This window comes from Erinaceus europaeus, chromosome 2 (assembly GCF_950295315.1).
Source record: "Erinaceus europaeus chromosome 2, mEriEur2.1, whole genome shotgun sequence".
Classification (NCBI taxonomy): Eukaryota; Metazoa; Chordata; class Mammalia; order Eulipotyphla; family Erinaceidae; genus Erinaceus; species Erinaceus europaeus.
The window spans coordinates 32,187,965-32,260,053 of NC_080163.1; positions in this window are offsets into that span (position 1 = coordinate 32,187,965).

A 72,089-nucleotide genomic window follows, 5' to 3' on the forward strand; every position below is an offset into this window, starting at 1 on the left:
AGTATTGGGCAGCTCAATTGAATAGAGTACTGCCTGGCTGGGTGCATAACTCAGGTTCAAGCCTGCCCCCCCTGCAGTGAAGAAAACATGGGTGTTATGGTCTCTTTGATTGTCTCTCTGCCTCTCTGTCTCTATTAAAAAAAGGAATATATAGTGTCATAATCAACTTGGAAAACAGTCTGTTGTTACCTAGAAAAATGAAAAAATATATGATTTATTAACCTAGAAAATCTAGAGTGGGTAAAGAATCTAGAATTTACTTTAATAACAAACAAATAATTATTTTATCAATATAGAATAAATATATCTGGTATACACTTTTTAAATTTATTTTATTTTATTTTATTTTCCTCCAGGGTTATTGCTGGGCTCGGTGCCTGCACCATGAATCCACCGCTCCTGGAGGCCATTTTTCCCCCTTTTTGTTGCCCTAGTTGTTGTAGCCTCGTTGCGGTTTTTATTGCCATTGTTGAAGTTGCTTTGTTGTTGGATAGGACAGAGAGAAATGGAGAGAGGAGGGGAAGACAGAGAGAGAGGGGGAGAGAAAGATAGACACCTGCAGACCTGCTTCACCGCCTGTGAAGCGAGTCCCCTGCAGGTGGGGAGCCGGGGCTCGAACCGGGATACTTACGCTGGTCCCTGCGCTTTGCGCCACGTGCGCTTAACCCACTGCGCCACCGCCCGACCCCCTTTAAATTTATTTTTTATTTAAGAAAGGATAAATTAACAAAACCATAGGATAGGAGGGGTACAACTCCACACAATTCCCACCATCCAATCTCCATATCCCATCCCCTCCCCTGATAGGTTTCCCATTCTCTATCCCTATGGGAGCATGGACCTAGGTCATCGTGGGTTGCAGAAGGCGGAAGGTCTGGCTTCTGTAATTGCTTTCCCGCTGAACATGGACATTGACTGGTCAGTTCATACTGCCAGTCTGCCTCTCTCTTTCCCTAGTAGGGTGGATCTCTGGGGAAGCGGAGCTCCAGGATACATTGGTGGGGTCTTCAGGCCAGGGAAGCCTGGCCGGCATCCTGATGGCATCTGGTGGCTGAAAAGAGAGTTAACATACATAAAGCCAAACAAATTGTTGAGCAATCATGGACACAAAAGTTGGAATAGTGGAGAGGAAGTGTTCGGGGGTAGTCACAGAAAACTCTAGTGTACTTCTGCTTTCAGGTATATATTTTGCACCTGTTTATCAATAAGTGTGAACATATGCTCTCTCTCACAGATCCTGGTCTATATCTAGGTTTTGGGACTTTGTTAGAAAGTGAACCACCTGGGATGGAATTAGAGAATACTATGAAAGGAAAGGTCTTACCCAAGTAATGAAGCTGAAGGGTTGTCATTCCATACCTGAAGTCTCTGGACACAGTCTGAGCTGAAGCATGTTGAGGTGGCAATCACTGTGTTGATTAGGTTGTGATCAAAAGATACAATATTATTTGATATTGATTGGGAGAGGCATGTGGGAAAGTGGGCCCTATCCTAAGGTTCGAGGACTGGGGGAAGTAGAGGCTCTATAGTGGAGATGTGAGGTTCCTGCTGTCTTAGGGTTCAAAAAGACAATGGATAGTTAATGTTATCATCACATTATTTGGTAATTGGGTTAACTTTGAAAAGTCCGTTTATTAGGGTTTGCTGTATAGTACTCAGTATCTGTGCCATTGGTTGCTTCTGATATACTTGGTCTAGGATTTTGAGAGAGTCTGCATACCAAATACACAGCCTATATATAAAAGAGACTCAGGGAGTCGGGCGGTAGCACAGCGGGTTAAGTGCAGGTGGTGCAAAGCACAAGGACCAGCATAAGGATCCCGGTTTGAGCCCCGGATCCCCACCTGCAGGGGAGTCGCTTCACAGGTGGTGAAGCAGGTCTGCAGGTTTCTGTCTTTCTCTCCTCTCTGTCTTCCCCTCCTCTCTCCATTTATCTCTGTCCTATCCAACAATGACAACAACAATAATAACTACAACAATAAAACAAGGGCAACAAAGGGAATAAATAAATAAAAGTAAAAAAAGAGGCTGAATAACTTAAAAAAAATAAAAAAATAAAAGAGACTCAGTCTGTGTTTTAAAAACTTTGAGACATACAATTAATATTTCCCTCTCATATTAATTAACTAGTGATTTATATGACTACACTTTACTAGGAGTGTACATAAACACCATTCCTACCATCAAAAGACTGTGTCCCATCCCACACACCCAAATCCACCCCCTAACAGCCCAGGAAGCTGCATGTCTACCCCTCACCACAGGGTTTTTACTTTGGTGTCCTACTTTCAATTTAGTCAGATCCTGCTTTTAGTTTCCCTTTCAGATCTTCTTTCTCAACTTTGATGAGTGGGATCATCCCATACTCATCTTTATCTTTCTGACTTAGCTCACTTAACATAATTCCTTCTAGCTCCAACCAAGATGGGTCAGAGAAGGTGGGTTCATTGTTCTTGATAGTTGTATAGTATTCCATTGTGTATATATACCACAACTATCTCAGCCACTCATCTGTTGTTGGGCACCTGGGTTGCTTCCAGGTTTTAGCTATTATGAATTGTGCTGCTATGAACATAGGAGTACACACCTCTTTTTCGTTAGGTGTTATGGAGTCCTTGAGGTATAACCCCAGGAGAGGAATTACTGGGTCATATGGAAGGTCCATGTCTAGCCTTCTGAGAGTTTTCCAGACTGCTCTCCACAGAGGCTGTACAAATTTACATTCCCACCAGCAGTGCAAAAGTGTTCCTCTGTCCCCATAGCCTCTCCAGCATTTGGTGCTGCTGTCCTTTTTGATGTATGCCATTCTTACAGGAGTGAGGTGGTATCTTAGTGTTGTCTTAATTTGCATTTCTCTGACAATCAGTGACCTAGAGCAGTTTTTCATATGTTTGTTAGTCTTTTGGATCTCCTCTGAGGTGAATGTTTTGTTCATATCCTCTGCCCGTTTTTGGATGGGGTCATTTGCTTTTTTGGTGCTAAATTTGCTGAGCTCTTTGTATATTTTGGTGATTAGTCTCTTGTCTCATGTATGGCATGTGAAGATCTCTCATTCTGTGAGGGGTCTCATGGTTTGTGTGATAGTTTCTTTGGCTGTGCAGAAGCTTTTCAATTTGATGTAGTCCCATTGGTTTGTTTCTGCTTTAGTCTTCCTTGTAATTGGGTTTGATTCATCAAAGATTTCCTTGAGGTTTAGGTGGGAAAGTGTTTTACCAATATTTTCCTCTAAGTATTTGATAGTTTCTGGTCTAACATTCAGGTCTTTAGTCTATTTGGAGTTCATTTTTGTTTCTGGTGAGATAGAGTGGTTCAGTTTCCTTCTTCTCCATGTTTCAACCCAGTTTTCCCAGCACCATTTATTGGAGAGAGCCTCCTTCTTCCATTTAATACTCTGGGCCCCCTTATCAAAGATTAGATGTCCATAGGTGTGGGGATTTATTTCCTGCCCTTTTTTGTCGTCTGTTAGCCTGTATGATAGTTTTCCATCCTTTCACTTTAAGTCTGTGTTTATCTTGTTGTGTCAGATGAGATTCTTGCAAGCAGCATATAGTTGGGTTATGTTTTCTGATCAATCCCCCCACTCTGTGCCTTTTGATGGGTGAGTTTAAGCCATTGACATTTATTGATATTATGGATTTAATGTATTGTAGTGCCATTGTTCAATAAATTTTTATTTGCTCTGATATATTGCAATTATTATAGTTATATTCTTGTTTACAAAAGAGGTCTTTTAGAATCTCTTTCAGGGCCAGTTTGTTGATGGTTGCCTCCTTTAACTGTTGTTTGTCTAAGAAGGTTTTGATCCCTCCATCTAGTTTGAATGAAAGTCTAGCAGGATATATTATCCTTGGTTGAAACCCTTTTTCATTCAGGGCTCGATAGAAATCTTGACATTGTCTTCTGTCTTTTAGAGTTTGAGTGGAGAAGTCTGCTGATAGACTTATGGGTTTTCCACTGTATGTAACTTTTTGTTTTTCTCTTGCAACCTTTAGGATCCTTTCTTTATCCTTACTTCTTCTCATTGTGACTATGATGTGTCTTGGTGTCTTCAGGTCTGGGTTGATTCTGTTTGATACTCTCTGGGCCTCTTGAATCTTAATGTTCTTTCTGTGATTCACGTCTGGGAAGTTTTCTTCTATAATTTCCTCTAGAATGTTTCCTTCCCCTTCCTCTCTTTCTTCCTCTGGCAGGCCAATTATACAAATGTTACTTCTTTTGAGATCATCCCATATGTCTCTGTTGTTGTTTTCAGTGTCTCTCAATCTCTTTTTGAGCTCTTTCACTTCTTTCTTAGTTTTCTCTTACTCATCCTCTGTCTGACTGATTCTGTTTTCTGGTTCTGTTAGTCTGCCTTCCCTTCCCTCAGCTTCTTTCCTCAGTTCAGCTATTTCAGCTTTCAGTTCTCTAATTGCCTCAAAATAATTAGTATTTTCCTTGGGGGTCTCAACGTTGTTTCCCTAATACTGCCATTCCTTTTCTCCAATGTTGTTTTCATTTCTGAGATTAATAAGTTTATTATTGCTTGCATATTTTCCTTATCTATGGTTACTCATGGCTGAATTGTGGTTTCTTCTGGGCTCTTGCCTTCATTCATTGTAGTAGCAGTTTCATTTTCTCTTGATCTACCCATAATTTTTTATTTATGTGTTTCTTATTTTTATGTTCTGTTGTTCCGCAGTTGTTGTGTTTTGAGTACAAGCAACACTGTACTAAATACCTTTATGCCAAATGCAATCACCAACCTCAGGAATTACAATAGCAACTGAAGCAAGGATTGAAGCAGTTTTATCACTACCAGTTAGCCAAACAATGTCTCCAGTCCGTGAAAAAATAGCAACCAAGTCCAAGTGAAGAAGAAACAGAAAGGAAAAAAGGAAAAAAATAGACAATTATGCAAATCTACTATCCACTGTATATTCTTATACCGTGTATATTCTTATATACTCTTGGGGTAGCAAGAGCAGAAAGGGAAGTAGAGCAGAGATACACACATAAAGAGTCCACTCTGAGTCAGATTTCTTCCCCCAAATAATTCACAAATGAATATCAGTGAATTCAGAAAGCCAAAGAAGAAGGAAGGAAGAAAGGAAGACAAGAGAAAAAAAAAAAGAGAAACAGAGAGAGAAAAGAAAAAAATATAAGAAAAAGAGCTGTAATAAAAGAGCAGTGAAAGGAAAGTTTTTTAATTGATTAATTTATTTTTATTTTATTTTATTTTTTTAATTAGCTAGGAGGAGGGAGAAGGGGAAAGTGGGTAGAGGAGGTAGGAATAGTGAAACAAGTTCCTCTCACAATTGATAAGATGCCCAGTGCCCTAGCAATGGAAGATACCCTAAGAGTTAATTCTGGTCAAATGAAAGGAGGGGGGGAAAGAGATACACCTTTATATAATATTAATAATAAAATAGAGCAGGGTAAAAAACCTGTTCCAGATTGCCTCAAGCCTCTTGAGCAGAGGAAGCTGATTGTTAAGAAAGTAAAACAAACAAACAAACAAAAAAACACCTCAGGAATAGACAAGAATAGGAAGATTAGACAATAATAGCAAGAACAGACAGTTATGCAAATCTACTATCCACTGTATATTCTAGGGGTAGCTAGAGGAGAAAGGGAAGTAAAGCAGAGATACACACAGAGAGAGTTCACTTTAAGTCAGATTTCGTCCCCAAAATAATTCCCAAATGTGTAGCAGTGAATTCAGAAAGCCGAAGGAAGAAGGAAGAAAGGTTTACAAGAATGAGAAAAAGGAGAAAAGAAAAAGAGAGAGAGAGAGAAAGAAAAAAAGATAAGAAAAAGAATACTAATAAAAGAGCAGTGAAAGGAGTTTTTATTTATTTATTTATTATTATTTAATTAGCTAGGCAGGGGGGAGGGGCAGGGTGGGAAGAGTGAAACAAGTTACTTTAACAGTGGATAAGACACCTAGTCTCCTAGCAATGGAAAATACACTAAGAGTTAATTCTGGTCAACCTGAAGGAGAGGGGGAAAGGGATATGCATTTATCTAGTATTGATAATAAAATAGAACAGAGTAAAAAAACCTGTCCTGTCTTCAGCTTGGATGGCTCCATATTGCCTCAGGCCCCTGAGCAGAGGCAGCTGATTGTTGAGAAAATAAAGCAAAAAACAAAAACAAACAAACAAACAAAAAAACTTCTGGCTATCTTTCCCTGTCTGAGTAAGGCTCTGCTTCTTGGAATATTTGTAGCTGGAATTGGCCACTTAGAAGGAAAGAAGACCAAGGGTTTCAGAAGGAATAGAATTGGAATTAGGAATGACACCCCCTGGTGGGACAGGAATCTTGGTAAAGAAAGAAGCTCAGCAGGGGAGCCTGCTCAGAGCAGATCTCTGGTCCTCAGGGACTGGTTATGGGGGGTATGGGGTCAGGGGTGTGCTTCGGGAATAATAATTTTAAAAAAGGTTTTTTTCCTTTCTTTTTACTCTATTTTCTAACCCAAATTGAGTTATAGTCACCCCCTTGGTGTTACTGCCAGGACTCCTTATTGACTGGCCTGCTAATGGCAAAAATCCTACTGTTTCCAGTAGATGTTGTCAGAGCTCAAGCCACTAGCAGCTTCTCGGTCCACCATCTTCTTACCTTGTCTGGTATACATTTTTAAAAGTGTTATTTTAGCATCTGGAACCTGGTGGCTGAAAAAAGAGTTAACATATAAAGCCAAACTGTTAACTAATCATGAACCTAAAGGTTGAAATAGTGCAGATGAAGAGTTGGGGGGGGAGGGTCTCTGTTTTGTAGATAGTTAGTAGGTCTATTTTTGTTATATTCCAAAGGGCCCATGATTATACTAGTTTTTTTTTCCTTTCTGTGCCAGGCATCTGATATGTAGGTGGATGCAGTTTATTGTCTGGGGAGGTGATGTCATGGCTGGGAAAAAGATCATAAAGCTGGATCAGGGAAGAGAGTAGCTCTCAAATATGGGAAAGGTGTATAAATATTGTTGACTATAAACCCCATCAATTTGATCTGATCAGAGCCCATATTCAACTTAGGAGCCTATGTGACCTCTGAATCCTTATAGATCTGAGCTCACATTCTGTGGTCAGAGTAAGAACGTTTCAAGCTGCCCCAATTTCAGGACCCATCTTCCTCAGGTGGAACATAGAGTATATTGTCCATCCTCCCTTTGGAGGATGGAACATTCTCTGCTGTTGTTAATCCACATTGAAGGCAATGTCCTATGGGGGCCCACAAAGGGGACTATTGTGTTGTTCCTGATAGAGATGACTGGTAAGAATGGAGAGAAGTATTTATTCGAGGTCTAGGCCCATCATGACTGTTTGGTAATCTCAGGACTCCCCTTTTAGTGCCCCAGCTGATGGGGTGGCCTGATAGTAACTAAAGACAAAGATGATACCAACCAGTCTTCCCTGGGCAGATGACCCCACCAATATGTCCTGGAGCCCCACTTCCCCAGAGCCCCACCCCACTAGAGAAAGAGAGAGACAGGCTGAGAGTATGGATTGACCTGTCAATGCCCATGTTCAGTGGGGAAGCAATTGCAGAAGCCAGACCTTCCACCTTCTGCACCCCATAATGACCCTGGGTCCATACTTCCAGAGGAATAAAGAATAGGAAAGCTATCAGAGGAAGAGATGGGATACAGATTTCTGGTGGTGGGAATTGTGTGGATTTGTACCTCTCTTTTCCTGTGTTTTTGTCTGTGTTTCTGTTTTATAAATAAAAATCTTAAAAGAAGTATTATTTTACAACAATGAGAAGTAAATTAGTAACATACATATTCATCAACATAGATTAATATAAAAATGGAATGTTTTGCAAAATAAACAAACTACAAAAGATTAACATGCATTAGATTTAACATGCAGAGCTTTCTTTTGCTATTTCATGCCTCCATTACTTACTTAGTTAAATCTTGGTAAGTTGTATTGCCTATTTTGATGATGGAATTCCAAGTGTATCTGGAGTTCTTCAGGAATAAAATTCCTTAACCTGTGCCACCGAATTATATCCTTTGTCTGAAGATGCTGTTTGATTTTTTTTGTGATACTTTTAACAGAATTCTTCTGAATGACTGCAGTGATCACAAAATTACTTGATAGTAGGCTTTGTGTTCGTGTTTGTGTCAGTTGAGGCAGAAAGCAGAGATGTCCATCTGTGTGATTTCTTTTGTTTACACCCTTGTCAGTACTTGTCCTTTGAATAGTAAATATCCTAGAAGGTGTAAAGTGATAATATCATCATCATATTGATTTCCATCTCCTTGGTGATTAGTGATGTAGGGAAACTTTTCATATACTTGTTGATCATATCTTATTTGGAATAATGCCTATTCAGGTTCTTTTAAAATTAGGTTACAGTTAAGCAATTAATCTTCTCAGGTTTCGCTGTTCTTCAAAAGTAGAGAGAAATAAGGTTACTGACTTTTTTGTTTGTTTATTTTAAAATAAGTGAATGAAGACTAATAGAAGGGGGTCTAGGTGGTAGCACACCTGGTTGAACACATGCTACAATGAGCAAGGACCCAGGTTCGAGTCCCTGGTCCCCACCTGCAGGGGAAAAGCTTTGTGAATGGTGAAGCAGTGCTGCAGATGTCTCTCTTACTCTATACAATCCCTCTTCCCCCTTGATTTCTGGCTGTCTCTATTCAATAAATAAAGGTAATATTTTTTTTAAATGACTAATAGAAGTAGTCAATCACTTTTACATTTTAGAAAGAGAAAAAATATAATTAATGTGGCTTTAATTTTAAAATATGGTATGATAGCTGCAAAATTTTATCTGGAGTCAACATATGAAAACAATATAAATTTGTAGCAAGAATATTTTATGATTGTAGGGATAAATTTTCTCATTTGTTGCACAGACATGTCTTAAATTCAAACTCAGACTTTAAGAAAGTATTAATTGAATGTCTCATAGTAATAGTTTTCCTTGAACACTTGAGGGGCCTTTTTTTTTTAATTCTCAAACATGAAGAGTCTTTATGCTTCCTAGTCTTCAGATTGCAACAATACACTTAAAGATCTTATCTTATCAGAGATAGAGACACAAATTTCTTTGGATAGACATTCTTAAAAAAAATAAAGATTAATTTGTTTTCTTCCCTCCAGTGATACGAATAATTCTGACTGGTTTATATACCAATGACAAGAAATACAAAGTTAAGCAACCATGAACCCAGAGGTAGTGCACTGGAAAAAGTGTTGGACTCTGAGGCATGGGTTTCCAAGTTTAATCCCTAGCATTACATGTGCCAGAGAAAAGTTCTGGTTCTCTTAACTCCTCTATTTTTTCAAAATAAATAGATAAATTTTAAATCTCTTTTTAAAGTTTACACTTCCTTGTTGAAGCAAACATTTCCACATGTCCAGTAGCCATAATGCCAAACTTGGAATTTTAAGAGAGATTATTTTTAAAGATTATATTTGAATATAAGCCAATTTCCCTTATTTATTTTTCTGCCATTTTCTTGTTGTAACTGAAAACTTAAAAGAGGATTTAGTCTGTGTCATGTAAAGGATAGACTGCGGGGCGTTGTGAGTGGGTTTAAACAATACAGTATTTCATTAGGGCAGATATCTAGGTACTGCATAATAAGCAATTATCCTCAGGGATTAAGAATATGCTAAGGCCATAAAGTCTATGAATAGTTACCAAAAGTTCAGTCCCATGAGATAAACACTTTTCAGTGCGGTATAAGTTGCTCATGGTTGTAGAGTCTTAGAGTTTACCGGCTAGCTGAGTCAGTTCCTAGGAGAAGTAGTCATGGTGGACACCTAGAACAACCTCCGCTGAGATGCATCTGACCAGGAGAAAAAGCAGCAGCCAAAGAGGTTGGGAATTTCAGCTGGCTGTGCTTTTTGAGTCTGTTCAGTCCACCCACAATGCCTTGTAGACCAGCACAGACTGGATCCACCCACAGTCCACCATGAACCTGCACAGATCACTGCATGCTCTGTAGCCAAAGCTGATGGCAGCTGTGCGTGCCTGATTTCCCATGGTCACCGCTATACTGCATCACCACATTTTCTGATATTTTCCTTCCTATAATCTAAACTAAAAAATTTAGATTCATAAACTATATTGAAAAGTTACCAATATTCCCGAAAACTAGACTAACTGCTAGAGATGAGAACAGTCATAAAATTGTAGAGATAAGAACAGAGTCATAAAATTGGAACAAGTCACAAATCTTGGACTCTCAATTCTGCTCTATAGGGAAAACAGGATTATTCATAAATCTGTTTCACACACCATAGTATCTTTAACTCTTTGAATTTGAAAGAGCAGCAGCAAACAAACATGGAAAGTTTTGTTTCACTCTGCTTCTTGAGGCTCCCCTGTCATTAGGTTTCCCTCCTCATTTTTTTTTTTTTTTCTGATTAAAAACTGAGATTTCAAGTAGTTAGAGAAATATTCAATGAGTACTTTTTCAGGTCTATTCTTAGGACTCACTTATGAGTGAGGTTATCCAGTATTCATCATGAATATATTTTAAATATTTTATTTTCTATTTCAGTGACTCCCAAAATTCTGGAGCCAGGGGCATTAGTATTACAACAGTATCTTTTTAGAAATACAGATTATCAGTTCCCACCCTAGGTCAACTAAATTAGAATCTCTGGGTGGTGCCTAGAAATTTGTATTTTAGTAAGTTTTCCATATGTGCCTGCTGTTATGCAAATTTTAAAACCATTGATATTAGTAGATTTAGAACACTTGGCTTACTGATCCTTTAACTGGTTCGTTGGAGCCTGGTAGGCTTTCTGCCTCATCTCTGCTCCCACCAATTGCAGTCAACTCTCTGACATTTCTTTCTTTTTTTTTCTTTTTAGCTCTCTGACATTTAAAGGTAGCTTCAGTATAATTAGACTGTAATAACCACACTTCCTCTTACTTTGACTATACACCAATATAATGTTCTCAGATCTATCCATATTTGTAGCTGCGTCAGAATTTCCTTCACTGACAAAACTGAACTCCATCATATCACATTATTTAAAACTCTTCATCCACTGATAGTTGGATGACTGTCACATTTTGGTTATTGTGAATAATACTGCTCTAGAAATGGTTGTACAAATATCTCTTTGAGTTCCTGCTTTCAGTTATTTTAAATACATATCCAGAAGTAAAATTGCTAGGCCACCTCAAGGAAACCATAAAGACTGATAATTGACTACAAATGCTAGTATTTTACTCAAGGCCAAAATTGTCATATTTTAAAGGACAGATAAATAATTGGGAAAATCTATGTACTACATGTCAGGCAGTACATTGTCTTATTTGTAAATAAAATAACCACTATATTAGATAAAAATGTTATTTTATCATGAATCAATAAGGAAAAGGAAGAGTACTCAATTCTTAATTACTGAGGTAACACTGGTGACCCTGGCTCAAAAATTTTGGAGAGTCATTGAAATAGAGAATAAAATATTTAAAATATATTGATGATGAATATTGGATAACTGTACTCATAAGTGAGTCCTAAGAATAGATCTGACAAAGGACTCATTGAGAAGGGAAAGGAGATAGGGAGAGAAAGAGAGACACCTGCAGACCTGCTTTACTACTTAGGAAACCCCCCCCCCCCCCACACACACACACACTGCCGCCTGCAGATGAGGAGCTGAGGCTAGAACCCAGGTCTGTGTGCTTAAATGGGTGCTCCAGTGACAGGCCCACAAAAATTTTGAAATCTAACATCACAAGATGTTAATTCATTGTTCCCCTACTCTTGTGATGGCTTTGATTCTGGAATCCAGGTAGCACTAAACTCGGAAATGAAACTGAGAAGTTTTTACCCTCTGCTATATTTTAGGAAGAATTTTTAGTGAACTATTTTTGACTCTTCTGTTACTGTTTGATAAGAATTACCAACAATGTGGTCCAGGAGGTAGTGCAGTGGATAAAGCATTGAACTCTCAAGCATGAGGTCTTGAGTTCAATCTCTGGCAGCACATGCATCAAAGTGATGTCTGGTTCTTTCTCTCTCTCCTGCTATCTTTCTCATGAATAAGTAAATAAAATATTTTTTAAAAAGAATTATGAACAAAATCATTTCAGTCTGAATACTTCTTCTGGAAAGTTTCAAAAGTAATAATTCAGTCTCTTATTATAAAGGCCCATTCCAATTTTATTTTTATTTTTGATTCAGTGTTTTTCCAGGAATTTTTCCTGTGTCACTTACTTTATCTGATTCTTCAATATACAGTTTTTAATGGGAAAACTCATAGTTATTTTATTTTATTTTATTTATTTTTGTAAGATTGTTAGCAATATTTCCTTTAAAAATTAAAACTTTTTTTTTTGCACTCATTACACATAATACAACAGAGAACTTGTAGGGCCTATATTGGAGACTGTAAATGACAGTCTTCCATGAAAGACTATACTAAAGTCTTTCATAGAGACACATGAGCAGTCAAATATAACTGTATATTATAAACTCAATATAGATAGTAAGAAGTAATTAAAGACAACCTTGACCTTTGAGTTAGAATGGCAAGCAGACTACCCTTGTGTTGTAAATTAATTTACAAAGAGATATGGGGGTTGGGGCAGCTTGTGGCACATATAGAAGGATTCACAGCGGGAGCTGGGAACTGGCTTAATCAGTACACGGTTTATTAGGGTGAAACAGGTAAAAGGCAAAATAAGCAGTTATCATCAAGGGTTAAGCCTATGCGAGGTCTGTAACGTCTGAATATGGTTATCAAAATTTAGTCCCATAAGATAAACAACTATCAGCTCTGATAAAGGTTGCTCATGGCTGTAGAGGGGTCTAAAAGTTTACAGGCTAGCAGAGTCTCACGTGCTTGGTTCCCAGGAGAAGTAGACATGGTGGATGGGTGCCTGGGGCACCTCTGATGAGAGGCATCTGACCAGAAGAAGCCACAGCCAAAAAGAGCCAGAGAATACTGTCCTTTTAAGTCTATTCAGCCTATCCACAATGCTTTGCACACCAGCAGTCTGGATTCACCTATAGTCCTCCATGCGCCTGCGCAGATCACTGCATACTCTGTCAGTCTTCTGTCGCCAAAGCTGACGTCACCACTGTGTCAGGGCATATAGCATCACCACACCCTTGCACACATCAACAGAGAAACATTAGAAAATAGGATTTACGAAGAAAAATAATATTGACGTATGTGATTGTGGTACGAGTTACGAAGGCTTAAGTTTAATCAGTCATTCATATATCAAGAGTTACAAATCAGAAAAGAATGATTGAAAGGTCTATGTTGAAACAATAGCTTCTAGAATCTGCATGAAAAGATGTGAATTTTGGTTTGCTTTGGTTTTAGTTTTGGGAAGTGAGTATAAGAGACAAAGAACAGTTTACAACTATGGAGTAAAATGGAAGAAGAAATTAATAGTAGCTATTGAGTGGTAATATGCATAGAGAAAGAAAGAGAACTAGAAATGACATTTTAAAAGCAATAAAGGAGGTAAGACATCGGAATGAAGATTGATCTGTAAGATCAAATAGGGAAGAAGTTACAGATCAAATAGGGAAGAAGTTACTGGATCCAACAAATAGGATGTCAAGTTTGGACTCTGATAGAATTGATGATCTGTTGTAAATCCATTGGAATTTTCTCCCCAAAGTTCTTATGAGGTTGTATCGTTTACTAAAGTTGACTAAGAAAAAAATATTTTCAAGTCCCAAAGTGTAGTTATCCTTACATCTCATAAATGTAATAATGTCCATTAACTGCCTATCTGTGCTGAATCAGAAAATTAATATTTTTTCAGTACATCAAGGAAATCATCTATGTGCTTTTGCCAAATATTTATATCTTATTTTAAATGTTAGCTAACCAGAAAATATAAGAAAACTAAATGGATCACTAGACCAATGATAAAATGTTCCTGACTGAAATGTAATATTGGGAACTAAAATTTATTTTGGCATATATTTTATCCTGTGAGTAGAGAGTACTAAAATCAGATTCTTTACTCTCTTGTGAAAACTTTTAAAAGGCTACATTATCCCCTAAATAGTAACTGTCTGGATGCCTGACCAGAATGTATACCACCTGGCCCTTGGTTTAAGCAAGTAGAGATGTAAGTTGTAGCAAATTAGGAACATTAAGCCACATAAAAATGTCATTTTGAAACTGTTAGGACATTCTCAGAAAACCTTGACTCAGTGAAATATGATGTGAAAAGCACTTGCTTTGCCCTGGGGAATAAAGGAGCCACAGCTTCCTGCTCAGAAGGCACACTCACCAATGGAGTCCTGCTGTCCTTAACTTTCTGTCTCTGTATGGAATGATTACCAATCAGGAAGCCTTCTGCCTCTCAGATGACCTGAGCACCTGAGACTAAGAGGAAGTCAGATCCCCAATGCAGCCTTTAGCTTGAACAGAACTTCCCTGTTTTACTGAAATTCAATCCCACTCATAGCTCTGAAGTGCTATAGATATGGTAATGGCACTAATAGTTGGAGCTGAGTAGGACCTTAGAAAGTCTCACTTGTAAAACTGGTTGTGTGAATAAGGAGATTGACTTTCAGATACTGCAAAGTTTATGGATATTTAACAAAGATATTGCTTTTTTTTTTTTTTGAGAAAAGTAAGTGAGCAACATTTCATGATATATTCATGGGATTATTTTGTTCTAATTTTCTGTTCTTTAATTTCTGGTATCCCAAAATTAATCTGTAGGTAACTGGCAGTAACCTTTGACCTTTGACCAGAGTACAGTTTTACCACTTTGACTCTGGACTTGTGTCTTTCTGTATTTCCCTCTACTCCATTTTTAGCTCAGTCACTGTATTCTTTATTTATGTTCTTATGCCTTCTCTCACATTTTTGCTGATGTTTGTAAAATTTTATTTACTGAAACTATTTCAGTGATCATCCTTAGGATCATAGTCTTGATCATCTTTTTAGAAAATTTAACATACCTGATTTTTTTTTTTCTAGTTGCTACAGCACAGTGAACAGAGGATCCTCTGCCTTATTATTATGCTTGATGTTCTGTGTCAAGTTGGGTTAGGAGATCTGTGTTTGAATCTGTGTAGAAACTAAAAATTTGGAATTACAAGTGCTCTGTAGTTCTAGCCTGCTATAAGTGGGGGTTCAAGATTGATGTGTGGCTGAAGCCAAAAGCTAGGTAGTTAGTTCTGCCTATACAATGAAACTGGTGGGAAACTGAATCTGGAAACTGTAAGCCTGCAATGGAGTACTTCCACTGAAATTCTCTCCACACTGATTTTATTATTATGGCAAATAGATTCTGATAAGACTTTCACCAAGCCTCCTCTGCAATTTACAGCATTAATTGACTACTGCCACAGAAATTTCCACTCATATTAAAGCTTTTAGTTTCTTATCTCCCATTGCAAATGACACAGAATTGTAAAAGGATTGAGACTCTTTACCCCTTTATTCTTTTCTGTTTAGTATACCTTACCTCCTGCTCTCCATATTAAAGTTTCAAACTCTGAATTCTCCAGATTAAACAGATTAAAGTTTCCAACCTTAAACATTCTTGCTAATTATGGCTTGTTGTATAAGGGTGTGTGTGTGTGTGTGTGTGTGTGTGTGTGTGTGTGTGTGTGTGTGTGTGTGTTTGGGGTAGATTTCTCTGTGTCCATGCCTTCTGGATACTAATCTTTTGTCCCTTGGTTTGAGAGATCAGTTTATTTCTTTTGTTTTTAATTAGTGATTTAATATTGATTTATAAAATTATAAGATAACAGATATAATTCCATACGATTCCCACCACCAGAGTTCTCTGTCCCCATTCCCTCCACTGGAAATTGCAATAGTTCTCCTAAGGTCACAGATGTAGGTTAACTATTATTTCTGTAACATTCTATATTTGTATATATTGTATATACTACCACATTTTTTCCTATGGTCCTGCCGTCTCTTTCTTTCTAAGTCACACTTATACCTACTGATACTTCTGAATGTCCTTCCTTTTTCCCTCTTCTCTCTCAGGGTTTTGCTGGAATTGGAGTTCAGAGCCCTCTGGTCATCTTTCCCTAATATTATTCCCCCTCTCAGAGTATGGACCAGAATTCTTTTTGGGGTGCAGAAGGTGGGAAATGTGCTTCTGTAATTGCTTCTCTACTGGATATGGGTGTTGGTAGGTTGATCTACATGCCCAACCTATTTTAATTTTTCCCTAGTGGGGTAAGACTCTGGAGAGGTGAGGTTCCAGGACACTTTGCATAGGGAAGCCAGGGTGGAATCATAGTAATATCTGCAACTTGGTAACTGAAAGGCAGCAAGGTATAAATAAGGACAAAAGAAAATTAAGCATAATATATATATATATAAATAAAATAGTTATCTAATATTAATTTACAAAATTATAAGAGAACAAGGGCATAATTTTATACCTTCTCCATCACCAGAGTTGTGTCTTTGTAACTTCCACTGGAAATTGCATTAGTTTTCCCAAAATTACAGATATGGACTGATTATTACTTATATATATTTGCACAGTATTTTCTATGGCCCTGCCTTCTCTTAATTTCTAAGTCACATCTACTACTTCTGAGTGTCCTTCCCCTCCCCCACCTTTTTTTCCTCTTCTTTCTCTGAATCTTGATGTAACTGGACTACAGAGTCCTCTAGTCATCTTTCTCTAACATTTCTCCCACTTGGGAATATGGACCAATGTTCTTTATGGGGTGCAGAAGGTGGAAGGTCTGGCACCTCTAATTGCTTCTCCACAGGACATGGACACTGGCAGGTCAATCCATACCCCTATCCTGTTTCTATCTTTCCCTAGTGGGATGGGACCCTGGAGAGGTGAAATTCCAGGACACACTGGTGAAGTCATATGCTCAGGGAGTTGAGAATAAAATTGTTGTAGCATATGTTACTTGGTGGCCATAGCTTAGTGAGTTTCTGGAGAGATCCTGATTATATTTTCTAGGGCTTTTAGATGATTTTGTTGTTGTTGTTGTTGTGTTTTTTCTAGTTTATCAGGAGTGGGATCTGAAAAGGCCCCTACTCCATAGGCACAACCCAAATCCCTTTAATTTTATAATCTTGTAAACCACTATTAAATAATTAATAAACTGAAATAAAATATGTATATTTAATTGCTTTATTATAACATTTATCACTTTTAAAAACATATTTAATATTATTGCTCATTTTGATTTTTGACATCCAGATGCCAAGTTCTAGCGATACATAAATGATAAATTTCAGGTTCTTGTTTTTGTAGAACTTAATAATTTAAAAATATTATATCCTTGGGAAAGGAGAAGAAAGGGAAGGCAAGGGCTCATAGGGGAGACATTAGAAGGTATTGGAAGCTACATTTTGTGGTTGGAGCTTATTTTCTTCCAAAGACTCAGCAAAGATAATAGATAGGAATGAGGTTTGTGGAGAGAGAGAAGTGAGAAAGTCCTTAGAGAAGGAGACAGACTATTGCATACTCCATTACCTATGAGTCCAAGAATTAGAATTAGACTAGTATCTATTAAAAGGTGACTCTAAAGAAGCTCGACTACTGTGGGAGAATATGGATTGACATTACTAGAATTAATTATGTGTACCATCCCTTCATTTTGGATTCAGTGAGCCTAACATATATGATTTCATTTAATCTCACAATGACTCCTGACAAGCAAGTTAACATACTAAGATAAATATTAGGCAAAATTGGATGGGAACTTAGTTTACTTGACTCAAACGGCATCACATCTTCTGGTTCTCTTTTTGAATTTAAATAGGTCACTTTAAAGTGCTTCTAGTCACAGATAAATTGAATGTAAAATAAAGAGATATTTTTAAGATTCTGTGATTCTGTGGACCAGGAAGTGGAGCAGTGGATAAAACATTGGACTCTCAAGCAGAAGGTCCCAAGTTCAATCCCTGATAGCACATGTACCAGAGTGATGTCTGGTTCTTTCTCTCTTTCCTCCCTTCTCAGTAATAAATAAATAAAATCTTCTACAAAATTCTGTGATTCTAATAATAGAATATACCCTAGTTTGGTAAATTATTAACTTTCTCAAATAAAGTCACTATTAACAATCTCTGGATACAGTGGGCTGAAAGTCTGTCTTTCCTAAGAATGACCCCAGGGCATGGGTTCTTGCTTTCCAAGCATAATAAAGTGAAGGTGAAAGAAAAATGTTTGAGATTCTACCATTATAGAGTGCTTTTTCTCTGTCAATGCATTAAAACAATTCTATAAAAATGGAAAATTGTTTGTAATCTCAATCACCAAATCTTCTCCTGAGTTCTAAGTAGTTTATTTCTCTCAGTTCTAAGTCATGATTTCAAAGATACTCTCAGTGAAGAGGAAAAAAAATTCTTTCTGCTTTGGTCTGGACCCAAGAATATCAACACTGGTGCTTAGGAGCTTCTGCCTCTTTGGTAGGGGTCTCTCAATAATAGCTTCTAAAATTAAATAAGCTAAAGTATAAGACACTTTAGTGTCAAAGAAGAGGATTTTCGGAGGAACTTTGAGTTTATGTTTCTTTTTCTAAATACATTTTTCTCTTCTTTTATTCTTAAGAGGATAGAGGGAAATTGAGAGGGGAGTGGAGCTAGAGAAGGAGAAAGAAAGACAGACACCTGTAGACCTGCTTCACCACTCCTGAAGCACCTCCCTACATGAGGAGGGGAGGTTTGAAGGGATCTTTATGCAAGATAGTATGTGCACTTAACAAGGTGTGCCACTGCTCCCGACCCCATGTGTGAATTTCCACAGAAAAGTCACCATGATGGATGATATTAGATAAAACTTAAACTTCCAAATCTGTTTTTTTGACTTGTGTATTTTCAGAATAGAGTCGATATATTGTAAAGGTACTTATATTACAAAAGAAAATATAGAAGGTAGAAACAGCAAGTGTTTGTGGGGGCTTCACAGGCGGTGAAGCAGGTCTGCAGGTGTCTGTCTTTCTCTCCTCCTCTCTGTCTTCCCCTCCTCTCTCCATTTCTATCTGTCCTATCCAACAACGAGGACATCAAATAACAACAGCAATAATAATCACAACAACAATAAAACAAGGGCAGCAAAAGGGAAACAAAATACCCTCCAGGAGTAGCGGATTTGTGGTACAGGCACAGTGCCCCAGCAATAACCCTGGAGGCAAAAAAAAAGAAAAGAAGGAAAAAAAAGTGTTTTAGGATATATTTAAATTAACACTAATTCACTTATTACTCTATGTTTTCCTGGTCCTTTGGAAAATGAATAGATTTATATTTTTTTATACATCCAACAATTTATATTGTGCTGAAACTTTCTGTTTATTTTGATAAAATAATGAAATGCTTTATTTAAATGAACTAATATGGTTTCTCAAAGACTAAATGCATAGGACTACTTACAAAACAAAACAAAAAAAAGAGTTATAAAATAACTGGCATTGGAGACTAGGTGGTGGAGCACTCAGCTGAGTGCACAGATTACCATGTGGAAGGAGGCAGGGTTAAGGCCTGCAGTGGGGAAGCTTCACAAATGGTGACGCAATGCTTCAGGTTTATTATTTCTTTCTGCCCTTCTTCTTCCCCTACCCTCAATTTCTCTCTGTCCTATAAAATTAAATAAGTAAACATTTTAAAATAATCAACATTTTCCAGAATATTCAAATAAACATTAAAATTTTCCTTAAAATGAAATACCACTCAACTTTATTATAAAAAAGATAAATGCCTCCATAAAGGAAATTAAAAGCTGAATTGCGTCTCGTGTTAAAATTTCTGACCATGAGGAGGAGGAGATAAATAACTAAATGTGAGAAATATTTGTGTGTGTGTGTGTTTAAGATTAAACAATAGTGAAAATAGTAGTTAACATAAAAATACATATTATAAATTAGTTTCCAAGATGTAGAGAGTACAAAAGCATTGGATGCTTACTTCTTGAAGAAACAACTTAAAAAAAAAACTCAAATAGTTTAGGAACAAAGCAATTTGGCATTTTCTGTAAGAGGGAATTATAGTATTTACCACCCAAGACCATATGACAAATAAAGGAAAGGAATTATTTAAATGGCATGATATAGTGCTAGAATATAGACTCAGAAAGAGTCAGTCATTTTTAAGATAAAACAAGAGAAAGTTAAATTTAGAATTAATCTTCTATTTTCTCCTGATTGTTGTTACTTTGGATATGACTAGTAGTAAAAGCTTTATCATAGACAAAGTCATCAATCCCTGATTAGTGCAGTTTTTATATTCCCTTTATAGGAGACAAAAGTAGAAGGGGAAAAAAACGAATACTAATCTCTCTTTTTTTTACATATAAAATAGAAATATTGACAAGACTATAGGATAAGGACCATTGCCCACCCTCAGAGCTCCATATACAATCCCCTCCCTTGATAGCTTCACTATTCTTTATCCCTCTGGGAGTATGAACCCAGGATCACTGTGGGGTGCAGAAGGTGGAAGGTTTGGCTTTTATAACTGCTTCTCCCCTGAACATGGGTGTTGGCAGGTGGGTCATTACTCCCTGCCTGTCTTTCTCTTTCCCTAGTGGGACAATGATCTGGGGATGTGGGGCTTTACTTGTTTCTCTCCTGGATGCCTATGCCATAGAAAAATCAAGGCAGGGAGTGGGGCAGTAGCTCAGCGGGTTAAGTGCATGTGGCGCAAAAGCGCAAGGACCAGTGTAAGGATCCTGGTTTGAGCCTGTGGCTCCCCACCTGCAGGAGAGTCACTTTACAAGCGGTGAAGCAGGTCTGCAGGTGTCTTTCTCTCCTCATTTCTGTCTTCCCCTCCTCTCTCCATTTCTCTCTGTCCTATCCAACAACAACAACAATAATAATTACAACAATAAAAAAACAAGGGCAACAAAAGGGAATAAAATAAATAAATATATATGTAAAAAAAGAAAATCAAGGCTTGAACCAGAAGCTTGAAAACAAAAGAGGTAAAGGTAAACTGGTAGAAGAAAAATTTTACTCTAATTACCTTTGAATTTGGTTTGATTATCATTAATATAACCTTTGGCTTGCTGATTTTAGTTGTAAATGTAATTAATACCATTTCAGATTTAATGATTGTCACATAAGAATTATCTAATCTCTAAACCAATGACTAAATAAAAACATAAGGTGCAAATTCAATCATGAACTATGTGTTCACTGTTCACATAACTTGTTAATGGGTTTCCCTGAGTCTGGTGGAATAAAATCAAGTTTTGGGTTTGACTCCATGTGGACTAGTTAACTGCTTTAATAAATGTTTACCTAAGTCAAACATGGCTTGTCAGCTTGCAAATGTAGGATTTTGGAAGGAGCAGTGGTTAAGTTATGGGGATAAGTGATAGCAAAAAGAATAGGTGAAGGAATTCAGTCAAAATGAATAAGCCCACTTCAATAATAACAGGCTTATCTGTTAAAAAAAATTAAACCAAAAAATGATGCATTCTACAGACTGAATTCTCAGTGGGCTGTAGTCTATCATAACAAATTTGGAGACTCAGAGGACTAATAAGGGGGCAAGCTGGGGACCTAGTTTCCTATGGTGGGTTAAGAAATAGGATGATGATTTGGTTTAGGGTGAAATGTGAAGAGATCTAGCTTGATAAAATGAAAAATTGTGCCTTTGTGACAACAAATATACTGTAAATTAACATTTATCAAAGAAGGGATATTGGATTTAAAAGATGTAATATGTTCATCAAGAAACACAAAAGCTTTTAAAAGCCCAACTGAAAACATCAAAACCAAGAGTTTAATCTCAGTTTGTTATATAATCATCTTCACCCTTCAGGAAAGGATAAAACAAACATTCCGATAATCTTAAAAACCCATTCTTTTTTATGCAGGTTGTTTTCATTGGTTTGATTTCTCTAGATAAAACCTCATATTGTGTTTGCTTTATATTTCTGTAACATTTATAGGCAGTCAGAACCCTAGTCTCCCCACTATGGCCATTATTCATTTGATAAAATCAGATTATCTTCTCACCTAAAGGGCCAAGTGACAAACTTTGGTGAGATTTAGAATCACTTCTAATCTTTCAATCTGCTTTAACTAAGGATTCCTGTTAACACTTGTTTCTTTGACTTTTTATTAAAGGATCTCAGCTTGATAAATTGATCTGTAACATCCTTGTAGCTTACTTTTACTTTGGTCTTTTAGTGAACTGAATTCCCTCCATTTTAGGGTTGGGAAGAAAAAGCCAGTTTCTAAAAAGTAAACAACTGCAGGTTTTCTAAAACAAATTTGATATTATCTTCAAAAAAAAACAAGCTAATATGTTTATCTGATTTATGAATTTTGTACAGCATGCATGATATCATTTCCCCTTGCTTATCCAACGCATACTGGATGTAAAATATATGAAAGTCCCCCCCATTTAGTGTCTTTCAGCCCATTTTAGTGTGCATGAGACTCTTTCAGGCAGATATGATGAAGTGGCACTAGTAGTTACAACCAGCTAAGTCTGTTTTAATGTTTTATTATGTGAATGAATTATTTCTGCCTTTGATTTACTAATGAGAGTAAGAAATAAGAACATCAGAACTGGCAAAGTATTAATAGATCTTCTGAGACTGTGAACTGGGAAGCACTTTGATGCAGATCTCTCTCTCTCTCTCTCTCTCTCTCTCTCTTTTTCTCTCTCTCAGTTGGCCTACATCAGTGAAGCCTCAGTGATGGCAAAAAAAAAAAAAAAAACCCTTAAAGTTAGAAAAAAAAAATCCAGATGATCATATTTAATGAATTGCTCTTAATGTGTTAATTTTTAGACTAGAGAGGTTTACACGAAGAGTATTTTTTCCATCATCCAACAAATGTCCGATTTAAAGATAGTTCTGTGATCAAACAATACCATTTGAAGAAGGTTTAAGGACTCATCTGAAAGGAAAGGGGTGTGTGTGTGTGTGCGTGCGTGTGTGTGTGTGTGTGTGTGTGTGTATAAACAAATTTTTATTGCTTATAAAAAAGTGACAGTGGTGTTACTTCATCTTGCTCCTAGAAATCTTGGGAAAAACTAGAAATTGACCAGTGTTACAGGCTTTTTTTTTCTTCTTTCTCTATGACTTTAATAGTCATCATTTTTGAGTGCTAGAAAATAGAATGCAGATGTTTATCACTACAGTGTTTCAAAAGACACTAGTAGGAATCTAACATTTTGGAACTTGGGACCTTGTTATGCTTCAAGTTTAACTGGTGAATAGCAACATTCTTTGCTTTCTTTTTGCAAAATATTTGCTATAAAGTGTAAATAAAGAAAGAGGAGTATTTCTCCACATTGCTATGCTAAAACATCTGGCATCTGTGGTTGTGTTTATACCCTTCTGCACTGCAGGCTTGTCCTTCAAAGCAATCTGGATTTTTCTTTCACCTCCTTAAATGTCCAAAAAAGTAAATTTCATGTTTTTCTTAGGAAGACTATTTTGTCCAAACATATGGAGCATCTTAAATATTGGGGCCAAAAAAACAAATCACTAAAGGATAAGTCCTCCAATTTATCTTTACAGCACACCTGTTATATCCCAAGGGCTCTGCGTCACTCAGAGCTCTACCTTTATTCTCAAAACACGAAATCCAAAAATAACATAGGGCTTTTGGGGACATAACTTCACTATAAAATATATTTCCATCTTGCCTCTTGCCAAGTAATATAATTACAAAGACTCATTTAACATGATAAAACAAATGAATAAGAGCAGAAGTTGGGCATGAATGGAAAATTTAATGGAAACTGAGCAGAAAAGCAAGCCATTGAACACACAATATGCATACTTTTTACTCATGACATGGGCCACAGGTTTGCTTCATTTGAATTTCCTAGCAAGCAAATTGTGAGGTGGAGGTGAGGAAGTTTAATCACACGAATTTCTTAAAAAAAACAAAAAAAAAAAAACCAGTTACACAAGTAATTAGCACTGTTCCCGATATAGAGAACAAAGCATAAGAAATGTCCTCTGTGTTTTCATAAAGAGAACATCTTTCTGGTCAGAACAATATTTTTAACATCGTTCTTTCTGTGAGTGTGCTGATTGCTTTCATAAGGCTTGCATAAGGCTTGCAATCTTGCTCTTTAAAGTAGGTCTGTGAAGTTCATCAAGTTCCATAAAAGGAATTCTAAGATGTCATCTAAGAACTCAGATCATTGCTTAGCTCACATAATCCATGGTTACTTTTTTAGATTACTTACTCCTTAGCTTTAAGGAAAAAAATTCCATAAATATCCATTCATACATTTGTTTAATGAAAAAAAAATTATTTATTTATTCCCTTTTTGTTGCCCTTGTTGTTTTACTGTTGTAGTTATTATTGTTGTCGTTATTGATGTTGTCCTTGTTGGGGGGACAGAGGGAAATAGAGAGAGGAGGAGAAGACAGGGAGGGGGGAGAGAAAGACACCTGCAGACCAGCTTCACCGCCTGCAATTTTTAAAGCGCTGGCTATGTGCCAACCATTGTTTCTAGAGCTGAAGATTTAGAATGAGAGAGAGAGAGACAGACAGAGAAAGAAAGAGAATTTTTCCAGATATATATATATATATATATACATATATATATATATATTAATGACAGAGTAAACAAGAAGGAAGGGATAGTTAGAGGAGAGAGAAAGAGAAACAACTGCAGTACTGCTTCACCACTCATAAAGCTTTCCAGGGGGGCAGGGATAGCTAGCATAATGGTTATGCAAAGAGACTCTCATGCCTGAGGCTCCATAAAACTTTCCTTCTGCAGATGAGGACCTGGGACATGAAACTGGGTCCTTGAGTATTATAACATGTACTCTTACTGTGTGTGCCACTGACTGGCTCCGTTTTCTTTTTAATTTTTATATTGCTAAATCCTAATGAAGATAGTGGCAGCAGACAATTGTAAACTAGGAAAAATAATTTTAACAAATCATAGTGATTATACTGCAACAAATTAAGTACAGTAATGGTACAAGCAGAAACTACTTTTGATAGGGTTTTCAGGAGATGCCTCTTTCAGACAGGGTTGAGCTGAGTTATGATTAATACAAAGAAACCAGGTATACAAGGGGACAGTCCTAACAATGACTGAGAGTGTAATGTAAATTTCCAGGAGCAGACTAGATCTTGAGGTATTGGAGGCCTCTATAGGAGTGCAATATATAAATTAAGGAGATGGTGACAGAAAGTCTCTGAACTTGTAAGGATCCTCCATGCAAATTTGAAAGAAAAAGGAAAAGTTCATCTACCTTAAAACATCTGAACTTCTGAGCTGGAGAGATGACTAGACTATAGAAAGCTAACCTTACATTGATCACGTTTTAGTCTCCAGTACCATCTAAGAGCAATAAAGACAAAATGAGTAGTAACAAATGGATAGTGGAGAAATGCTTCGCTTTTCTGTATCACTTTTTTTTTTTTAGAAATGAAAAAAAAATGAACCAGTGGGAGAGGTCATGCTTGTATTTGACCTTTCACCCTGTATATCACCCTGTATTTGACCTTTACCAATAAAAAGGTTTAAGTTCTGTCATTTGCTAATTGCTGTTGTGGGGGGCATAAAAAGAGAGAGAATGCTATATTAGAATAAGACGTTTAACTGGTATGTATTGGAAAATAGTCATAGTGTGTATATGCATCTGCGATCTCATGTGATTCATGTGCATTCCTATTATAAAAATACTTCAATATTATCTTGGGAAAGATTATGGTCTTTAAAATACCACAGCTAACATGGCAGTTGACATCAATCAATAGAACTTTACATTGTAGAACTAGGCTAACTAATTCCAGTGACACTAAGTAATCTAACATGAATCCTCACAGATCCTGAATCTCTGCTGGATACAAACTGATCACTGTTAAGGGATGCAGAGATTTTCTCAGGTGCTAAGGAGCTCCACGAGGCCTTCTATTAGAGAGATGGTTTATTAAATCATCACCCAAGTTGCAAATCATTTCCAAGAGTTATTAAACTTGAACAGTTTTTTTCTTTACCATGGCAAGATTGGAAGAGTATTGTGGAAAATGGTAATAACCAATTTAATTAGCCTTAATAGTAATAACCATGCAACACTTTAAACTATCTCAAATCCAGTAACACAACACTTTAAAAAACTGACATGCAGAAAATGTAGAGCATAATGATAGTACTGGAAATGAGAATTGTAACAAAATAAGAATGAAATTCAAACTTCAAAACACTGTTAGTATTGAGTTCTAATGTTTAAAGTCAGCTTTCTCCCATATTCTATTCATTGTTATAAAGAATGTATTTATATAATCAGGATTTACTACAGAAAAATAATAAAAGCATTTAAAATGAACATCACACCATCCTCTAAAATTTGACAGCATTTTGAAAACAGTTGCCACAATAGTTTTTGCTTATTTTTCATACCATTATGATATAAGTCTATATTTATCTATAAATTACCTTTGTAAATAATCTATTAAAATATTTTTAATTTTATTTATAAAAAGGAAACATTGACAAAAACCATAGGATAAGAGGGGTACAATTCCACACAATTCCCACCACTGGAACTCCTTATCCCATCCCCTCATCTGATAGCTTTCCTATTCTTTATTATTATTACTATTATTATTTATTTATTCATAAAAAGGAAATGATGAGAAAACCATAGGATAAGAGGGGTACAACTCCACACAATTCCCACCACCAGAACTCCGTATCTCATCCCCTCCCTTGATAGCTTTCCTATTCTTTAACCCTCTAGGAGTATGGACCCAAGGTCATTGTGGGATACAGAAGGTGGAAGGTCTGGCTTCTGTAATTGCTTCCCCCACTGAACCTGGGCATTGACAGGTCGATCCATACTCCCAGACTGTCTCTCTCTCTTTTCCTAGTGGGGCAGGGTTCTGGGGAATCAGAGCTCCAGGACACATTGGTGAGGTCGTCTGTCCAGGGAAGTCTGGTTGGCATCATACTAGCATCTTGAACCTGTTGGCTGAAAAGAGAATTAATATATAAAGCCAGACAAATTGTTTATTAACCATGAACCTAAAGGCTGGAGTAGTGCAGATGAAGAGTTGGGGGAAGGGGTCTTTGTTCTGTAGATAGCTAGTAGACCTATTTTAGTTATATTCCAAAGGGCCTGTGGCTATATTAGTTTTTGTGTTTTTTTTTCCTGAGCCTGAAATCTGATATGCAGGTGGATCCTAGTTATTGTCTGGGGAGATGATGTCATGGCTGGAAAAAGGACCAGAAAGCTGGATCAGGGAAGAGAGCAGCTTCCAAATATGGGAAATGTGTATATATATTGTTGATTGTAAACCCCATCGATTTGATCTGATCTGGGGCCCATATTCAAGCTTTTCTATTCTTTATCCCTCTGGGAATATGGACCAAGGGTCATTATGGGCTGCAGAAGGTTGAAGGCTTCTGTAATTGCTTTCCCACTGAACATGGGCATTGGCAGGTCGAGCCATACTCCCAGCCTCTCTCTCTCTTACCCTAGTGGTGCAGGGTTCTAGGGAAAGCAGGGCTCCAGGACACATTAGTAGGGTCATCTGCCTAGGGAAGTCCAGTTGGAATCATGTTAGCACCTGGTGGTTGAAAAAAGTTTAAATATAGAGCCAAACAAATTTTTGTCTTTTCAGAATATTGTTTTTGTTTTCCTTGGCATTGTTGGTCAGAAGTTAGGTCTATTTCTAGAGTTTTGATCAGTGTCCATTTTCCATAGGAGTCTGACCAACTTAAATGCAAAACTTAAAGGCAGAGTAGGAGAGTCCTTTTCCCTTCATGGCCTTTCTGTCTTCTCTAAAGTATGATATTCTCACAGGTGTAAAGTGGTATCCCATTAATATTTTTATTTGCATTTACCTGAAATCTAATATGCAAGTGGATCCAGTTTATTATCTGGGGAGATGGTGTCAGAGTTGGAAAAAAATTAGAAATCTGGATCAGGGAAGAAAGTACCTCCCAAATATGGGGAAAGTATAAATATTATTGAATGCAAACCCCATCAAATTGATCTGGGGTTCATATTCAGCACAGGATCCTATGTGACCTCTGCATCCCTGTAGGTCTGAGCTCACATTCTGTGGTCACAACTAGGAACATACCAGGCTGCACTAATTTCAGGATCCATCTTCCTTGTTATAGTAGGTAGAATATCTTGTTTGACCTCCCTTTGTAGAATGGAACAGTCCTTACTGTTGTTAATCCATATTGAGGGTAAGGTCCTATAATGGACCACAGGGATCCATTATGATGTTCATGATGAAGATGACCAGTGATAGTGGAGGGATTGATCTGTTAGAGGTCTAGACCCATCATGTCTATGTGGGAATCCCAGGACTCCCTGACAAGGGTTCCAGGTGATGCAGTGGCCAGGTGGTGACTAGTTATCATTAAAGTATGCCAGTCTCTTTCCCTTTTTCAACTTTTGTAGTGCACATTTTGTCTGACAAGGTTAACTTTGAAGTGATTTAGGGATGTGTAATAGGAGGTAGGTGAAGGGGGGTTTCTAGCTCTAAGTAGAAACTGTTTCATTAGGTTCTCTGAGGTGTCTTTTTAGGTCTTTCTACTTGCTTGCTGCATTTATTAACTCACTGCAAACTATTGTGCACTTTTGCTTTAAGGTATATATTTTCCTTTAACTTATGGATACATGTACATATGCCCTATTGTCGGGCTGAGCTTCACTTATGGGAGACAGATAACCGGGACTCATGGCTGAGCTGTACGCAGTATCTCTTTATTCATGCAGGACACAGTGCAATCTAAGCCAAGCTAAGCTAACTAAAGTAAAACTCACAATGCTGTCTTTATATATACTTGCCAAGTAGGGTGGGAACAGGATGTGATGTAGAGAGGGTGGAGAGAAAAGTGACTGGTGAAAATCAGTGTGTGGCAAGGAGAGGGAGCGGAGCAGGCGAGAATTCTACCACTGAACCACCAATGCCCTGGAGGGAGGGTGGTGATTTATGTAAATGTAAAAGTGATTTATGTAAATAGACCGCAGCTTTGAGTGGGATCAAACCAATCCCTTACAGGCATACCGGTGCTTGGTTAAGCAGAAGCCAGGGGGAGCTGGCATACTACCCAACGTCCTATCTCATGGCCCTGGTCTATATCTAGGACTTGAGGTTTTGTTAAGAAGTGCACCACCAAAAATGGAATTTAAGAGTCCTATGAGAAAGGAAAGTTCTCACCAGAGTAATGAAGCTAGTGGGTTGACATTCCACGCTTAAAATCTCTGGATACAGTTTGAAGTGAAACATGTGAGGTGGTACTGGTTGCATTGATTAGGGTGGGATCAGCTGATGCAGTATCAGTTGGTATGACTTGAGAGAAGCATGCAGGAAAGCGAGCCCCACCCTAGAGGTTCCAGGAACAGGAAGATGTGTGAGCTTTATAAAGAAAGAGATTGAGAAAGATTCCTTGCTGTCTTAGAGTTTAAGAAGGCAATAGATATTTTTTTCTCAAAGCATTTTGACCTTTTATGTCTTCACCTAATGTTTTCATTTCTCTCTGTACACTCCTAAGCATTTTCTACAGAAAGTAGTTGACTTAATCAAGTCACAAAACAAATGAAAAACCATTACCCCTCCTTTTCCTACATCCCAGTCAGAATCATTGACAGAATTATATGTTGAAAGGGGTTTGTATCCTCACCATCCTCACCACCAGAGTTCTGAATCTCCAGTCTCCCCGCTGAAGTCAACCACAGTTCCCCTAAGGCTATAGACATGGGCCAACCATCATCTCTACAACTATCTGTCCACATTTATACATACTTCCCCCCCTTTTTTTTAACTGATTCAATCCTCTCTTCCCCTCCAAGCCACTCATGACAACATAACTACCTCCATTTGTCCCTCTCCTTTTCCTTCTCTCTCTGGATGCTGATGGAGCTGGAGTTCAGAACCCTCTTATCTTCATCCTTTAACTAATAATAATAAAATATGTAGTCCTTCTAAGGTAACCATAGATTGGACTTGACTTGAAGTTCAATAAATATAGAAGTTTTTTTTTTTGTCCATATCAATCTTATATATTTATATTTATTTATTTGTCATTGTCCAGACTTTACCACTCTGGAATGTGTTTTTCAGATGGAGATGAAAAAGTAGAGAGAGAATGAAAGATCATAGCACCAAAGCTTCCTCCAATGTGGTAGATATTGTAGTCAAACCTGGGCCACATATATGGCAAAGTGGTACATTAACCAAGTAAGCTATTTTGCTAGCCCTAAGTGCTAAGTTTTAAGCTGATAATTTTGTATAGCTCAAGACTGATGTTATAACTATACAAGTGGCTTCTGACAGAAAATAAAATTCTCCCATCCCTGCTTTATTTCTTCATACCTAGTTCTACCATTTTATTCCATAAATTAATACATTCCAAAAATTAATAACATTCACAAAGGGAAGGAGAAAAGGAAAAGGGTTATGGACTTCAATTTACATAACCAATCTTAAAATAAATAAAAATTTAAAAAAAAGAAATTTAGCAAAGTTTATAAAAAAAAAGAACTCTCAGTTGTAATCCACAAAAGGCTTAAATCTCTCTGGATATAAATTCTGGTAAGACTTTTAAGTTGAAATATATAGGAAAAAGCATATGGTATGGAATTAAAGAATACTATGAAAGAAAAGGTCTCATCTGAGTGATGAAGCTGAAGGGTTGTCATTCCACTCCTGAAGTCTCTGGACACAGTCTGAAGTGAAGCATGCTGAGGTGGCACTCGTTGCATTGATTAGGTTGCAATCGGCGGATGCAATATTGTTTGATATGAATTGAGAGAAGCATGCAGGAAAGTGAGACCCACCCTAAGGTTCCAGAACTGGGGAAAATATGGCTCTATAGTGGAAATGTGAGGTTCCTGCTGTCTTAGAGTTCAAGAAGACAATGGATAGTTATTGTTATCATCACATTATTTGGTAATTGGGTTAACTTTCAAAAGTCCCTTTGTTAGGGTTTGCTGTATAATACCCAGCATCTTGTATATAGCGGTGCCACCCTTTGCTTCTATTCTCCATCATCTAGGCTTTTGAGAGAGTCAACATATCAAAGACTCAGCCTATGTACTTTAAAAAGTTCTAGACATATGATCAATTTTCTCCTCTCATATTAGTTGAATAGTGTTTTATATGACTACACTTTAATAGGAGTGTACAAAAACACCATTCCCACCACCAAAAGACTGTGTCCCATCCCACCCACTCACCCCACCCCCATCCCACCCACCGCCACCCCCCACTGCCCCCTGAAGCTGAATGTCTACCCTCCCCCTCACCACAAGGTTTTTACTTTGGTGCTCTACTCTAGATTTAATCAGATCCTGTTTTAGTTTCCCTTTCTGTTCCTCTTTCTCAACTTCTGTTGATGAGTGGGATCATCCCATATTCATCTTTGTCTTTCTGATTTAGCTCACTTAACATAATTCCTTCTAGCTCTGTCCAGGATGGGTCTGGAAGGTGGCATGACCTAAGTTGATACAATATGGTTAACAAACAGGAACCAAAAATTAGGGTTAAAGTATATAAGATTAGAGACTTTAGGGTAGAAGAAAGCTAGGAAGTGCAATTTAGCCATGTTCCTGGGGCACACAAATGGTAGTTTTGCTTGAGTTTGGTAGCTAGCCTAAGGTTGTATAAGAATATTGTTTGAGAGAATGGTGTCAGAGTAGAGAAAAAAGGCTAGGAAGTTGGATTAGGGCAGGGAGTAGCTCATATTCTTGGAAAAAAAAATCTGTGGATAAAATTAACTATTTACTTCCATCCACCTGCTCCAGGACCTATATTTATAATTATATTTATGTTTATGCTTATATTTAGCATCAGAGCCGGTGTAACCTTTAAGTCCCTTCTGGTCAGAGCCTATAGCTCATGGTCACAGATGGGAACTTTGCAGGCTGCATTTATTTCAAGACCAGTCTTTTTCGAGTGGCAGGGCAAGATACCCCCAGCCTCCTTTTGGAGACTGGGGCTATCTCTACTGTAATTTCCTTACAGCAAGGACAAGGTCCTGGGAAGGCCCACAAGATGTCAGTCCTTATGGAAGCAACCAGTGGTGGTGAAGAGAGGGACCCTTTAGAGGTCAAGGCCCATCACATGTGTATGGAAAGCCAAGGATTCCCTAACTAGAGTCCCAGATGACAAGATGGTATGAAATTGACTAAACAGGCCATTATTAAGTGGTCCAGTATCTTGCCCTTATTCAACTTTTGTAGTCCTATCTTTATCTGAGTATCTTAGATTTTTCTCTTAGTTGTTTAGGCATTGGGTGTTATTTGTTGAACCCAGCCACAGTTAGGTTTTTGGGATCTGTCGTCTTTGGGGTTTTCTGCTAGGCTGCCCAACTAATTTGGTCTAAGTCTAATCAATTACAGAATTTATGATGGCTTCTTTAGACACTTCAACCATTATTAAGCACTTTGACTTTGAGCTATATCATTACCTCTTGTTTATGGATACGTGTATCTAATACCCTAAAACCTAGCCTAATCTGATATCTATTACTTAGTTAAATGATGTGCCAGCAATTGATAATTATTATTATCACCAAGTTATTTGAAAACTTTGTTTACTTTGAAAACATCTTGGTAAGTATTTAGTGTACCATACAAGACCTTACCATGATTTATGTCATTTAATGCTATTTACAATAACTATGTCTTATATATGAAAAGACCAGTTGCTTCTTTTTAAAATTTATTTATTTATTTATTTATCTTCCCTTTTGTTGCCCTTGCTGTTTTATTCTTGTAGTTATTGTTATTGATGTTATCATTGTTGGATAGGACAGAGAGAAATGGAGAGAGGAGGGGAAGACAAAGAGGGGGACAGAAAGATAGACACAGCACAGGCTGTGAAGCAACTCCCCTGCAGGTGGGGAGCTGAGGGATGGAACCGGGATTCTTACTCTGGTCCTTGCACTTTGTGCTAAGTGCACTTAACCCACTGTTCTACCATTGGACCCACAAGACCAGTTGCTTCTAACCTCTGTTTTAATATTATAGGTGATTAAATATTTCAAAAAAAAGTTAGTATTAGAAATGTATTAAAAAATTAAGCCCAGGGGTCGGGTGGTGGCGCAGTGGGTTAAGCACACGTGGCGCAAAGCGCAGGGACCAGCATAAGGATCCGGGTTAGAGCCCCCGGCTCCCCACCTGCAGGAGAGTCGCTTCACAGGCGGTGAAGCGGGTCTGCAGGTGTCTATCTTTCTCTCCCCCTCTCTCTCTGTCTTCCCCTCCTCTCTCCATTTCTCTCTGTCCTATCCAACAACAAAGCAACGTCAACAATGGCAATAATAACTGCAATGAGGCTGCAACAACTAGGGCAACAAAAAAGGGGGAAAAATGGCCTCCAGGAGCGGTGGATTCATGGTGCAGGCACCGAGCCCAGCAATAACCCTGGAGGAAAGAAAAAAAAATTTAAAAAAAATTAAGCCCAATGTTAAAATTCAGTTAACTCATTTGTGACTTTAAGTGCTTAGATTAAAAGAAAACCTATTCAGTTTTTTAATGCATAAACTCTATGAGAGATTCAATCTATTTCCTTCCTCTCATATTGTTTAAATAGTGATTTATAAGATTATAAGTTAATAGGAGTATATATGAACACCATTTCTGCCACCCAATGTCTGTATCCCTATTCCCATCCCCCTTCAGCAGAGCTGAAAATCCACCCTCACCCTCCACCCCCAGAATTATGTTGGCACAATACTCCAAACTCAGACAAATTCTGCTTTGCCTTTCCCTTTCTGTTCTTTCTCAACTTCTGTTTATGAATGGGATCATCCCACACTGGTATTTCTCTTTCTGGTTTATCTCACTTAACATAATTCCTTCTAGCTCCATCCAAGATGGGTCAAAAAAGGTACATTTGTTATTCTTAATAGCTAAGTAGTATTCCAGTATACTACTTAGCTATTAAGTGGTGTATATATACCACAACTTTCTCAGCCAGTCATCTATTTTTGGACACTTGTTTTGTTTCTTGGTTTTGGTTATTATGAATTGTGCTGCTATTTAGGTGTACATATATCTTTTTGGATGGGTGTGTTTGACTCTTTAGGGTATATTCCTAGGAGAGGAATTACTGGGTCATAATTAAGGTTCATTTCTAGTCTTGTGAGAGTTTTCCAGACTTCTCTCCACAGGGGTTGGACCAATTTACATTCCCACCAGCAGTGCTGGAGGGTTCCTTTATCCCCACAACCTCAGCAGGACCAGATTTTGAGGGCCAAATATAGCCTGAGGTCCAGATGCTCCTGAAATAAAGTATCTAGGCATTTAAAAAAAATTAACAGGAAAATTATGTTTTTTTCATGGGTTAAAGATTAGTTTCTCAATAAATAAAACTAACAGAAGTCCATTCATATTACTCAGAATTTTCCACACTAAATTAAATTAATCTATATTTCTGTGTTTGGAGATTCACCCCACCCCTGCAACACCTAAGAATTTCTTACTTTGCCAATGTTAAGCCCAGCATATTTCTCGGTTATGCAAATTTTATTTTTCTGTCCATGCTGCAGAAAGTTAAGCAGATGCTTGGCAGTTGTGCTTATCCTTGTGCCAGTGGAGACAACCAGCTGCCCTGAATTATTTTTTCAGACATCACAAACAAAAGCTGACTTCATTTAATGCTCTGTGGACCCCACCAGGCAATGGTGCATTAGAATTAGCCCAAAACAGCATGATTTACTTCAAATTATGCTAAAGAGAATAAACACATTCTCCACATTTTTCTGGAATAAAATTAGGGAAGTTTTCAGGCTTCCTTGTGTTTTGTTACCTGTAAGTGGAGTTTTGTTACTATCAAAATAAAGTTGGTCAATTTATTTAAGAGAATGTTTTACAAACTGAAAGAATCTGCTGACTCTAACTAGTATGGTAGTTGGCTCTTCCTCTGTGATAGGTGCACAGTTTCATTCTTTCAACACAAAGTCTCTGAGTATTATTTATTATTGGCATTTCACAGCACCAAAGTCTAGGAATATGCAGTAACTTATGCTAGTTTAGACAGTTATTAGGTTAAGTATAGTAGGTGACTTTAAATATTGCCACTTACCTTCCTAACATCTTTAATAACTATTGAGTGGATTCATGAAGGCATGCTTGCTTAAATTATATCAGTCATTTTCTAGAAAACACATCATTTTACTTAGATTTGGAACAAGATAAGTTTTTTTAATTAGCAGAAAAAGAACTTTTCAGTTATTATTATTATTTATTTTATGTATCTATAACAGTGAAAAATTGAACTTACATTTTAAGTTAATGGTAAGAAATTTATATCATGCAAAATAACTTGACTGATTACTTCCAAGCAACTTTCAGGCAGAATGATTGGTTAGATGGGTTAATGATGTTTACAGTTGATTGTTAGACCTATAAGCATCCCATGATCTGAAATAAAAGGAAAAAATGATACAAAAGATAATTAAATGATAGTCAGAGAATCCTTGCTTTAAATATTATGAGTAACAACAATATCAAAATTAAAAGTGCCTCTGCTAAACAAAATTACTTTAAAAACATTCTTTTTGCAGTGAAAAGGAGCTTGACATTTATTTTTTCCTTTCTTTCCTTTTCAAAGTATTTTTATTTTTATTGATTTATTTATAAAATAAAAAGTATCAACAAGACTATAAGATAAGAGGAGTACAATTCCATACAATTTCCACCACCAGTGTTCCATATCCCACACCCTCCCTTGAAAGCTTTCCTATTCTTTATCCTTCTGGGTACTTAAGGGATACAGCAGGTGGAGGATCTGGTTTTTGTAATTGCTTCTGCTTCAATGAACATGGTATATACACCTTAAAGCAAAAGTGCACAATAGCTTGCAGTGACTCAAAACAGCAAGCAAGTAGAAATACCCCCCCCCAAAAAAAAACCATAAAATGATATTTATACACCTTTCCCATATTTGGAAGCTACTTTCTGCCCTGACCCAGATTTCTAGTCCTATTTCCAAAACTGACACTATCTCCCCAGATAATAGCTTTGGTGCACCTACATGTTAGCTGTCGGGCTCAGACAAAAATTAGTAAAGCCATGGGCTCCTTGGAATATACCTAAAATAGACCTACTAGATTTTCCAAAATGGAGACCCCAAATCTTATCTGCTATATTCTTGCCTTTAGGTTCCTGATTATTTAACAATTCATTCTGCTTGGTGTCTTAATGCTTTTTCAGTCACCATGTGGCAGGTGCTACTATGATGCCAACCTGACTTCCCTGGACAGAGAACATCACCAGTGTACCCCGAACCAAATCCCTACCTCTCCGGATCCCTGCCCAGCTTCAACACTCTGGTGAGACTGTCCTAAGCTCATAGGATTCCTCAATTCCATATCAGGTGGTACACCTCCTAACAAAGCCACAGAACCTACTTAAAGATCAGGGACCATGAGATAGATCACATGTGCACATGTATTCAAATACTTTTAGTGAGGGGATGATGGTTTACAAAACAGTTGCTGTCACATTGTACAATTTCTTATTTCTTTTTATAAGATTTATTTATTTATAAAATGGAAACACTGATAAGACCATAGGATAAGAAGGGTACAATTCCCACCACCAGAGCTCCATATTTTATTCCCTCCCCTGACAGCTCTCCTGTTTTTTGACCCTGTGGGAGTATGTACCAAGGCTACAAAATCAATGTACAAAAATCAGTGGCATTTCTTTATGCAAACACTAAGTTAAAAGAAGAGGATACCCAGAATTCACTCCCATTCATAGTCAAAACAAAAATCAATAAAATATTTAGGAGTAAACCTGACCAAAGAAGTGAAAGACTTATAAACTGAAAACTATGAGTCACTATTCAAAGAAACAGAAAATGATACCAAGAAATGGAAAGACATCCCATGCTCATGAATTGGATGAATCAATATCATAAAAATGAATATTCTCCCCAAAGCCATATACAAATTTAATGTGATACCCATCAAAGTTCCACGAAGCTTCTTTTAGAGAATAGAACAAAAACTACAGTCATTTATCTGGAACCATGAAACACCTAGAATTGCCAAAACAATCTTGAGGAAAAGAAACAGAAATGGAGGCATCACACTCCAGATCTCACACTGTATGTATTATAAGGCCATCATCATTAAAACAGCCTGGTACTGTAACAAAAATAGGTACACAGAACAGTGGAACAGAATTGAAAGCCCAGAACTAAATACCCACACCTATGGACATGTAATCTTTGATAAGGGGGTCCAAAGTATTAAATGGAGGAAGGAATAAATAAATGGTGCTCTTCAATAAATGGTGCTGGGGAAACTGGCTTGAAACGTGCAGAAGAATGAAACTGAACCACTTTATCTCTCCAGAAACAAAAGTCAACTCCAAATGGATCAAGGGCCTGAATGTTAGACCAGAAACTATCAAATACTTAGGAGGAAAACATTGGTGGAACACTTTCCCACCTAAACCTCAAGGACATCTTTGATGATATAAACCCAACTGCAAGGAAGACTAAAACAAAAACAAATCAATGGGACTACATCAAATTTAAAAGCTTCCGCACAACCAAAGAAACCACCACCCAAACAAAGAGACCCCCCTCACGGAATGGGAAAAGATCTTCACGTCATATATCAGGCAAGAGACTAATAACCAAAATATACAAAGAGCTCAGCAAGTTTAGGAACAACAACAACATAAAAAATGACCCCATCTAAAAATGGGCAGAATATATGAATAGAACATCCACTACAGAAGACATCCAAAAAGCTAACAAACACATAAACAATTGCTCCAGGTCACTAATTGACAGAGCAATGCAAATAAAAACAACACTGACACCCACATCACCCCTGTGAGAATGGCATGCATCAAAAAGGACAGCAGCAACAAATGCTGGGGGAGATTGTGGGGACAAAGGAACCCTTCTGCACTGCTGATGGAAATGTGAATTGGTCCAGTCTCTGTGGAGAGCAGTTTGGAGAACTCTCACCAAGCTAGACATGGACCCAGTAATTCCTCTCCTAGGGATATACCCCAAGGATTCTATAACACCCAACCAAAAAGACATGCGTACACCTATGTACATAGCATCACAATTAGCAATTTCTTATTTCTATATGATAGCTGTCTGCATGAAACTCCCACCACCAATGTTAGTTCTCCACAGTCCCCAACACTAGTATGCTCCTCCCCATCACCTCATCTCCAAGACTCCTTTCTTTTCCTGTGATACACCAAACTCAGTCCAAGTTTTCCTGTTTTTTCTTTCTCTTCTTTTTCTTAAATTCTGCCTATAAGTGAGATCATTATTTGTTCTTCTAACTTATCTGACTTCCTCACTTATCTTACCTGAATCTTTCTAGTTCCATTAAAAATGAGACGGAAAAGATAGCATCATCATTTCTTACAGCTAAATAGAATTCCACTGTGTATATATATTGCAACTTTCTTTTTTTAAAAACATTTTATTTATTTATTTATTTTCCCTTTTGTTGCCCTTGTTGTTTAACATTATTGTGGTTATTGATGTGGTTGTTGTGGATAGGACAGAGAGAAATGGAGAGAGGAAGGCAAGACAGAGAGGTGGAGAGAAAGATAGACACCTGCAGACCTGCTTCACCACTTGTGAAGTGACTCCCTTGCAGGTGGGGAGCCGGGGGCTCGAACTGGGATCTTTTAGCCAGTTCTTGAGCTTTGCACCACGTGCGCTTAACCCGCTGCTCCACCGCCTGGCTCCCATATTGCAACTTTCTTAGCTACTCCTCTGTCATTGGACTTCTGGGTTGTTTCCAAGTTGAGGCTATCAAAAGTGTACTTTTAGGAATATAAGCCTCTTTATATAGGTATTTGGGGTAAATACCTAGGAAAGGCACTTCTGGATCAAAGGGTAGGTCCATGTCTTGTGTTCTGAGTATTCTCCAAATGATTTTCCATGGTGGTTGGACCAATTTCCACTCCAGCTGCAATGTAGAAGGGTTCTTTTCTCTCCACAACCTTACTAAAACTTGTCATTTCTTTCCCTTCTAATGTCTCAAATTCTTGTGTGTATGAAGTGATATCTCATTGTATTTATTTATTGTCTGTGTTTCTTTGATTAGAAGTCACCTTAAGTATTTTTATATGCCTGTTGATCATCTGCATATCTTCTTTGACAAATATTCTTTATATTTCCTCTATTATTTAATGATATTGTTTACATTTTTGTTGATAAATTTTGTAAACTATTTTTGGCTATTAACCTTTCAGTTGGTGTCTGGCATATAAAGATCTTCTACTATTCCATAGGGAGTCATTCTGTTTTTGATGAAGTTCCTTCTGCTATAAAGAAACTTTTTGATTTAATTTATTCGCATAAGTTTTTCTTAATTTTTTGCTTGTATTGATATTTTATTATTAGTGTGGAGTATTCAGAAACAATTCCAAAGAAAACATTGTGGAATGTTCTGCAATGTTTTCATTTATGATTTTGATGACTTCTGGTCTAATGTCCATGCCTTTGGTCCATTTGGAATTAAGTTTATTCATAATGATATGTGGTGGGTGGTTCTTCTTCATTCTTCCACATTTGTCAACACAATTCTCCAAGAAACATTAATAGAAAAAAATCTCTTTCTTCACTTAATGTTTTCATCTCCCTTATCAATATCAGTTGTCCATATGTATGGGAGATTATTTCTGTGTTCTCAATTCTATTCCATTGGTCTGCATGTCTAATGGACTCTAAGGGAGTTTGAAGGAATGGATATTTGAATATTTGATATCATCTTCCTTGTTTATACCACTTTCTCAACTCCACTCTACATTTTATAATCATATTACTTTCAAACTATAGAAGCTGATTAAGCCCTTGAATTTCACTATGTCCTAACTGACTTTGGGCCACGCTTCCTACTTCCTATCACTAATAGTGGGTCCAGAATGTGTAGATGACAAAATGTAGACAAAAGGACTGCGAGAAGCAACTCAAAGAAATGAGATTGATGTATTTGAGATGTAGATTAAAGTATATGAGAAGTATCCTATTTTCTATTGGCAGTGATAAAAGAAGAATTTCATTTCAAGAACTTCTAGTAGATATTTTCTGCTGAGAGAGAGAGAGAGAAGCAAGATTTTGATGGTATCATTGAGTCATCAACTCAGTAATATACATCATAGAACTACTGTTACTATTGTAGATGTTTTACTATATTTATTAAATATGAAAAAGAGTGTTTCACATGAAATAGTAAAAGAGAGATACAAGCCAGAGCATCAGGAATCAAACAAGAAACATTTGGGCATGCAAACTGAATGTTTTGTCAGTTGATCTGTTTCATCAGCCACAATTTCTTTTTTTTCTTTTTTAACACAATTTGACTTGAACTGAGTGTTAAATTCAGTAGAATGGATGGCATGAAGTGTGGTCATATGGACTTTTTACTAGTCAGTGTCGCACACATTTTAAGTTAAAGAATGGAAGGTTTCTGAAGAACATTTTCTTAGACTTTAATGCAGAGTTTTTTTTAAAAAATATGCTTATCTTGTGTTTTGTCATTGCTATTTTAGAATATCTGACTATTTTTTCACCTAAAGGCAACTAGAGAATTCTAGACCCTTTCAGATTTATATTTTCAACAGACTTAACATTTAGCCTGCAAGTTACTTATTTTCTCAGAAATCCATAATGTAAAGAGTGCATTCCTTTCCTCAAGACCTCATTTTTAGTATGTAAGAATTCCTTTGTCATTTGCTATGCTTTGCTTTTGCTCAACCAGTTATAACAGATTGTTTTTTGAGTGTGACTGGAAATACTAGCAATCATATTGGTGAAGAAATTTGATTACATTTATAGTCATATCTAAAAATATTTTCAAATAGAAAAAATATTGTTTATACATGTTAATATTGATATTTTTATGCTGCTAAAACGTCCTAGACAACTTAAACATGTTTTGTCACATGCTGGGCAGACATGAGACAGGCCTATGTGTGTGCTTTCCCAGATGCTCAGATCTCTGAATTTACTGCCTAATAATGTATAAATTAATTCAGGGTATTATTTATGAATTTATAAGTGTTCTACTCCTATTAAAGCCAATGTGCATGCTTTTATAGATATATACTTGTTTTTGTCTTGTTTTTGTTTTTTCTATCGCCAGAAATTCATAGTTCTGGGAGAATTTTCTTCATATCTAAGGAGAAAGAGAGAGCGAAAGAGGGAGAGAGAAAGAGAGGAAAAGAAAGAGAGAGAGTCAGAAGGAGAGAGGGAAAAACAACCACAACACCAAAGCTTCCCCCAATGTGGGATGGGGGTAGACTCTAACCTGGTTCATGAACATGAGCAAGCTTAACAGATGAGTGATCTTGCAAGTCTTTAAAGATAATATTTTGGTGAATGGGGAGACAATATACTGGTTGTGCAAAAGACTTTTATGCCTGAGACTCCTAGGTCCCAAGTTCATTCCCCAGCACCACCATAAACTAGAGCTGAGCATTGCTCTGATCTCACTCTCTTTCTCTCTGCCTTTGCTTCTGCTTCTCTCTCTCTCTCTCTCTATCTATCTATCTACCTATCTTTCTCTATCTCATTAAAATATAATTAATTAAAATCTTAACTTGATATTTCTAAGCTTTAGTTCTACCAAATAAAATGTTAATCTTGTATTAGAAAGATCTTTTTTTTATTTTGTATTTGCAAAGAGGAGTTAGTAGCTAGTGAAATACTGACTCAGTGTCAGATGTGGCCATATGCATTATTTTATTTTAATCTTTTAAAAACCCTAGCAGGGCCATCCTTTACAAAAGACGTAGACTTAGTACAAGTCATATATCAAAGTTAACAAGATATTAATGACACCGAAATAAGGAGGAGATGAAGGAAACAATTGAACGCTTCTGCTACTGACTTTTTCTCTAGTATCATTCAGTTTATTTTATTTTATTTTAATTTTTTAATTTAATTTTATTTTTATTCTTTAACCAGACCACTGCTCAGCTCTGGCTTATGGTGGTGCTGGGGATTGAACCTGGGACCTCAGAGCCTCAGGCTTGAAAGACTTTTGCATAACCATTATGCTGTCTCCCCAATCTTATCATTCAGTTTATTACCCTGCTTCTCTAGGCAGTGGTTGTCAATAATTCATAAGGCTGATCTGTTTGCTTTTTTATTGATATTTATAACTTAAATTATTGGCAAAAATGTAGCCTAAAACTATTATATGCTAGAAATAATCTCTTTAAATCACAAATAATTTGTCAAATACTCAATGTTTAAAAAAATATAGTGTGGGGGGGTTGTTTGGAGATACAGCTCACAAGACAAAACATTGTGTCTCCAAGAATATGGCCCAGGTTTGAATCCTAATATGACATGAGAGCTGCTCTGGCACTAGAAGAAGCACTGATGCTATGCTATCTCTCTGGATTTCAATTTATATCAGAATGAAAAAACAGCCCAGAGTAGTGAAATTGTACATTTTGAGGCCCTAGATAGAAATTAAAACAAATGAGAGTCAGGCGGTAGCAGCGGGTTAAGCGCATGTCGCGCCAAGCACAAGAACCAGCATAAGGATCCTGGCTCCCCACCTGCAGGGAAGTCACTTTAGAGGCCTTGAAGCGGGTATGCAGGTGTCTTTCTCTCCCCCTCTGTCTTCTCCTCCTCTCTCCATTACTCTCTGTCCTATCCAACGACAGCAACATCAATAATAAGTACAACAATAAAGCAATAAGGGGAACAAAAGGGAATAAATGAGTATTTAAAAATAAATAAATAAAAATAAAATAAATCTTAAAAAAAATTAAACAAACAAAATTATATAGCCATCTTTAAAACTATGAGAAACATTGAGGATTGTTTGACTTATCTCTTTCATTTCATTAAAGGTAGTTGGAAATCTAGACTCAAAGTCATGGAACTGCTAATTTCCCTGTGACTCGATATTTTTTAGTCTTTATCTATACTCTAAATAAGTTAATAATAAAGGAAATTAAAAGATATTAGTGAAAAAGAAAAGGCATATTGGAGGGCACCCATAACAGCTGAATTCAAGTAAACATTAAGTTACCTAGGTGACAATATAATACATTTGTGGGCTAGATAACTTCAAAATTACTGTTATTAAGGAAAATATCTATCAGCATGTTCTACCTTTATGTCCGTTATTAAAAACTGCAACGTCATACAAAGACACTGCCTTTTTTTTTTTTTAGTTTAAGGAGGAAAAGGGAGAAAAAAAATGATGTGACAAACTGGAAAATTTAAGAAATATAAATCATTTCTTGAAATACTAGATAAAAAACTATGAAAAAATTCCAAGACCCAAATTTGAATTGCTTTTATTCTTTCTGGCATTTTCTTATACAACCTTGGGCATAATCAGTCATTACTTTCATCTTTGATGACCCAAGTAAAAGGAGAAAGTTGGAAATTATTTTGTGCATGAATATAACCTTTAGCTTTTGTCTACAGTTCACGGTCTATGGCCACACATGCTGTGCATTCTGTAACTCAGAGAGCACCATTCATATAGACATGATGTAAACGACTTGTTCTGGAATTGGTCACTCCATCACCCCTTGAATTAGTACATTATAGCCCTGTCAGAATGAAACTATTGGCTCACTGAGTATATAACAAATAAAATTTTCCAAGGGGTAATTTGAAGACAAATTGCAGATATTTTTTTATAAAAATGTAAAACAAGATGATCAAAAGAAATGGGGATTTCCTAAAAGACTAAGCAATACATGCAGGTGACTTAAAACTGGTTGATTACCTACTTTGTTGACACACACAGGCTTCCAGATCCAGACAAATGGAGAGAAAGATTTATTTTTAGAGTAACTGTGTCACTTTAAACAAAGGGCACAGAATGCTTTCTTAAAAAGGTCATCTTTTAAATATCTTATTGTCACACTGTGAAACCCCATTCACTGGTGACTGGCCCAGTTACAACACCTAAATAAATAGAGAGGAAGGGTAGCCCCATGAAACACTTAAGGAAGAAATGGAGAAACTTGCAGTTTCTAACCTCAGCTCTGACCCTAACATGGTGTGTGGTCCTGAGAAAGCCATTTAACCTCTTGATGTCTCAGATTCCACTTAGAGTCTCGAATTTCAAGGGGGGTAAGGTAAGGATAGTTTTAGAATTATCTCTCCTAAAACTCAGGAATTCTGTAAAAGTGAATAATTTCTAAGTGCAGAATAACATTACATTTTCCAGCGGAAATTATTTTGGCTGAGAGCTCTGCATGGGGTGGATAAAGAAGCTTGAGTGATTTTAGTTTTGATTTCAAAATACTTGTATTATTTTCTTCCACAGGGAATAACTTAATATATTTGTGCATTAATAAAAAATAAAGTTTTATTAATAATGAGAAAATTAGTTCATGACAAATTTCTGTAAACTAAGATTGACGACCCCCGTATTCATTATTAAGAACTGTAATATTTTCATATGGTACATAGGAATGTTCTAAAAGTGAAATATTTCTTTTTTTTTAAATTTTTTATTTAAGAAAGGATTAATGAACAAAAACATAAGGTAGGAGGGGTACAACTCCACACAATTCCCACCACCCAATCTCCATAACCCACCCCCTCCCATGATAGCTTTCCCATTCTCTAGCCCTCTGGGAGCATGGACCCAGGGTCCTTGAGGGTTGCAGAAGGTAGAAGGTCTGGCTTCTGTAATTGCTTCCCCGCTGAACATGGGCGTTGACTGGTCGGTCCATACTCCCAGTCTGCCTCTCTCTTTCCCTAGTAAGGTGTGTCTCTGGGGAAGCTGAGCTCCAGGACATATTGGTGGGGTCTTCAATCCAGGTTTCTATATGGGAACAAGTCATGGCAAAAAGTTGATGTAATGCAGTAAAGAATGTATGTTGTATCCATGGAGCTAGTACACACTTACAACAATTGTTAACAATGACTGTTTTTGTTTCTAGTGATTATATATGTCTTTTAGACACATTTATAAACACCTAGAAACCTTGCCTTTTGAAATTCTGTGATATAGATCCTTGGAATATATTCAGAATATATCTGACATTGATAATACTAGTTATTTACTTAACTGAACATCTAAGATGTACTTACTTATTTTAAAATTTCAACTAATGTGTTTAAATATTGAGCAAACAGGAGAGACAGGAATACTATATGAACTCTAGTTGAAAGCATTCTTTAAAAGTACAAACTAGAAACTATGAAGTAGGGGGAAATGATATAACAGTTTGAGAATTAAGGAAACTTGAGGCCCAGATAGGTGAAGTCCCTTGACAAATCTAAATACAGAGTTGGAATAGATGAACTCTATCATGAAATCATGGCCTATGTAAGAGGTAGAACCTCAAGTTCCACTACGAATGTAAAAGCAGGTATCTCTTCTGAATAGACAAGTCAAGGTTTTAATAAATTTGAAATAGTGGGGTCAGGTAGTGGTACCCTCATAAAGTATACACACTAGACTGTTCAAGAACCCAGGTTCAAATCCCTGGTCCTCATCTGTTAGGAGAAGCTCCACAAGAGATGAAACTGTGTTGTGGGTATCTCTCTCTCTAGCTTCCCTCGTTTCACCCAATTTCTATCTCTATGAAAAAAGAAAAAGAAAATGTCTTCCAGGAGTGGTGGATTCCTAGTGCAGGTACCAAACCCCAGTGAGAATTCTGGTAGCAACAACAACAAAAATGTGTGCTACAAAGAAAGTTGGCAAAATAGCCCACTTGAAAAGTGTACTTCTCTGCCATGTGCATGACCCAGGTTTGAACCAACCATAACACTGGAGGAAACTATGATGCTATGCTTTCTCTCCACCCCCAATTTTCCTTTTTGTCTGTCTCTCTCCAGAAAGCATCATCCTGAAGTGATGAAGCCAGTGATGACAGAAAAAGAAAAAAAAAGGAAGGAAGGAAAGAAGGAAGAAAAGAACAAAAGAAAATAAAAGAAAAAAAAGAAATTTGTTATTCAAATCTAATATGGAGCTTGTTCATTGAGTGAATCCAGTAAGTATCCAAGCTGGGCCACATCAATGGCAAATGGATAAGTGAAAATTCATAATATCAGTTACAATGTCTAGCTAGATCTCATTCTCCTATGTCTATTTTACTTCATAGGAGTTGTCTAATTTCAGTGCTTTGATTCAGACTGAATGTTTATTGAAGTGTCAAAATGTCCTTTTGTGTATTCAAAGGCCTTTTGTTACCAAGTAGAAAATTCATATAGGCTACAATAGTAAAATGTTATATGAGCTCAAAAAAAAGTGTTATTAACTGTTCAAGGAATTAGAAGACAAGGCCCAGATGGTGGAACACCTGGAAAAGTATACACATTATAGTGTGGGAGGGCCTGGGTTCAAATCCCAAGTCCCCATCTGCAGGAGAAATTCTTCACAAGTGATGAAACAGTGCTGCAGGTCTCTCTCTCCCTCTGTATCCCATCTCTTCCCTCTCAATTTCTGTTTGTACAAAATAAGTCATAGAACTATTTTATAAAATAAACTAAGACAGGTGACTGTTCATGAAGGGAATGGCAGCAGAAGGGAAAGATCCTGAACGAAACATACATGACTTTTTTTTTATCTTTAGATTTTCTTTTCTTTTTTTTAATTTTTATTTATAAAAAGGAAACACTGACAAAAATAAGCTATGAGGGGCAAAAATCCACACAATCCCCACCACTGAAACTCAGTATCCCATCCCCGCCCCTGATAGTTTTCCTATTCTTTATCCCTCTGGGAGTATGGACCCCGGGTCATTATGGGGTACAGAAGGTAGAAAGTCTGGCTTCTGTAATTGCTTCCCCACTGAACATGGGTGTTGACAGGTCAGTCTATACTCCCAGCCTGTTTCTCTCTTTCCCTAGTGGGGCAGGATTCTGGGAAAGTAGGGGTCCAGGACACATTGGTGGGGTCGTTGGTCCAGGGAAGTCTGGTTGGCATCATGGTTGCATCTGGAAACTGGTGGCTGAAAAAAAAGTTAACATATAGAGTCAAACATATTGTTGACTAATCATGAACCTAAAGGCTGTAATAGTTTAGAAGAAGAGTTGGGGGAGGGGTCTCCATTTTGTAGATAGTTAGTAGTCCTATTTTAATTATATACCAAAGGGCCCATGACAATACAAGTTTTTTTTTTTTCTTTCCTGAGGTTGACATCTGATACGCAGGAGGATCCATGTTATTGTCTGGAGAGATGATGTCACGGCTGGAAAAAGGACCAGTAAGCTGTATCAGGGAAGAGAGTAACTCCCAAATATGGGAAAGGTGTATAAATATCTTTGACTGTAAACACCATCGATTTGATCTGAGATTCCCCAACAGACATGACAGGGCTAGATTGTTACAGTCATCTCTATCAGGAACAACACAATAAACACCTTTGCAGGCCCCCATAAGAGTTTGCCCTCAATGTGGATCAACAAATGTAGAAAATGTTCCATCTTCCGAAGGTATACTCTATATACCACCTGAGGAAGCATACTCTATATACCACCTGAGGAAGATGGGTCTTGAAATCAGGGCAGCTTGGAATGTTCCTACTCCTGACCACAGAATGTGAGCTTAGATCTACAGGGATGCAAAGGTCACATAGGCTTCTAAGCTGAATATGGGCCCCATACATGACTTATAGCTCTACAGTTGATTCTGAATGTGGTGAGCACTCAAAAATACTCATGAACTACAAAGGAAAAAAATCCAAAATGAAATTATGTGAGAACTAGATTGTGTACATTATATGAGGACAATCGAATTATGCTATAGGTAATGTAGAGTCTAGGGAAAGAGAGAGACAGTCTGGGAGAATAGATCAACCTGTCAATGCCCATGTTCAGTGGGGAAACATAGAAGCCAGACCTTCCACCTTCTGCATCCAACAATGACCTTTGCTCCATACTCCCAGAGGGTTAAAGAATAGGAAAACTATCAAAGGAGGGGATGGGATACGGAGTTCTGTTGGTGGGAGTTGTGTGGAGTTGTACCTCTTGTATCCTATGGCTCTTTCAGTGTTTCCTTTTTATAAATTAAAAAAAATGAATTTGTCATTATCAGAAAATGATTTTAGAAAAAAAGTAAGTTTTAAAGTTGAATGGAAGAGAATGAGACTAGAAGATTTGGTTAAGATATATTTTCATAAAACAGACAAGAAAAACAGGCAATAATGGTATAGGAGTAATATAATGAGCCACACTTTATAGGATTTTTTTTTTTTTGCGAGCTGTTGTATTATTGTATTTGGGACAATTACTACTGAGAATAAATATAGTTAAAGTTGATCCCAAAATTGCTTACTTGTCAAAGTGGGTTAGTGATTATGGCAAGTAGACAGAGAATATAAACGAAGAAGTTCATTAGGAGTGGAGGACACAATGTGGACATGTTTATATTGAGGAGTCTATAAAATATACAACAAAGGTTAAATGTTTAGTAGGCACTAACCAGTAGGCCTGGGAGAGGAGTTAAGAAGGAAGACTGATTAGGACTTTGTATTTATAGAGTTAGGAGGAATCATTCTTATCTAATAGCAGATAATGCATGGGAATGGGTGAATTTTCTTAGTAAAAGAATGTGAAATTGGAAAATAAACAAAAGGAATATAGTAGGAATATAGTGTATTCATTAAAAACAGTATGAGCCTCTGACTGGTGACATTAAGTCATTTGTTGTAAATGTATGTCCTCAGGGGCTACCTCAGACTTATTCATTCCTACTTTTGAGGTAGAAAACTCAAGTTTTTTTAAAAATATATATTTATTTCTTTTTGTTGCCCTTGTTGTTTTATTGTTGTAGTTATTATCGTTGTTGTTATTGATGTCATTGTTGTTGGATAGGACAGAGAGAAATGGAGAGAGGAGGGGAGGACAGAGAGGGGGAGAGAAAGATAGACACCTGCAGACCTGCTTCACCACCTATGAAGTGACTCCCCTACAGGTGGGGATCTGGGGGGCTCTAACTGAGATCCTTACACCGGTCCTTGCTCTTTACGCCACATGCGCTTAACCCACTGCGCTACCGTCTGACTCCCAAAAACAAAAGTTTTCTATTGCGTTTCTAGGGAAACACAAGTTTCCAAGTGTTTCCAAGTGTAAGGTTTGTGAATGACTGAAAATATTGCAAGACAAAAAACAGATCCACCAAGTGAACAGTCAAAAGAGAGTGTCTAAGAGAAGCAATATAGCAGAAGTTTTCTAGGTGGGAATTTCTGACTAGGTCAATGTCAGTGCAGAAATTTTAAGTACGTAGGAAAACAATCATAGGTTGGGGATCTATGCATTAGAAGCTTATGAGAGTGTATACACTAAAGAATCAAGAAAACATTATAACTGATAGAGACAATGATACAAAGTCAAGACACAAAATGTAAATGTAGACTACTTCCTCAATAATTTTTAAAAGAAGGAAAATGTAAGTTTGTTAATGACACTTAGGGGAACATAGGCCACCAAAAAGAGGTATATTCTTTTTTTGGGGGGAAGGGTTGTTCATCATTGGAGCTTCATTCACTGCTACAAATAAACTTTTTCAGATAGAAAGAGATAGGGTGGTAGAGCACCTGGTTGAGCACACATGTTGCAATGCACAAGAACCAGAGTTCAAGCCACCTGTCCCCCTTGCAGGTGAATGATGAAGTGCAGGTTTTCCCTCTCTCTCTCTCTCTCTCTCTCTCTCTCTCTCTCTCTCTCCCTCCCTCCCCCCTCTCTCCCTTCCTCCCTCCCTGTCTCCTCTTTCCCTCTTTCCCTCTTGATGTCTGGATGTCTCTATCCAATAAATAAAGATAATTTAAAAAATAATGAAAGAAAGAAAGGAAGGAAGGAAGGAAGGAAGGAAGGAAGGAAGGAAGGAAGGAAGAAGAGGAAGAAAGGAAAGAAGGAAGAGGCAGCAGGAGAAAGGGGGAAAAGGCATAGCAAGTAGTCTTCCCCTAGTGTGGCGGGGGAATTACAGAACCTTAAGGGCATACTTGGCACACCCGGTGAGCTATCTTGCTGGCCCAGTTAAGATTTTTTTTTCCCAAATATGGATTATGTTTTAGATAGAAAGACAGAGTAAGCGTAATTATATGGAATGGGAGTATGTGAAAATCAAAGCCTAAAAAGCTAGAAGAGGGGTAGGGACAGTGATGTTGAGAACAGAAAAAAAAACTTAGTAAATACAATGTAAATTTTGAATCAGAAAGGAGAGAACTCAGGGAGTTAGTATGAATGGATCTCTGTTCCCAGGGAAGTAATAGGCAAAGCTATTTTCTTTGAGAGCTGGAAAGGGTTGGAGAACTTGAGAGTGGTCATGGTTTGGAAAAAAAAAAAAGTGTGAATGGGAACATTGGAGGAAATTCAAAGATCTGTCTGCCAGAAATGTCCTCAGTTTCCTCTTCTTGCTTAGTTCTCGGGTTTTTGTCTGATTCCCAAGTTGCATTATGTCGACACATTCCTAATGCCCCACCTTGTGGCCTGGCAGAGAGATCTTTCTTTTCCTTTGGAGACTCACCCAACTCTGGCATAGGTTTGACATTAAACTCAGATCAGCAGACTGGATAAGGGAGAAGTTCATTACTGAATTCATTTAAGAAGAGACTGAGCACAATTGGTTTTGAGATTTAAAAAGACCTAGCTTGAGGGACAAATTAATTGGTTTTTAGGGTGTTAATATCCAGGAGTCTCAATAATAATGCATAAAAGTTAGAATACACATTTATCCTGTAGATATATTTTTCTGGTATTTGCAAGGACCTATGGTGAATGAGGTGAATGTATTTTCCAGATCTTCAAATCGTTCTAAAACCTACAATGGCATTTCAATTTATATAGTCTAGACTTGTTATCTCATACTGCTATTAAGCTCTCAAGCTCACAGTTATTTCCCAGGCCACAGATTTCCCTTTGGTCATTTTCACTCATCAGTTCTGTCCCACCAAAGTGCACATTACTCAAAGATTTCAGACAGAAGGAGAATTGTTGGATGATTATATAAATATTAAAAATTTACTTATGTACTCTTTATAAGTAACCCGGGCTTCTATTTGTAGATATTCCAAATATATCTAAACAGGAACTCTTTCACTTTTTTTTTCTTTTTGCCTACCAGCTTATTGCGCCTACACTATGAATCCACTTCTACTGGTTTCCATTTTTTTTCTCTTTTTATTGGATAAGACAAAGAGAAATTGAAAGAGCAAGAGAAGATATAGAGGAAAAGAGGATGATAGACACATATAGATCTGCTTCACTGCTTGTGAAGTGACCCCCCTGCCTGTGGGGAGCCCAGAGCTCTAAACGGGATTCTTGTGTGGGTCCTTGTGTTTTGTATTATTTGAACATAACCCGGTGTCCCACTGGCCAACCTCCGTTTTACTTTTGTAAGCTTACTTTCACAGACCTATTAATAAAGAATGCTTGCAAAACAAGTAATAGTAATAAAAGAAAACTATATATCAAATATAAAGTAAAAAATAATTTATTTTCATGAGAGAAAGAACAGAACACTGCTTAACTTTTGTAGATGAAGTGTCAGGATAGAACCTGGGATATGCAAGTCCTTTGGTCTTCCTTCAAATATATCTCACTGGCCTCATCATTCTCATTTTAATAACAGTGTTTAATTAAAAAATGTTCTTCAACTTTCAAGTTTATGAACTGAGGGCTGAGGGAGATAGTAAAATGGTTATGCAAAAAGATTCTCATGCCTGACGCTGTATAGTCTCAGGTTCAGTCACCAGCACCCCCAGAAGCTAGAGCTGAACAGTGTTCTCATGAAAGAAAGAGAGAAAAAAGTTCATGCATTTAACTATGAAGCAGAACATATCAGATAGCTAAATGCCTTTTATTCCACTGTCTAAAGTCAATAGAAAAGCTAAGAAGATCATGGATAAATGTTAGAAGCATAAAAGTGGAATATGTATTGATATCTTATTTTGGAATTTAGGAATTTTCAAGAATTTACTATGAATCCTAGTGACATTCCTTTATAATAGGCCATCTAGAATGACCACCAGTAGCTATATGTACATAGACTTCTACCAAGAGTCAAAACAAAAGTTTGCTCATTTAAGTTAATATTTTAATTTATTTAATATTTTTCTTAATTTAAAATAATCTTCTGTTAAACTTCTAAAATTGTTCTAGGTTAAAGAACATTTTGAAGTAGAACTATTCTCAAGTTATAAAAACCACCTAAACCACTAGCTATACAAACAACATGAAAACTCTTACTGAAAATATATGCTATTGACTATGTATCTATCTCTAAACCCAGTAACCATGCTTTTACATAGAAAGTTTCCTTCTAAAATGTCTTTATAACAATTTATTTGGAATAGAATGAAAGCTACCCGTGAAAATTAAAATGGGAGGTAATACCAGTGCAACTTTCTATTAAGAAAATGCACAATGCATAGTATCATACATAGTTCATATATCAGATTAAAATGATGCTAACATAATGCTAACAGTGAGAATTTTCATTAATCTTCCTCAAACTGGTTTCCTACCCACAGGTAAGCACTGTATCAGCCATGATGTATCTTTTTAGAATTTTCTTTATGTATGAATTTTCTTTGTTAGTAATAAGGAGAGCTGTAGTTTGCTCTCTGTGTCTAGAACATACAGAATGTATAAGGATATTATATGGATGGACCAAAGAAAAATTTTGAAAACCAGATAGAATTCCTGAAGCCCAGTAAACGATGTGAATTATTAATATTTTACTAGACAGCCTTATCAGTGTCAGGTGTAAATATTAATGTTTTAAATGTTTTCCACAGTTTTCATCATTGTATCCAGGTATGCTGTGTAATTGAACGTGTCCAGTGTGCTCTTGGAATTTATATTCCTTATGAAGATACCATGTACGTTGTATTGAGAATTTTGAATTAAGCAGTTAGTAAAACAGTGAGTTATTCTGAAGACTTCTCCCCTTTACTATTTTATCAGGAACTATTTGACTATTTAGATTTCCCAGGTTAGCAACAGAATTAAATTTTGTGAAACACTGCCCCCTAATGGGTAACTATTTTACAATATTCTAAAGGAAAATATTTAGAAGACAAAAAAATCAAATTTGTTTTTGTTTTGTTTTTGTTTTTGTAACGTTAGTACTCAATAATGTTAGTAGATTATTACAATAAAGAAAAATACTATTTTTGAATACTATAACCTAAAATTTTTATTCAATATCCTGATAATGTAATTTCAAAGGTACCTGAGTATTTCCTTCCCTTTGATTACAAATGGCAAATAATCCAATAAATTAGTAGCATAAGCTAAATATATCTACTAAAGAAATAATTTTATTCAACATATTCTCTGTACTTCCAAATTTCTTTCAGTCATATTAGTTTATTAGACTTCATAATTATATAAATCCATTGTATTCTTAATCCTGTTCTCTGCATTATTCTAGAAAATCTTACTATTTGTTTTTGAACTGACTGTTTAAGACATCATTCAAGCACAGTGCTAACAGAGAGAAAAAATAGGGATTTATAAAGAAGATGGAAGAATGACACAAATACTTAAGCTTAAACTCACTGTATATGTAATACTCAACTCTTTCCTTCAATGACCCCAGTTACAAGAAGAGGTTTTCCACTCCTACCACCTCCTCATCACTATAATGATAACTTACATATAATGTCATTTATTTCTAGGAAAATTAAATGAAAAAGTTCAAGTCACACTTGTGATGTTTTGCTTCAGGAGTCACTTTCTCTTCATTAAATTGTTTTAGTGATTTCTAATATTATACCAGATGCCGTATTCATCACTGTTATTTGTCCTCACCCTCCCCAAAATAACCACCATAGTTCTTTCAAAGTCTGAGGGACAAGGTGGCTACTTTCTTTTCTTTAAAACTTCATATGCTTCAATTATCTATATTTCACATATGATTGAAGTCATCTGGTAGTTGTATTTCACCTTCTTACTTATATTAACAAGCATAATAACCTCCAATTCTATTCATTTTTTTCTGAAGGTCATGACCTAGTCTTTTTTTAATTGACTAATAATACTTCATTTAGTCCAATGAGTTATTTATCTACCCATCTGTCAACAGGCATTTAGGTTGCTTCTCTATTTTAGTTATTATGAATAATACAGCTATGAACATGGGTGGAGGGTACATATATCCCTCTGAATTAGTGTTTTCATGTCTTTTGGCTAAATTTCCAAATGCTATTGATGAAGCATAAGGAATTTCCATTTTATTTAAGAATTCTCCATACTGTTCATCATAATGACTGGACCAGTTTGTATTCTCACCAACAGTATAAAAGAATTACTCTTTCTCAACATTCATCAACATTTATAATTTCTATTTTGTTGATATACGCCATTCTCACTAATGTGAGGTGTAATCTTTTTTTAAAATTTTTTTGTTCCCTTTTGTTGTCCCTGTTGTTTATCGTCGTTTTTATTATTGTTGTTGTTATTGCTGTCGTTGTTGTTGGATAGGACAGAGAGAAATGGAGAAGGGGAAGAAAGAGAAAGATAGACACCTGCAGACCTGCTTCACCACTTGTGAAGCGAACACCTCTAAATGGGGAGCTGGGGGATGGAACCGGGATCCTTATGCCAGTCCTTGCACTCTGCGTCCTGTGTGCGTAACCCACTGCTCCACCGCCGGCTCCCTCAGAGGTATAATTTTTTATTAATTTTATTTATTTATTTATTTATTTATTTTCCCTTTTGTTGCCTTTGTTGTCTTTTGTTGTTGTTGTAGTTACTATTGTTGTTGTCTTAGATAAGACAGAGAGAAATGGAGAGAGGAGAAGGCAGAGAAGGCGAAAGAAAGATAGACACCTGCAGACCTGCTTTACTGTCTGTGAAGCGACTCCCCTTCAGGTGGTGAGCTGGGGCCTCAAACTGGAATCATTACACTGGTCCTTGCGCTTTGCGCCACACCCGCTGCTCTACCGCCCAAAATTACCCTGAGGTGTAATCTTAATGTGGCTTTAGTTCACAGTTCTCTAATCATAAGTGAAGTGGAACACTTCCTCGTAAGTCTCTGGGCCATGTGTGTCTCTTATTTATTATTTAAAAAACTGTCTATTCATATCTTTTACCCACATTTTTTACTGCATTATGCATTTTTGTTGTTGAATTGTATGAGTTCTTTATAGACGATATATATATATATATATATATATATATATATATATATATATTTTTTTTTTTTTTTTTTTTACCAGAGCATTGCTCATCTCTGGTTTATGATAGTGCTGGAGATTGAACCTGCTACTTCAGAGTCTCAGACATGAGAATCTTTTAGCATAGCAGTTATGCTATCTCTCCTGCACCATGGTATTTAATGTCAATCCCTTGTCTAATGTGTGATGTGCAGATATCTTTTCCAATACTGTGTGACCTGATTGTTATTGTCTAGATTTCTTTTAATGTATAGAAGCTTTTTAATCTGATGTGTTCCCATATATTTTATCCTTTTTCAGTTTCATTTGCCCAAGTGATTGCATCTTCAAATTCATACTCCCCTATCTTATCTCATTGTTATTTTCTGTTGTTACTATTTTTCAGTTGTATTCTTGGTTGTATTCTGTTACTGGTCACCTCACTCATAATGTGTCTTCCATAGGTCCTGAAATAAGTGCAGTCTAGAATGTTCCTAACTATGTCCATGGGATGCAAACTTACACCTACAGGGATACAAAGATTACACAGGTTCCTGTGCTTAATATGGACCCCAGATCAGATTGATGGTGTCTACAGTTAATAATATTTATATACTTTTCCCATATTTGGGAGCCATATTTGGAATATACCTAAAATAGACTTCCTAGCTTTTTCCAGAATGGACACCCCAAATCTTATCTCCTATATTCTTGCCTTTAGGTTCCTGAATATTAAAATTTTTGATTGCTTTATATCTTAATTCTTTTTCAGCCACCAAGTTGCAGATGCTACCATGATTGTCAACCTGACTTCCCTGGGGAGATGGCCTCCCCAATATGTCCTGGAACCCCACTTCTCTAGAACTCTGTCCCACTAGGGAAAGAGAGAGACAGACTGGGAGCATGGGTCAACCCATGATCAGTAGAGAAGCAATTACAGAAACCAGACCTCCCAACTTCTGCACCCCATAATGATCTTGGATCCATACCCCCAGAGGGATAAAGAATAAGAAAACTTCCAATGGAGAGGATGGGATGCAGAACTCTGGTGGTGGGAACTGTGCTCCTCTTATCCAACAGACTTGTTGATCACTATTTAACCAATAATAATAAAAACAGTGTGTCTTCATTTGTTTCTTCTCTTGTGGGACTCCTTTCAATAATTCTTGCAACATAGGGTTGAAAGTGATAATTTTCATTAGTTTATGTAAATTTTAGAAGACTTTTGCTTCCCCCGATACTTGAAGAATGATTTTGCAGGGCAGATTATTCATGACTAACTATTGCCTTTTAATACTTTAGATGACATGGGGCATAATCAGGGTGGTATGGATGTAGATTAGTACTTTAAGTATTCCATATAATCTCTCCTTAACTCTAGAGTTTGAAATGAACAAGCCTGATAGTCCTACCTTTTTATGTGAATTCCTTCCTTTCCCTAGCATTCTGAAATATATTTTTGTTCTTGAATTTTTATAGTTTTATAATGATGGCTGTTTTTAGTCACTTTAGCATAACTATTTGGATGTTCTACCAGCTTTCATATTCTGAAGATTGACGAGGAATAGAAATTATTTCTACTACAACTTCTTTGATTTTTATTTCTGCTTCCTTCTTCATCTCTTTCTCAGAAATGTCTATAGCTCTCACATTTGCCTTTCTGATAGAATCTTCTATTTCAGAGAATTGCTTCATTTTTTCCTAAGCCTTTCATTTTCATCATTTTTGAATTCACAGAATGAGTTCATATTATCTTCTAGCCCAAATATTTTCTCCTCTGCATGACTGAGTATACTTCTGATGCCTGATACTTGAGTCAGTATTCCATTCAAAGTGTTTTTACACCCTGAAACATTTTTTTTGACTTGATCTTTGATGCTTCCTAACTCCTTAATGAACTCTAGAGTTTTTCTTTCATGTTTTCTAACTCAGTGAGCTTGGTTTGGAGTTTTCTTTCTTTTTAAAATAACTTATTTATAAAATGGAAATATTGACAAGACCATAAGAGAGGTACAACTCTACACAATTTCTACCATCAGAACTCCGTATCCCATCATATCCCCTCCTATGATAGCTTTCCTATTCTTTTTTTTAATTACTTATTTAATTAAGAAAGGAGACAATAACAAAACCATAGGATAGGAGGGGTACAACTCCACACAATTACCACCACCCAATCTCCATATCCCATCCCCTCCCCTGATAGCTTTCCCATTCTATATCCTTCTGGGAGTATGGACCCAGGGTCTTTGTGGGTTGCAGAAGGTGGAAGGTTTGGCTTCTGTAATTGCTTCCCCTCTGAACATGGGCATTGACTGGTCGATCCATACTCCCAGTCTGCCTCTCTCTTTCCCTAGTAGGGTGTGTCTCTGGGGAAGCAGAGCTCCAGGACACATTGATGGGGTCATCAGTCCAGGGAAGTCTGGTCGGCATCATACTAGCATCTGGAACCTGGTGGCTGAAAAGAGAGTTAACATACAAAGCCAAATAAATTGTCGAGCAATCATGGACCTAAAGGCTGGAATAGTGCAGATGAAGTGTTGGGGGGGTACTCTGCTGCGGACCACTCAGTGGATAAGCAGCAGAAGGGTCAGGGGTCTTGAAGGCAACGTCCCAGGTGGGTCAGGAGTCGGTGAGGGAGAACAGATAGACACCACACTCTATTGGAGGGTGAATCTGGACTCGTTTTAATAGTGAAACTGCATTAGCTTTTATACCTTTTTCAGGTTACATTCAGGTTGCCTAAGCAACCAGCTCATAAAGAAGTAACAATAGTCTTGTGGCTTTGCCAGGCTACATGTTATTCCCCCATAACTGTAAAGAATGGGTACAATACTTTGTATCGTTCTGTTCTCAGGGGAGGTCATACCCAGAATTGTTTTAGACTTTTGCTGAGGGCTATCTCTACCATTAATCTTCTATGGGGGCGTACAGATTTTGCCTAGTCGTGGACCACTGCTCATCTAGGTCTGGTACAGTTTAACTATTAATCTTTCTTTGTTTCAATATGTCAACTTGTACCTGGGAGGCCTCAATCTCTGTATTGTTTCTATGTGGGGCAAGTCATAACATGACTTGTTTTGTCCGTCTATGTTGACCCACCTTCTCCACTTTCATAATGTAACTTTCAAATTTGCTCCTGTGTAAGGGAGAGGGGGTGCTTCTGACTCTCCATTCCCACCAGGCACTGCCAAAGCATTATTAATCAATTGTGACAGTATAATTGTTTGTAGCAATAACAGGGGGAGAATGCATTGACCCATTCCCGTCCTTCTGCCCAGCTTCTTTGAAGTCTGAATGCAGGTCCAGAGGAGATGAATTTGTCAGTCTCTCTGGTGGTCGTGACGGGGCGGCGCAGTACTCTGCAGACTTTTGGGTACTTCCACTTTCAGGTATATATTTTTCCCTGGTTTATGGATACATGAACATATGCTCTTTCTCAGGGAACCTGGTCTATATCTAGGTTTGGGGACTTTATTGGGGAGTGGAACACCTGGAATGTAATTAGAGAATACTATGAAAGGAAAAGTCTCACCCCAGTGATGAAGCCGAAGGGTTGTCATTCCACTCCTGAAGTCTCTGGACACAATCTGAAGTGAAGCATGCTGGGGTGGCACTCTTTGCTTTGATTAGGTTGTGATTGGCGGATGCAATGTTATTTTTTATGAATTGAGAGAAATATACAGAAAAGTGGGACACACCCTAAGGTTTCAGAACAGGGGGAAATGTAGGCTCCATAGTGGAAATGTGAGGTTCCTGCTGTCTTAGGGTTCAATGGATAGTTATTCATTATTTGGTAATTGGATTAACTTTGAAAGGTCCCTTTTTTAGGGTTTGCTGTATAATACCCAGTATCTTGTATATTGTGGTGCCACTGGTTGCTTCTGTTCTCCCTGGTCTAGGCTTTGAGAGAGTTAATATATCAAAGACTCAGCCTATGTATTAAAAAGACTCAGTCTGTTTTAAAAAGTTCTAGACATATGATCAATTTTCCCCTCTCATATTAATTGAATAGTGGTTTATATGACTACACTTTAATAGGAGTGTACATAAACACCATTACCACCATCAAAAGACTGTGTCATCCCACCCACCCTCCCCCACGGCCTGGGAAGCTGAATGTCCACCCTCCCCCTCACCAAAGGGTTTTTACTGTGTTGTCCTATTCTCTAATTGGATCCTGTTTTACTTTCCCTTTCTGTTCTTCTTTCTCAACTTCTGTTGATGAGTGGGATCATCCCATACTCATCTTTATCTTTCTGACTTAGTTCACTTAACATAATTCCTTCTAGCTCTGTCCATGATGGGTCAGAGAAGGTGGGTTCATTGTTCTTAATAGCTGCATAGTATTTCATTGTGTATATATACCACAGCTTTCTCAGCCACTCATCTGTTGTTGGGCACCTGGGTTGCTTCCAGGTTTTAACTATTATGAATTGTGCTGCTCTGAACATAGGTGTACACATATCTTTTTGATTGGGCATTATGGAATCGTTGGGGTATATCCCCAGAAGAGGAATTACTGGGTCATATGGAAGGTCTATGTCTAGCCTTGTGAGAGTTCTCCAGACTGCTCTCCACAGAGGCTGGACCAATTTACATTCCCACCAGCAGTGCAAAAGAGTTCCTCTGTCTCCACAGCCTCTTCAACATTTGTTGCTGCTGTCCTTTTTGATGTATGCCATTCTCACAGGAGTGAAGTGGTATCTCAATATTGTCTTTTTTTGCATTTCTCTGACAATCATTGACCTGGAGCAGTTTTTCATATGTTTGCTAGCATTTTGGATGTCCTCTGAAGTGAATGTTTTGTTCATATCCTCTGCCCATTTTTGGATGGGGTCATTTGCTTTTCTGGTGCTAAGTTTGCTGAGCTCTTTGTATATTTTGGTGATTAGTCTCTTGTCTCCTGTATGGCATGTGAAGATCTCTCATTCTGTGAGGGGTCTCTTGGTTTGCGTGATAGTTTCTTTGACTGTGCAGAAGCTTTTCAATTTGATGTAGTCCCATTGGTTTGTTTCTGCTTTAGTCTTCCTTGAAATTGGGTTTGTTTCATCAAAAGTGCCCTTGAGGTTTAGGTGGATAAGTGTTCCACCAATGTTTTACTCTAGGTATTTGATAGTTTCCAGTCTAACATCCAGGTCCTTGATCCATTTGGAGTTGATTTTTGTTTCTGGTGAGATAAGGTGGTTCTATTTCATTCTTCTGCATGTTACAACCCAGTTTTCCCAGCACCATTTATTGAAGAGAGCCTTCTTCTTCCATTTAATACTTTGGACCCCCTTATCAAAGATTAGGTGTCCATAGGTGTGGGGGTAGCTTTCGTATTCTTTATCCCTCTGAGAGTATGGACCCAGGATCATTATGGGGTACAGAATGTGGGAGGTCTGGCTTCTGTAATTGCTTCCCTGGTGAACATGGGCATTGGCAGGTCAATCCATATGCCCAGCCTGTATCTCTCTTTTCCTAGTGGGACAGTGCTCTGGGGAAGCGGGGCTCCAGGACATATTGGTGGGGTCCTTTGCCCAGGGAAGTCAGCTTGGCATCAAGATAGCATCTGGCACCTGTGGCTGAAAAAGAGTTAACATATAAAGCAGAACAAATTGTTAAGTAGTCATGGACCTAAAGGCAAGAATATTGCAGATTAAGATTTGAGGTCTCTTGTGGTCCAGGAGGTGGCATAGTGGATAAAGCATTGGACTCGCAATCATGAGGTCCTGAGTTCAATCCCTGGCAGCACATGTACAAGAGTGATGTCTGGTTCTTTCTCTCCTCCTATCTTTCTTACTAATAAATAAATAAAATCTTTTAAAAAAGATGTGGGGTCTTTGTTTTGGCAAAAGCTAGTAGTTCTATTTTAGGTGTATTCCAAGGGACCAATGACTTTACTAGTTTTTGCCTGAGCCTAATATGCAGGTGGACCCAGTTTGTTGTCTGGGGAGACGGTGTTATAGTTGGAAAAAGGACAAGAAAGCTGGATCAGGGCAGAGAGTAGCTCCCAAATATGGGGAAATATATAAATATTGTTAACTGTAACCCCCATCAGTTTGATCTGGAGCCCATATTCTCTCATGTTTTCTAATGCCTTAATAATAATTCAGGCTTTAATATGATACTTCATGTTAAATTTAGATTCTTGGAATTTTCCTCGCAGTGAATTTTCTAAGTTCTTTCTCTCATAAGTTCTCCATTTATGTGTATTCTTAGATATTTTCTGCTGAATTTTATTCCTGCATTGTCTGCCACATTTGCTGCTGGTTTTCAGAAATTTTTCCTCTGTTTGCACATTTAGCATGCTTTCTGTTTAGTTACAGGTGATACAGCAACTATAGTTCTGAATTTCTCTTTGTTTACATATTACGGTGAGTGGGGTAGGGTAGATATTTCAAATTTGTAATTCAGCTGTTTCTAAGCTTGAGTGCTATAGGACCTATCTATAATCTTTCAGCCTGCACCTTCATCTCTTGGCATTAATTGCTTGAGAGATTTCTTTTTTTCTTCCTGCATATTTGAAGAAGCAGGGATTATTGTTCCAACCAGCTGCAAAAGGTCTGCTAGAATTCCTGTGAATATATCTTCTACAAGGATCAGCTTTTTAGCCATGTAATTTCTCTGCCAGTCTGGTGAGTTCTTGAAAGAAGTTTAGAGGTCTGATGCCTCTGATATCTAGAGTTGAGAGCCCAGAGATTCCTCCATCCTTCTGCAGCTGGCACTGTATTCCGCAGCATAATCGTATCTTCCAAAGTGGTGCCAACTGTTGACATACATTTTTCCATATCAGGATCCTCCTGTCACTCCTTCTTGTGTTTCGGCCATACACACAAGCACACTCTTCTCAATCACAGTTTGATGAGATTCCGTATATCTTTTTGTTGTCCTTTCTTGTTGATTTATAATGTGTCTAGTTGTGACTTCAAGGATAGACCTCTGGAAGCCTTATCTTTCCTCCTCCTTCCCCTCCTCCTCCTCCTCCTCCTCCTCCTCCTCCTCCTCTCCTCCTCCTCCTCCTCCTCCTCCTCCTCCTCCTCCTCCTCCTCCTCCTTCTTCTTCTTCTTACCAGTACACTGCTCAGCTCTGGCAGATAGTGGTATGGAGGATTAAACCTGGGACTTTGGAACCTCAGGCATGATAATCTCTTTGCATAATCATTAAGCTATCTAACCCCCAAAACTACTTTCTCCTCACTATTTCTTTGACTTTATAATAAGGAAAATATCTGATCTCTGTTTTCACCTCAGTTAGGCTGGTATAGGAATTATCTGCCTGATTATAGTCACTAAGCTATGATTTAAAACTTAGGAGCTGGGACTGAATAATCTGACATCCTGTTCCAATCTTAACTCAAGTTGATGTGTTATGGTCATTTAAATTGTAATGAGTGAACTGAAATTTATCTTAGAATCTGCAGAGGTTTTCAAGGGCTGCCATAGCAAGGTACATATAACTGAGTGATTCAGATGACAAATATGTATTGTCTCAGTGCTCTAGAGTCTAGATGTCCAAAGCCAAGGTGTGAAAAGAAGATCTATTTCTGACTTCTCTCCTGACTGGGAGCTGATCATATCTTCTGTGTCACTTCAGATCATTTTCCTTATGTACATGCTTGTTTCTTTTTCCGAATTTCCCTTTTTATAAGGACCTGTCATATTTCATGAAGGGATTACTTTACTTCAGTATGTCTTAAGCAGTTATAATTTCAATCATACTCTTTCCAAATAAGATCACAGTGGTCCGGGACGTGGTGCAGTGGTAAAGCTTTGGACTCTCAAGCATGAGGTCCCGAGTTTGATCCCCGGCAGCACATATGCCAGAGTGATGTCAGGTTCTTTCTCTCTCCCTCTATCTTTCTCATAAATAAATAAAATATTAAAAAAAAAAAAACAAATAAGATCACAGTCTGAGGTACTTAGAATTTGGAATCAGTATATAAATTTTGGTATTTTTTTTTTACTACCAAAACAAGGTTATCACTTGGGCTCAGTACCAGCACTATGAACCCACTGCTCCTCAAGGTAATTTATTCACTTCCGTGTTTCATTTGACAATGACAGAGAGAAGTTGAGATGGGAGGTGGAGAGGAGATAGAGACCTTCACCACTTGTGAAACGTCCCCCCTCTGCAGGCAGGGAGAGGTCCTTCAACCCAGATCCTTGTGCATGCTGATATATGTTGTTCATTAAGCCAGGTCTGCTGCATGGCTTGATGTTGTGGTCTATTTACATACTCATTGTTTTGCCTGAGACCCGTCCTGCCTGCAGGGTATTGGTTTAATCCCCACTGGTTAGATGGAAGCTTTCTATGTTCTGTTTGCGCTCTTTATTGCTCTGCCCCCTCTCCTAGTTTCTTCTTGTTTTCCACCCTACCACTTCCATCTTAGAAGATATTTAACGGCAGATTCTTTTCTGATTAATAAACACATTGGATTGCGTTCCTGCTCAGCCATGAATTCCTGGTCTTCTCTCTCCCACCCACGAAGCTAGCCTAGCATCTGGTGCCCGAATAGGGACCAGCAGATATGTGCACTTAACTGGGTGCACACCCCACTCCAGCATATGAATTTTGGTTTTTTTGGACAAATCCCTAGGAGAGGAATTATCATGCCTTATAGTATGCTTATTTCTAGTGTTCTAAGGAATATTCACACTGTTTTTTCTTAGAGGTTGGAGCAATTTCTATTTCCACTAGCAGACTATAAGTGTTCCTTCTAACCATTACCCACCCACATTCTTGCCAACACTTGTTGTTTCTGTCCTCTTTTATGTATGAGTTTCTCACAGATAAGAAGAAGCATTTCATTGTTGTCTTTATTTGTATTTCTCTAATAATCAATTTATTTTTTCATATGTCTATCATTTGTATATCTTCTTTAGTAAATATTCTATTCTGTCATCACCACATTTTTCAACTATTTGGTTTTTGTTCCTGAATTTTATTTATTTTTTACATTATGTTTTTTTATTTAAAAAAGGAGACATTAACAAAACTGTAGGATAAATGGGGTACAACTCCACACAACTCCCACAACCAGATCTCCGTATCTCATCTCCTCCCATGATATCTTTCCTATTCTTTATCCCTCTGGGAGTATGGACCCAAGGTCATTGTGGGATGCAGAAGGTGGAAGGTCTGGCTTCTGTAATTGCTTCCCCGCTGAACATGGGCATTGACTGGTCTATCCATACTCCCAGGCTGCCTCTCTCTTTCCCTAGTAGTTTGGGCTCTGAAAAAGCAGAGCTGCAGGACACATTGGTAGGGTCATCTGTCCAGGGAAGTCTGGTCAGCATCATTCTATCATCTGGAACCTGGTGGCTGAAAAAAAGAGTTAACATACAAAGACCAACAAATTGTTTAACAGTTATGGACCTAAAGGCTGGAATAATGCAGATGAAGTGTTGGGGGGGGGGGTACTCACTGCAGACTACTGTGTACCTTTGCTATCAGGTATATATATATTCTGCCCTAGTTTATGGATACATGTGACATATGCTCTATCTCATGGGACCTGGTCTATGAGATAGGTTTTGGGACTTTGCTAAGAAGTGAACTGCCTGGAATGGAATTAGAGAATACTATGAAAGGAAAGGCCTCAACCAAGTAATGAAGCTGAAGGGTTGTCATTCCACACCTGAAGTCTCTGGATACAGTCTGAAATGAAGCATGCTGAGGTGGTACTCGTTGCATTGATTAGGTTGGGACTGGCGGATGAAATATTATTTGGTATGAACTGAGAGAAGGACGCAGGAAAGTGCGCCCCACCCTAGAGGTTCCAGGACTGGGGAAAATATAGGCTCTATAGTGGAAATGTGAGGCTCTTGCTACCTTAGGGTTCAAGAAGACAATAGACAGATATTGTTATAATCACATTATTTGGTAATTGGGTTAACTTTGAAAAATCCCTTTGTTAGGATTTGCTGTATAATACCGAACATCACCATAATTTATGTCCTTTGACATTATTTGTACATAGCTGTGCCACCGGTTGCTTCTGTTCTCCCTGGTCTAGGCTTTTGAGAGAGTCAACATATCAAAGACTCAACCTATGTATTAAAAAGACTCAGTCTGTGCTTTAAAAAGTTTGAGACATAGAATGAATTTTCCCCTCTCATATTCATTAAATAGTGATTTATATGACTACAAATTAATAGGAGTGTACATAATCACCATTCCCACCACCAAAAGACCGTGTCCCATCCCACCCACTGCCACCCCCCACCCCGCCGCCTCGAGAAGCCAAATATTCACCCTCACCCCAGGGTTTTCACTTTGGTCCCCTACTCCAGATATTTCTGAATTTTATTAACTCTTTATATATCACAGTTATTAGTCTTTTTATGATATATAGTATCAAAAGAGCTCTTCCCTTTATAATTTGATAATTGGTCCTTTTGCTTTGCAGAAGATTTGGGTGTTAAAGAGGAAAATAAAAATTATCTGGAAAGAAATGAAAATTAACTATCAAGAAATATGAAACAAAATTAAAGCAACACTGAAAAAGTAATTCATAGCCATACATATACACATGAAGACAAGAAAAAGGAGATCAAGTAAACAACATCAGCATAAGGAACCCGGTTGAAGCCCCTGGCTCCCCACCTGCAGAGGAATCATTTCACAGGCAGTGAAGCAAGTCTGCAGGTGTTTATCTGTCTCTCCCCTCTCTGTCTTCCCCTCCTCTCTCCATTTCTCTCTGTCCTATCTAACAACAACTTTAATAACTACAACAACAAGCAACAAGGGCAACAAAAGGGAAAATAAATTAAAAAATTTTAAAAACTTTTAAGTATATATATATTATTCTAGATGAAAGGGAAAAAATCAAAATGCATACAAAATATCCAAAGTATTATAGAAGGTTTCTATGAACAACTGTCTATATAACACTAACCTGGAGAATCAAAAAGAGATAAACATTTTTTTATTAAAACAGGAAGAACTAGAACACCTGATCATACAAATTATAAAAATATAAAATGAAACAGTAATCAAGAGTCTCCCTAACAACAAACTGTCACAACCAGAGTTTTACCTGTGAATTTTATAAAATATCTAAAGAGGAGTTAATACCTATACTTCTCAAGATTATTTTTAATGAAGAAATGGGAATAATCCTTAACATTTCAATGAAGTCAGTACCACCTTTCTACCAAAAATGGGTAGAGATACAGGAACAAGGAGAACCGTAGATATATATCCTTGACTATTGAAGTCAAATTTTTGAATAAAATTCTAACAATCTACATATAGCAACCCATTGAGAAAACTTTACACAACCCAGTGGGATTTCTGTAATCAATATGATTACAGAAATGTGACATATCACATCAAAATCCCAAAATATGACTATTTCAATAAATGCAAAAGAGTTGACAATGTTCAGCATCCTTTCATGATCAAAACATTGAAAAATTGGGATAGATAGAAAATTCCTCAATGTAATTGTCTATAAACACATAAACAGAAAACATATAGCTCCCATCAGACTCTGTGGTGAGAAATTACAAACTTTTCCTCTTAGATCAGCTACAAGGCAGTACTGTTTGCTAATACCACTACTACTCAATATAGTCTTGGGAGTAATAATTGATAGCCATTTCAATTAGTTAAGAGAAAGAAATTAAAGATATATAGATTGGAAGAGAAAAAGCTATCACTATTTGCAAATGATACAATAGCATGTATAGAAAATATAAAAAATGTCAACAGAAAATTACAAATTGTTAAGCAATATAGTAAGATGGCAATCTGCAAAATTAATTTATGAAAAATCACTGTTCTTTTATGAAAACAATAAAACTGATGAAGAAAAATCCAGTCTTGTTATTATTTTTTTCTTTATTGTGGTGATTAATGTTTTATAGTCAACAGTAAAATACAGTATCAGTTTTCCACATAATAATCTATCCCCCTACCAGGTCCTCCTCTTCTAGAATGTTCCAGTACCTGAACCCTCCCCACCACCCACCCCAGAGTTTTTTACTTTGGTACAATACAACAATCATTATTTTTACTCAGTTCCCTGTTGCAAGTGAAAAGAATACATACACTCATGTAGAAAGAAACTCTGGTGTTCCTAGAATCATTATTGGTCAGATTAAATGAAATTTTTCCCTTTTCTTTTGTAGAATATAAGCAGAGAACTTTTAATAACACCAAGAAATAGTTTAGTAGAGATACTAACCCCCTTTTTTCAAACTTTTTATCAAGTTAGTAAGATAGAATCATATGTGAAAACTCTTATTTTCCCATCCCCATACTATCAAATCCTGAACTGATAGTTTTTATCAAAGCAGAAGAAAGGAATGTAATGTTTCTTTTGCTTTGGATCCCATCAGCCCGTTTGGTCAGGATGTAGACTCTGACCCTGAGCCATCTATTATGTATTTTTGTTCCTGACCTTAGTTATACATTTCAGATGTAAAATTGCTCACAGATGGTTCAGCCGTTTTTTTTTTTTTACTTACATAGGAAAATATTTTGTGTCTTTGCATGAGTGTTTAATTAAAAAAAATTATTATCTGTATATCTGTATGCTGGATGAGAGATATGGATTAGTGCCCTGTAAATCAAATAGGGATATCTGATAATAAGCTTGAACTGAAATATTTGATCAATGACACCATAATGTGTATTTATTTATGCTGGAAAGCAATATTCTATGCACCAGCCATTCTTATCCTGTTTATACTAAAAGAAGTTATCCTTGACCTTTTCTGTTTTCATTCTTATGGATGTTTTATAAGAAATTTTAAATAGGATGCCTATTTCATTATGTTCCTTGATTTTAAAGTTTTAGATAATGTATTTTGAGCACTTCATTATATGATATACTTCATTATATGAGATAACTGAACTCCCATATGTTTCTTCTCCCAAATGATGATAAGTATATTATTTTATAAACTATTGCATTTGATTTTTTGTTATTTTATCTTTTGGGTATTTAAATGATAAGTCTCTTTTATTCCATCAACACTTGTAAAATTCTCTTGATATACCCTCTCACCTCTTGAAAAAAAAATGTGAATGTTCCTATATCCATTATGCTCATTGCTTCCATTTCCAAACATATATTTAAGTTTGATTATTAGTTTAGCAAGAAATTACACATTAGCTGACTTTTATAAAATGGAGTCAATATGTACATTATAAAGTGGTGAAATAATTCACGTCTTTCTCAAACTACCCCACTGTTTTAATCTCTATGCTCCCATGATAGAGTGTGAATTTTTCCTCAATGAAATGCTATGATGAAAATAAAGTGATGTGCTTACAAGCCACATCCTTACTAAAATAATGTCTATGTTATTATTTTTCTGGAATTAGGAAATCATATAGGTAAATTTATTTTAACATTGAAATAATGAGTTTCCTAAAAGGCCAAGTCAAAGGAAATTAGCTGAAACCTAAATTCACATCTAAATAGTGAGATAAAAACTTAAAGCACAATCTGTCTTTGGAAAAATAAGCCAGTTCGTCACAAAAGGAAAGAAGAATCATTAGCATGGCCATACTTTTTTGTATATAACTGGTGAAGCCTTAGAAATTTGCATGCTAATTACAAAGTTATAAACAAAGTTGCACTGCAAGATCATTAAGAGACCTCACTATTTAAAATAGTTTCATGATGAATCATTTATAAGGCACAGAATTCCTTTATGGTACAAATAATCATCTTCAGTTTATTTTTCAGTCAATCCAGAATTTCACATTTTGGGTTTGCTTAGCTCATGACACAGCTGTGTTTATGGAGAAAACTGAACTCTTGTAGATGAGTAACACTATCATCATTTATTTTCTCCAGACTATGAAGGATAGGCAAAGATGACAGATATGATCCTTAAGGCTTGCCAAGAGCTTACCAGAGTGATCTTCTATAAACATGCTATGGATATTTTCCCTAAGATACACACACTTTCAGTCTCTTCAAAAAACTTTCCATGGAGTCTGAGCCAGGAAGAAAAGATAGATAAGACTATGGTGTCTGCCCCTATCTAGCCCTGTCTTCTCTTCTTCCTTCACACAACCTCACCTATAAACATGAGAGGCTCTCCATTATTTCTAAGAGTTTCCCAATTTAGAAGTGTTTACTTAGCACAACGACTCCAGTAGTCCCAGTTTGGCTCATGGTTGTTTCATGGGATCATCTGTTTTAAAATAGCAGGCCTCCTAATGGCATAGGTCAAATGTATTAAGCCTAATAAGCATGGAAACGTTACATGGTTCACTGAAGGTAGATCATAATGTTGGAAAACATAATTTCTGATCATGTGACAGAGAACCCACTCCTATTGGGAAAAGGTTCTCAGCAATGCCATTTCTGTGAACTGATTCTAAAAGATAATAATCTAGTAAAAGAAAAAGGAAATGTTATTTGAGTAAGACAGTGAACATTGAAGAATGGGAGTTGGGCAGTGGCGCACAGGAATAAGCACACATGGTACTACTATGCAAAAGGACCTGCTCAAGGATCCTGGTTCAAGCCCCTGGCTCCCCACCTGTATGGGGATCATGTCACAAGCAGTGAAGCAGGTATGCAGGTGTCCATCTTGCTCCCTCCTTCTCTATCGTCCCCTCCTCTCTTAATTTCTCTTTGCCCTACCCAATAAAATGGATTAAAAAAAAATGGCCACCAGGAGCAGTGTATTTGTAGTGCAGGCACGGAGCCCCAACAATAGCCCTGGAGGAAAAAAAAAGAATCAAAGTAAACAACCAACAGAAGGAGATGTAAAGTCATGTATCTCATGAGATAATTAATAATGACTATGAAACAACAAAGAAAATAGCTGTGATAGTCCTTTGTGTACTGTGTCCTGTGTAAAGAGGACAATGTTCATAGACACCTATTAGAAAAGAACAAGCATATATAAGAAAAGAATAAGCAGAAAATATTAACTGTAAATAACATTTCTTCAATTTTCAAACATTTTAATGGTTTATATAATCTTCATGTTAAAAAATAAGAAATATTTTAAATAGGTTCTTATTCTTTGCTATAAATATATAAATAAAAGGGAGAAACTACTCTGAATTCTGAGTGATCTTGAATGATCAAATCTGTTCTTGTACATTATAATTCTTATATGATTGAACACGAGTTTGGGCAAATAATTAGTTTTTCCATGGATGAGTTCTTGCAAAAAATACCTTGTGGAAAGCTAAGAGAAAACAAGAAAGAAGATCTTATGGAAATGAAGATAATAAATGAGATGAATGAAATGCCTTAGTATGGGAATGGAGTAGGAGAGAATGAGAGAGAAAAATAGGGATAGGAATTGACATTTCTCAAGGGCATACCCTTTAACATACTTATAAAACAGTACCAGTTACAAAGGAAATGTTGTATATATGTTAACTACAACTATGCAGTAGTCAATTAGTATATTCAAATATAGTCTCACACACATAACTATGTTGGTTATGTAAGTTCTGTATTAGTACTGATTTGAAATAATATTTCACAAGATTATAAAATTAAACAGGTATTCTTACATATTCACATGTGAATCTCTATATCACATCCCCTCCCCTGATAGCTGTCCTATTCTTCATCCCTCTGGGAGTATGGACCCAAGGTCATTGTGGGTTGTAGAAGGAGGAAGGTCTGGCTTCTGTAATTGCTTCCCCACTGAACATGTGCGTTGACTGGTTGATCCATACTCCCAGCCTGCTTCTCTCTTTCCCTAGTACGGTGGGTCTCTGGGGAAGCAGAGCTCCAGGACACACTGGTGGGGTCGTCTGTCCACGGAAGTCTGGTCAGCATCCTGCTGGCATCTGGAACCTGGTGGCTGAAAAGAGAGTTAACATACAAAGACCAACAAATTGTTGAACAATTATAGCCCTAAAGGCTGGAATAGTGCAGATGAAGTGTTGGGGAGCACTCACTGTAGACTATTGTGTACTTTTGCTTTCAGGTATATATTTTGCCCTAGTTTATGGATACGTGTGAACATATGCTCTATCTCAGGGGACCTGGTCTATAGGTGGCACAGCTATATACAAGATGTCGGGTATTGTACAGCAAATCCTAACAAAGGGACTTTTCAAAGTTAACCCAATTACCAAATAATGTGATGATAACAATAACTAACCATTGTCTTCTTGAACCCTAAGACAGCAGGAACCTCACATTTCCACTATAGAGCCTATATTTCCCCCAGTCCTGGAAACTTAGGGTGGGGCGCACTTGCCTGTATGCATCTCTCAATGCATATCAAATAATATTGTATCTGCTGATCACAACCTAATCAATGCAAGGAGTGTCACCTCAGCATCCTTCACTTCAGACTGTGTCCAGAGACTTCAGTTGTGGAATGACAACCCTTCAGCTTCATTTCTAGGGTGAGACCTTTCTTTTCATAGTATTCTCTAATTTCATTCCAGGTGGTTCGCTTCCTAGCTTTCCTATTCTTTATCTCTCTGGGAGTATGGACCTAGGGTCATTATGGCATTTAGAAGGTGGAAGGTCAAATTGCTACCAGAGTTATTGCTGGGGCTCAGAGCCCACACACACAATGAACCCTTTATTCCTGGTGGCTTTTTAAAATTTTTTTATTTTTGGATAGACATAGAGAAATTGAGAGGGAATGTGGAGACAGAGAGAAAGAAGGGAAGGAAGGAAGGAAGGAAGGAAGGAAGGAAGGAAGGAAGGAAGGAAGGAAGGAAAGAAAAAAGAGACCTTTAGCACTTCATCAGCACTGGTGAAACTCCCCTTCTCTCTGCAGATGGGAACAAGTAACTTTAACCCTGTCCCTTGGTCATGACACTGTATGCACTTTACAAGAATTCCACCCCTGCCTCTATTGATCTATTTTTTGCTACCTTAAGAGCTCTATGAATCAAGACTTATCAGTATACTTTTTATTTTTCAGCATCTAGGAGAGTACCTAGTTTACAGTAGAAATCCATGAACATTTTAAAAACAGATACAATAAGGAATTAGAATATCAACTACTATACTTTCAATCTAGAATATAATATGTACTTTAACATTTTATTTAAAAATTTTGCTTTATAAGTAGTTATCTCACAGTTGTAATTTTACATCTCCCCAAAATATGTGCCAACATACCTCACCCACCACTAGAATGCCACCTTTCTCCATCAGAGCACATGGGCCTCCTCTCCACTATATCCCCATTAGTGTCTCATATGTGATGGTATAGACCTAGGAT